Source organism: Carcharhinus amblyrhynchos, unplaced genomic scaffold (assembly GCF_965287045.1).
Source record: "Carcharhinus amblyrhynchos unplaced genomic scaffold, sCarAmb.v2.hapA scaffold_48, whole genome shotgun sequence".
Lineage (NCBI taxonomy): Eukaryota > Metazoa > Chordata > Chondrichthyes > Carcharhiniformes > Carcharhinidae > Carcharhinus > Carcharhinus amblyrhynchos.
Window position 1 is genome coordinate 241,010 of NW_027649789.1, and position 72,089 is coordinate 313,098.

The following is a 72,089-nucleotide window of genomic DNA, read 5'->3' on the forward strand; positions in this document are numbered from 1 at the left end:
GCCTTGGTGGTTATTTTCCAAACGTCGCTGGATTCCGGGGAAGTGCCGGGAGATTGGAAAACGGCTAATGTTATGCCGTTGTTTAAGAAGGGTAGCAGGCAAAAGGCAGGGAATTATAGGCCTGTTAGTTTAACGTCTGTTGTAGGTAAAATGCTCGAATCCGTGATCAAGGAGAAAATAGCAAGGCATCTTGAGGAGAATTGTTAGATAGAGCAGACGCAGCACGGTTTCGTTAAGGGGAAGTCGTGTCTGACGAATTTATTGGAGTTCTATGAGGATGTGTCTAGTGCGGTGGATAGAGGAGAGCTGGTAGATGTGGTGTTTCTTGATTTTCAGAAGGCGTTTGATAAGGTGCCGCACAAGAGGTTATTACAGAAGGTTAGGGGGCATGGAGTTGGGGGTTGGGTGTTAGCGTGGATAGGGGATTGGCTGTCAAATAGGAGGCAGAGTGTGGGTGTCTATGGGTGCTATTCACATTGGCGGTTGGTGACTAGTGGAGTGCCCCAGGGATCGGTGCTGGGGCCTGAGCTATTTACCATTTATATAGATGATCTGGAGGAGGGAACCGAGTGTATGGTGTCAAAATTTGCTGATGACACCAAGGTTGGTGGAATGGCAAATTGTGCGGAGGGTGTGGAGAGTCTGCAGAAGGATCTAGATAGGCTGGGCGAATGGGCCAGGAACTGGCAAATGGAATTTAATGTTGGCAAGTGTGAAGTTGTCCACTTTGGTAGGAATAATGGTAGGAAGGATTATTACTTACATGGCGAAATACCGCAGCGTGCAACGGTGCAGAGGGACCTCGGGGTCCCTGTGCATGAGTAGCAAAAATCCAGCCTGCAGGTGCAGCAGGTGGTCAGGAAGGCGAATGGGAGGCTGGCCTTCACAGCGAGGGGGATTGAATATAAAAGTAGGGAGGTCTTGCTGCAACTGTACAGGACAGTGGTGAGGCTGCAGCTGGAGGACTGTGTGCAGTTTTGGTCGCCACACTTACGCAAGGATATTTTGGCCTTGGAGGGAGTGCAGAGGAGGTTCACTAGGCTGATACTGGAGTTGAGGGTGTTGAACTATGAGGAGAGGCTGAATAATCTAGGCTTATACTCGTTTGAGTTGAGAAGAATGAGGGGAGATCTCATTGAGACATATAAGATGATGGATGGATAGGATCGAGGTGGAGAGGCTCTTCCCGCTCAGAAAGGACAGTAGGACTAGGGGGCACAGCCTCAAGATAAAGCGGGGTGCGGTTTAGAACGGAGTTGAGGAGGAACTTCTTCACTCAAAGGGTGGTAAATCTCTGGAATTCTCTGCCTGTTGAAGTGGTGGAGGCTGCCTCGCTAGATATTTTTAAGACGCGGGTTGCTGGGTTTTTGATAGGCGAGGGGATTAAGTGTTATGGGGAGAGGGCGGGAATGTGGAACTGAGCCACGACAGATCAGCCATGATCTTATTGAATGGCGGGGCAGGCTCGAAGGGCCAGATGGCCTACTCCTGCTCCTATTTCTTATGTTCTTATGTTTATGTTCTTACGTTCTTGTGTGACGATTGCGCCGGCCAGAGGAACTCTAAAGATAGATCTGGTGGAACTATTCAATATACTGAGCGAGGGTCTCAATGTCCTGGTGTTGTGCTGTGTTCTCTACAACCTGGAGTTAGAGTGGAGAAGCTTTGAACAAAGTGTGATGCAGTACAATGTTGACCAGATGCTTCATGATGAGGAACCCCATGGACCACAGGCCAGGGCCATGGGATATGTGTCAGGGAGGATGGAGATTCAGTAATACAGACATGCTTTCCATGGACCTTAATTCACACAGCCATTCAGTGTAATAAATCTTCCACCATCTCCAGCACTGTTACTGTTTCTGTGAATGTTTTATAATTTCCCTGGAGCCGTCACTACATGAAACAAAGGCATTGGAATTGTATTGAGCTCATTCAGTGCTGTATTTCCCAGTGAACTGTTAAAGACCCAGTAATATGATGAAGGATTTTTTTAGTGATGCTCCATCTCTGAATTTTCTGAAAATACAAACATAACAAAGTGATCGGTAACAACAAAGTAAAACCCTGTGAAATCCAAGGAAGCAACCCCACCATGACAACCACCCGCATCTCGCACTTTCCCCTGAGCTACAGGCAGGATCTTGACCTCTCTCCTCTGGGAATTTCGATGACCGTGGCCTTTGTCCTTGGATTTCCTTAGTTCTTGAAAGATCTGACCTACAGAGTTGTCTCCATGATCATAGCTTCATGAGGTGCTTGTGTTTCAGTCGGAGCAGAAGAGGACCCACTGCCCACACCAGGGACATCCTGAGAGGAGCTCCCAAATGCTGCAGGCAGCCGCTACAAAATACATTCAGGGCAAACTGGACCCTCCCTGTTCAGCTGGGAAGTCCTGACAGTGACTCCAGGCACATTTTCCCATCCCTCCCACAGCCTGTGTTCCACAGAGCTCCTGGAGGTGGTGAGAACATGCAGCTCATGTGTATTTGCTGTGGGTGATGGGCTGGATGTGACTCTCCATGAAGGTCACCAATCTCTCTGTGGAGGATGTTATTTGTGCTCATACCTGAGACATGGTAACACTGGTGGCCTGGATTGACTCCTCCATCCTTTGTGTATGGATACACACAGCCTTTGGAAACTCCACCCAATGTTAAAATACCTTACACTGCAGCTTCAGTATCTGCTGCATTGTTAAAGACTCCAGTCACATTTCACCTTCCACAAGCTGGCTCTGCCCTCTCCCCTCAAGAGTGTGAGTGAACTCAGCTATTACTGCCTCCATCAGCTGCTCGGGTTTGTGTGTGCTGTCCTGTGCTGCCAGATTTTAACCCCTTTGCTACTCATGTGAGACAGTATCTGCTCTGGCAGGCATTATGGGGAATAATATGACAATCCGTCCTCTGACAACCCCTCCTCATCTTCAGAGCTGCACACCCGTCTCCCGCTCACCACAGCTGTTGATTTGTGAGAGAGTGAAGATTGTTAGAGGGTAATGCACATTCCAACATGTCCTGGAGACTGTTCCTAACCCAGAGCTCCATCTGACCAATGGTGAACACACAAGCACCAGGTTTTGGACTCAGCAGCAGAGCCCCTCCTGTGCCCATCACTCACTCACTCTGTCTGGATTCACAACCAGTGATTGCCCACCCAGCCTCCAGGTCTCCCAGCTCCAGCACTTCATCTTCCATTGACATAAGGATGACACAATCCAGACACTGTTACTCTTGGCTCCTTCTCTGACGCTCTGTGCCCTCTTCTACAAGCACATAAATTTCCATTGTTACTCACCCATCAAAGACACACACAAGCCTATGGTGCTGCCAGACTGCCCATCATGGGACCACCAGGATGGTCACTCAGTGTGGGCAGTACAGCAGTCATCTCTGACTGACCGGAACCCTTCACAGAGAGGCTGACATGTTCCTGAAGATTGATGCTGCTGTTTGGACATTGCCAGTGTCTGGGTGGAGATGTTCTTTCCACAATTTCTCTTCCATCCTTATTCACATATCAGCCTGTAAGTTTAATGCTCACCTTGTCAGAACATATCAGGTTATTGAAACTTTTGCCTCACTGCAGCCACGTGCTGCCTGCTCTGGCTCTTGGCAGTTTCTATCCAGACTTGCTTGGGTTGATGTGACAGGTCTCCTCCTCCAGTCCTGAGGGAACAGAACCTCCCTCCAAACCGATACAGCCTTGAGAATTTCCAGGGAAGTGTCAGTGAATTGGGTTTAATCTGCCTTCTGCCATTTCAGCCCTTTGTTCATTAACCAGGGCTCCCTCACTGCTCCCTTCAGAGCCTTTAAAAGTGCTGCTGGCTGCCTTTAAATCTGGTGCCAGCTTTGCCTGAATGGGATCTTCCCCTGCAGCCAGTGGTTAAGCTCTGGAATGCACAGGGTTTTGGGGGAAGGTTGGGGAATGACACTTAGTGAGTTGCTCATTCAGAGAGTCAGTGCAGACACAATGGGCCGAATGGCCTCCTTCTGCTCTGTAATAATTCTGTGATTCTGCCTGTGCTGCCTGAGTGGACGGATTCCCCTAACCTGTCAGATATTAATGTGCCCGTTCTGGTTCTGTGTGGGGTTGGTTAGTTCAGTTGGTTTGGTGTCTGGAGTGTGATGTGGAATGATGCTAATGTTGAGGGTTTGGTCCTCGTACCGGCTGTGGGGGTCATGGAGTCCCAACTCCTTCCAGTATCCGACGTTTATTAAGTTTTATCCCTGAAGCAACATGTAACAAATTGTCTCTCTCTATTGGAGAGAAATATTAATATTTCATTGTGGGCTATGGCTACTAACACTGTCCACACGGCAACATCACCAACTTCCAGTTGAAATATCGATACGTTTCCAACCATTATCTTCACAGAATTGTTACGGTGCACAATGAGTCCATTTGGCCCATCGTGTCTGTACTAGCTCACCAAATTAGCATTAGGAATTTGTGTCATTCTCCAGCCTTTTTCTCGTATCCTCGCTCAATGTTTATATTCAAATAATCATCTAATTCCTTTCTGACTGTTTCGATTCAGCCGACCCCCATCACACTTCCCGGCTGTAATTCCAGACCCAAACCACTGGCAGTGTGAAAAAGGTTTCTCTCTCATCATCTTCAACCCCACCACACACTCCATTCCTGAGCTACTGACCATCCCATGTCCCTCCCTGTGACTCAGGGTAAGGACATGGGAATCCTGTGCTCTTCCCTTTCACCATCATCCTTTTTGTTATTTAATCACTCCGGCACTTCCATTTTGTTCTTTCCTTGTCACCCGCCCATCCCCAGCTCCCTGTCTCTTAAAACAGTTTAATTCACTGCTACTTCCAAGTTCTAATTAAACTGAAACTAATTCTGTTTCTGTCTTCACAGAGACTATCTGACCTGATGAGAGTTTCTAACATATTTATTCATAGATTTACAGCATTAATATAATTTAGCCTTCTGTATAACTGCAGTTGTGTTTCTTGAATGTCCCGCGCTGTACATTATTATTGTTAATGATCTTATTCTTAAAAACACTGTGGATTTACCCTGATTCCTGTTATTTTTCTCTCTCTGATCTCCAGTCTGGATGGTAATGCTCTCACGGATTCTTGTGCCGAGGACCTGGCCTCTGCTCTCAGTACAAACCGCTCACTGATAGATCTGAATTTGCGTCACGATAAACTGGGAGATTCAGGAGTGAAACAGCTGTCTGTGGCTCTGAGGAATCCGGACTGTAAAATACAGAAACTGGAGTAAGTAGCAGACTATGTGAGATTGTGTTTAAAATAACTGAATATTCAACAATATAATTTGACTGCTGGTATTTGTATAAAAAACACTGCCCATAACTATTGGTGTCAGTTATGAATAAGGAAAATTGTTTTTCCTCTGACTCCTGTTGCTTCTCTCTCTGATCCCTGAGCAATGGGATGTCAGTCCCACAGATCCTTATGTTGAGGGTGTGGGGGAATAATGTTATGGTTCACCCTCTGAGGTTCTCTCCTCCTCCTCAGATGTGCACAGCTCTCCCCGGACACAGCATCCATTGATTTGTGAAAGGGGGGAGAGTGAATAGATGACAGTAAATGGAGGACAGGACATGGTGGTGGAGTCTCGCTGTTAGTAACAGATGACAGTACAGTACAGAGAGGTGAACTTAGTTCCAATGATCAAGATGCAGAATCAGTTTGAGTAGAGATAAAGAATTAACAATGTTAAAGATCACTTGTGGGAATCAGTTCATCGCCCCTAACAATATTCAGAATCTCTGACACAGTACACAGGAAAAATAATGGGGTCTTGTAAAAATCATACTGTAATAATCATGGGTGATTTTAACATTCATGTACAAAGAAGAACAAAGAGCCAGACAGCACAGTATCGGCCCATCAACCCTGTGGCAGCGACTCATTCTTATTCAGACCCAGTACTTGTTGCTGATACGCGGTTTCTATTCCTCTGTTCGTCTCCCGTTCATGTTTCTATCAAAATAAACCTTGAACATTGGGAACGTGCCTGCTTCTGTCAACTTCACTGGCTGTGAATTCGAGGCACCCACCACCCTCTGTGAAAACTTTCCCCGCACATCTCCTCTAAACTTTCCCTCTCTTGCCTTCAAACTGTCCCGTCCTGTAGTTGACCTTTCCACCCTGGGGAAAAGACTCCAACTATCAACCATATATCTGCCTCTATCAGGTCACCCCTCAGCCTCTGTCTTTCCAGTGAAAACAATCCGAGTTTATTCAACTTCTCTTCATACCTTAACCAGACCAGGCAACATCCTTGTAAACCTTCTTTGGTTCTGAATATTGTTAGGGGCCTATAAATGATTCCCACAAGTGATCTTTTAACTTTGTTAATTCTTATCTGTACCCAAGCTGATTCTGCATCTTGATCATTGGAACTAAGTTCAACTCTCTCTACTTACATCATCTGTTACTAACAGCAAGACTCCACCACCATGTCCTGTCCTCCATTTACTGTCATCTATTCACTCTCCCCTTCTCCAAAGCATCCACATCCTTCTGGTTATCTGGCGATCAGCACTGCACGCAATATTCCATATTGGGCCTAACTAATGTTTAATACAGCCGTAACATAACTTGCCAACTTCTACATTCAATGCCGTCGCCAATGAAGCAAGCATGCTGCATGCCTTGTTGACCAAGTTATCCACCTGTGTTACCACTTTCAGAGATCAGTGGACAAGTACGCACAGATCCCTCTGTATGTCAATGCTCCTGGAATTTTACTCAGACAGGGAAGGCTGGGGGACAACCATGTGGAGTTCTATCAAATTATGGAAAGAAGTCTTTCTCTTTCATGTGAGGGGGCAGTAACCAGTTGTATTGATTTAAGGCATTGAACAGAAGTTCCAGAGGAGAATTAAAGATGGCTCAGTGGTTAGCATTGCTGCCTCACACCATCAGGGACCTTTGTTTAATTCCAGCCTCTGGTGACTGCCTGTGGAGTTTGCACGATCACCCTGTGTGTGCAGGTTTCTGTCAGGTACTCTGGTTTCTCCCACAGTCCAAACTAGTGTAGGTTAGGTGGATCGACCATGCTAAATTATCCCTTAGTGTCCTAAGATGTGTAGTTTTGGTGGATTTGCCATGGTAAATGTCCAGTGATAAGCAGTTGTGTGGGCCTGGTTAAGATGCATCTTCGGAGAGTCAGTGTAGAGTGGATGGGGCGATTGGGCCCCTTCTGCACAGTGGGGATTCTCTGGTTCTGTGGAAATGTTTTTTCACCCAGAGGGTAGTGGGAACCTGGATCTCACTGTCTGAAAGGGTGGTGGAGTCAGGAACACGCACAACATTTAAGAAGCATTCAGACAAACACTTGAAATGCCGCAGCGTACAAGGCTATGGAGCAAGTGCTGGTAATGGATTAGAATAGATTGGTGCTTGATGGCTGACACAGACACGGTGGGCCGAAGGGCCTCTTTCTGTGCTGAAAACCTCTATAAGGGCCCAGGGATTGGAAGTTATGAACCAGAACCTCAATTTTCACTAATCCCTGTTATTTCTCGCTCTTATCCCAATGTAATGAAGTGTCAATCGCCATCGATTTTTGTGCCCTGGGTATAGGGCACATGTGACGGTGACTCTGAGGACCCATTCACATGCTTTCAGGGGGACAGATGTCACCCCAGTCACATAACCCTTGATTTGTGAGGAAGAGGAAAGAGTGAATGGAGGCAATTGTGAAGATGCAGGCCAGAACCTCCAAGGCATTTTGTGAAGTTAGCCTGGGTCTTTGGTTTTATATTTGATTTTGGTATTGATGAGCATGAGGTGTTTCACTCCAGGAATGAATCAAGTGACCCACTAGGTTGCTTTTGTCAAATACAATTTATTTAAGAACGCAGTTAGAATATAACATCAAGAATTAGCATAACCTTTACCAATTGCAAGTCTTAAACATGACACAGTATAACTCATAACAGCTAGCTATCTCTGTTGTTCCAATATAAAGCAATACCCACAGACACACACCCTTTTCCAACATTAGTTAGCACAAAAACAAGTATGCTCACGTGTTGCCGATTTTCCAGCTTTTTAACACTTCCAGACAGCCAACCGACAATTGTTTTCAGAGAAGGATTTAGCCTCCGAACAGCCCAATCGCAGAGAGGTAACCCCAGTCTCTGACAGCTTCCAACACAGCAACACTTCAACTGCAAAAACTCCAACTTCAGAGAGGGAAACAGCACTGCTGTTTGTCTTAACTTCAAGCAGCTTCTGAAAGCAGAATAAAAACTAGAATGCTCTGTGAAAAATAGCTGTCCCTCAGTCACATGACATAACCTGTCAATCACCCACAATCAAGCTCTACTCTGCCATCCCAGGGGAACACTGAAACAACAGAACACTGTATTAGTTCAGATTAAAAATCAACATGATGTCAATTATACTGCTTCAGTAACAATAAAGGAAACCGGTTACAGATAGCACGGTGCAGACAGTATAACCTGCATAGAAACATGATTAAAATAGAAACTAGAAGCAGGAGTCGGCCATTCGGCCCTTCGAGCCTGCTCCACCATTCATTTTGTTCATGGCTGGTCATCAAATTCAATATCCTTCAATATTCAGTATATTTCTTAAGGGTATAGTTTGTAACAAAATGTACATTCCAACACATATTTCAGCTGGTTCCATGTTACCAGCGATGGGCAAACAGGTGGATTTACCCTGATCCAACCTCACGTGCTATAAAATGATTCACCACCTTGTCAGAACAAAGCAAGTTATTCATCCTTTTGCCCCGTGTAACCGTATAACCCACACCTGCCCAGGTGTTGCGGGTACCAGAGAGTCTCCTGTGCCCATCCATTCAACCGCTCGTTCTCAGCTCCACAACAAATATCACAATCAGTCATTTCCCACCCTGTCTGCTGTTTACACAGTTCCAGCGCTGCGAATTCTAGGTGTAAGGATGGCAAGATCTGGATGCTGTCACCGTTTTTAATTCATTTCCTGACATTTCGTGCTCTCTTCTACAGGCATATAAAGTTCCATTGTTACTCTCCCATCAAAGACACAAGCCTGTGCTAGTGACAACCTGACTGACCATGTCTGCAGAGCAAAGGTCTCCTGCATGTGACCATCTCATTCTCACAGTGCAAGAGTTATCTGACTAACCAGAACGCTGCAGAGAGAGACTGATATGTCTCTGACAGTCGATGCTGCTCTCTGGGCATTTCCTGTGTCTGTGTGGGGATGACGTTTCTACAATTTCACTTTCATCCTCATTTGACCACATATCCCTCTGCTTACATGTTATAGGATATGTCACCACCTTGTCAGAACATAGCAGGTTCTTCATCCTTTTGCCTCACTGCAACCATATCACCCACGCCTGCTCAGGTCTCCGGCAATCTCCAGCCCGTTATACTTGGATTGATGTGGTAGATACTCTCCAATCCTGAGAGAACAGAAATTTGCTCCAAACTCACGTAGCCTTGGGGAACACGACCAAGTGTTGCCAAGTGCATCATTGAATTGAGTTTAATCTTCCTCCTCCTATTTCAGCCCTGTGTTCAGTAACCAGGCCTTCCTCACTGCTCTCTCCAGAGCTGCTGCCTATGAAATTGCTGCTGGTGCCAGCATTGCCTGAACCGGGACATCCCCTGCAGTGAGTGGTTAACGGCTGGAATTCACTGTCCGAGAGTGTGGTGGAGACACGTTCAGTTGAAAATTTCCAAGAGGAATTGGATTATTATCTGAAAAGGAAGAATGTGCAGCGATATGGGGAGAATTTGGGGGAATGACACTTAGTAAATTGCTGATTCAGAGAGTCAGTGCAGACAGCATGGGCCGAATGGCCTCCTTCTGCTCTGTAACAATTCTGTGATTCTACCTGAGAGAGAGACCAATGGCTCTTAGTGGACACTGGTTAAATTACCTAACCCTGTTAACACTGCAACATCACCAGCTTCCAGTTAAAATATCAATACATTTCCAACCATTATCTTCACAGAATTATTGCAGAGCACCACGAGGTGAAATGTGTCTGCCCCGGCTCACCAAACTAGTATTAGGAATTTGTCTCATTCTACTGCCTTCTCCTCGTATCTTTACACATTGAACATTCGAATGAAACATCGACTGCCCTCTGTTATGCCTCGAATCAGCCTCCCTCCACCACATTTCCCGGCTGTAATTCCAGACCCGAACCACTGGCAGTGTGAAAAAGGTTTCTCTCTCATCATCTTCAACCCCACCACACACTCCATTCCTGAGTCACTGACCATCCCATGTCCCTCCCTGTGACTCAGGGTACGGACATGGGAATCCTGTGCTCTTCCCTTTCACCATCATCCTTTTTGTCATTTAATCACTCCGACACTTCCAGTTTGTTCTTTCCTTGTCACCCGCCCATCCCCAGCTCCCTGTCACTTAAAACAATTTAATTCACTGCTACTTCCAAATTCTAATTCTAACTAATTAAACTGAAACTAAATCTGTTTCTCCATTCACAGATATTGTCTGACCTGATGAGAGTTTCCCACATAATTATTCATATTTCAGATTTACAGCATTAATATAATTTTGCCTTCAGTATCAACTGAAGTTTTGTTTCTTGAATGTCCTGCACTGTACATTATTATTGTTAATGATTTTATTCTTAAAAACACTGGGATTTGCCCTGATTCCTGTTATTTTTCTCTCTCTCATCTCCAGTCTGGAATATAATGCTCTCACCGATTCTTGTGCTGAGGACCTGGCCTCTGCTCTCAGTACAAACCGCTCACTGATAGATCTGATTCTGGGTGACAATGAACTGGGAGATTCAGGAGTGAAACGGCTGTCTGTGGCTCTGAGGAATCCGGATTGTAAAATACAGACACTGCAGTAAGTAGCAGACTGTGTGAGATTGTGTTTATAATAACTGAATATTCAACAATATAATTTCACCACTGGTATTTGTATAAAAACACTGCCCATTACTATTGGTGTCAGTTATGAATAAGGAAAACGGTTTTTCCTCTGACTCCTGTTGCTTCTCTCTCTGATCCCTGAGCAATGGGATGTCAGTCCCACAGATCCTTATGTTGAGGGTGTGGGGGAATAATGTTATGGTGCACCCTCTGAGGTTCTCTCCTCCTGCTCAGATGTGCACAGCTCTCCCCGGACACAGCATCCATTGATTTGTGAAAGGGGGAGAGAGTGAATAGGTGACAGTAAATGGAGGACAGGACATGGTGGTAGAGTCTCGCTGTTAGTAACAGATGACAGTACAGTAGCGAGAGGTGAACTTAGTTCCAACGATCAAGATGCAGAATCAGTTTGGGTAGAGATAAGAATTAACAAAGTTAAAAGATCATAAGAACATAAGAAATAGGAGCAGGAGTAGGCCATCTAGCCCTTCAAGCCTGCCCCGCCATTCAATAAGATCATGGCTGATCTGAAGCGGATCAGTTCCACATTCCCTCTTTCTCCCCATAACCCTTAATCCCCTTGCCTACCAAAAACCTATCTACCCGCGACTTAAATATATTTAGCAAGGTAGCCTCAACCACTTCAACAGGCAGAGAATTCCAGAGATTCACCACCCTTTGGGTGAAGAAGTTCCTCCTCAACTCTGTTCTAAACTGCCCCCCCTTATCTTGAGGCTGTGCCCTCTAGTCCTGCTGTCTGTCTGAGCGGGAAGAACCTCTCCACCTCTATCCTATCCATACCTTTCATCATCTTATACGTCTCTTTTAGATCCCCCCTCATCCTTCTAAACTCTAACGAGTACAAGCCCAGTCTATTCAGCCTCTCCTCATAGCTGAACCCCCTCAACTCCGGTATCAGCCTAGTAAACCTCCTCTGCGCTCCCTCCAAGGCCAAAATATCCTTGCGTAAGTGCGGCGACCAAAACTGCACACAGTACTCCAGCTGCGGCCTCACCAGTGCCCTGTACAGCTGCAGCAAGACCTCCCTACTTTTATATTCAATCCCCCTCGCTATCAAGGCCAGCATCCCATTCGCCTTCCTGACCACCTGCTGCACCTGCAGACTGGGTTTTTGCAACTCGTGCACAAGGACCCCGAGGTCCCTCTGCACCGTAGCATGCTGCAACTTTTCGCCCTGTAAGTAATAGTCCTCCCTACTATTATTCCTACCAAAGTGGATAACCTCACACTTGCCAACATTGTATTCCATCTGCCAGGTCCTCGCCCACTCGCTCAGCCTATCTAGATCCCTCTGCAGACTTTCTACACCCTCCGCACAATTTGCTGTTCCACTTGTCTTTGTGTCATCGGCAAATTTCGACACCTTACACTCGGTTCCCTCCTTCAGATCATCTGTGGGAACCATTTATAGGCCCCGAACAATATTCAGAATCTCTGACACAGTACACAGGAAAAATAATGGGGTGTTGTAAAAACATACTGCAATAATCACGGGTGATTTTAATCTTCGTCCATGAAGAAGAATAAAGAGCCACGCAACACAGTAACAGGCCCTTCAGCCCACCAAGCCTGACTCCTAATCCTTATTCAGACCTGGTACTTACTGCCCAGTTGCGTTTTCTATTCCTGTGTTCGTCTCCTGTTCCTGTGTCTATAAAGATTTTGGATGTTGGTAACTTGCCTGCTTCCACCACCTCCATCGGCAGTGCATTCAAGGCACCCACCACCCTCTGTGTGAAACGTTCCCCACACACCTCTCGTAAACTTTGCCCCTCTCACCATCATCCTGTGCCCTCTTGTAGTTGACCATCCCACCCTGGAGAAAAGTCTTTGACTGTCCACCATGTCGATGCCTCTCATAATTGTGTATACCTCCATCAGGTCACCCTTCAGCCTCCCTTTTTGTAGTGAAAACAATCCGTGTTTCTACAATCTCTCCTCATACCTGAACCGCCCTTGACCAGGCAATGTTCTGGTGAACCTTCTTTACACCCTCTCCAAAGCATCCACATCCTTCTGGTAGTGTGGTGAACAGAACTGCAACCAATATTCAAACGTGACCAACCAAAGTTTCATACAGCTGTAACATAACTTGCCAACTTTTATACTCAATGCCCCAGTCGATGAAGACAAGCATGCTGTCTGCCTTCTTGACCACCTCATCCACCTGTGTTGCCATTTTAGGGATCTGTAGACTTGTACACACAGATCCCTCTGTAAGTCAATGTTCCTATGGGTTCTTCCATTTACTGTATAAATCACTCAGATTGTCAAGAGTTGAATAGAAGATTAGATCACAGAATGTATTCAAGTAATTTCCTGGAGAAGCACGTTCCAGTGCCAATCACAAAACAAGCTGTTTTAGACATGGTGGTGTGTAAATGTGTGGTGTTTCCAACAAAAATACATTCCTTTCATTTGAAAAACAGCAGCAGAAGTTTTCCAACTGTTACTAATTCAAGGACTGTATTAGATTAAGTGAAGATATGGCACCAGGGTTGGCACTGCAGCCTCACAGCGTCAGGATTCATTCCAGCTTTGGGTGACCGTGTGGAGTTTTAATGTTCTCCCCGTGTCTGTGTGGGTTTCTCCGGCCGCTCCTGTTTCCTCCCACAGTCCAAAAAATGTGCAGGTTAGCGGAATTAACAGCATAAATATGTGCAGTTACAGGAAACCGGGCAACCGCAGATCTATTAGTCTGACAGTGAGAGTATGGAAGATCCTATAATAATCTATAATAAAGGAAGTGAGAACAGAACACTTCAAAATTAATGTCAGGATTAGACAGAGCCAACATGGATTTATGGAAGGCTGGCACGGTGACACAGTGGTTAACATTGTTACACCACAGCCATGGGCCCGGGTTCAATTCCAGCCTTGGGTGACTGTGTGGAGTTTCTCCATTCTTCCAGTGTCTGTGTGTGTTTCCTCTGGGTGCTCCGGTTTCCTCCCACACTCCAAAGATATGCACGGTAGATGGATTCACCATGATAAAATTGCCCTTACTGTCCCAAGGTGTGTAGATGAGGTGGATTAGCCAGAGGAAATTAGTGATGGTATGGGGAGCGGATCTGAGTAAGATTCTCTGTCAGAGTGTCTCGATGGGCTGAATGACAACCTCCTACACTATTGATTCTACAGTTGGATGATTTACTCACAAGAGGTTATTAAAGAAAATTGGAGCACATGGGATTGGGTGAAATATCCCAGCATGGATTGAGAACTGGTTACTGGACAGAAACAAGGAATTGGAATAAATGGGTTATTTTTGGATTGACAGCCTCTAACTAGTGGAGTACAGCAGGGATCAGTGTTTGGGTCTCAGCTATTCAGAATCTATATCAATGATATGGATGTGAGGATCAAATATAATATTTCCAAATTTGCAAATACTGGAAAACCATGTGGAAATCTGAATTGTGAGGAGGATGCAGTGATGTTTCAAGGGGATGTGGAGAGCCTCAGGGAGTGGACAAAAGTTCGCCAGCTGGATGACAAGGTGGAAAAATGAGGTTATCTAATTTTGTAGAAAAAACAGACATTAAGACAACTCCAAAGATATTTTGATTTCCTTGTTCATGAGGCATTGAAAGCAAAGATGAGAGCAGTTAAGATAACAAATGGTATGTTAGCCTTTATTCTAAGAGGATTTGAGTTGAGGAAAAAGGTGTCTTCCTGTAATTATATGCAGCCTTGCTGAGACCAACCTGGAGTATTGTGGACAGTTTTGGTCTCCTGACTGAAGCAAAGATGTACTTGGCATGTAAAGAAGGTTCACTAAAGTAGGTCCAGGGACAGATGGGTTGTCCTCTGAGGAACAAAAACACTTTATTCTCAGGCCTTTAGAAGAATGATAGCTGAACTTATTCAAACCTACACTATTTTACGGAGTTCAATAGGCCAGATGCAGAAAGGATGTTTCCCCTTGCTGGAGGGTCTGAAACCTGGGACACAGTCTGAGAATAAGGGGCAGTTATTTAGGCTGAGATGAGGGGTATTTGTTTCCCATTAGAATGCTGGTGAATCAAGGAATGCAGGGATGATGTTGGAAATGGTGTTGAAGCAGAGGATCAGCCATGGTCACATTGAATGATGGAGTGGATTTGAAGGACAGAATGGATGATTCCTGCTCCTGTTTCTTAACGTTCTTATTGCAATAGGAATGGAAGGTAAGAGTAGGAAGGTTTTGCTGCAGCTTTACACAACCTGCATTAGAACACAACAGGAGTAATATGTATGGTGTTGAGCTCTTTACTTAAGAAAGGATAGAATTGTATTAGAACCAGTTCAGAGAAAGTTCACTTGGCTGATTCCTGGGATGGAGAGGTTAATTTTATGAGGAAAATTTGAGCAGATTGGAGCAATATCTGTGTAAGTTCAGAAGATTAAAAGGTGATTGTATTGAGGGGATGAGACAGGGTGATTAATGAGAGGCTGTTTCCTCTTGTAAGAGAGACCAGAACAAGGGGACAGATTTTCAAATGTAATTGTCAGTCCTTTAAGACTGAGAGGAGGAGAAATTTATTTTTTAAATGGTTGCTGGTCAGTGGAATTCTCTTCCCTGGAGACTAGTGGAGGCAGAGTCATTGAATATATTCAAGGCTGAGTTAAGAATGATTTTGGATTGAGAAGTGAATCAAGGGTTACAGAGGAGCGAGCGGGAAAATAATTGTGACTGCAATTCGATCAGCCGTGATGGAGTCTGCTCGAGGGGCTGAATGACCTTCTGCTGCTCCTAGTTATTTTGTTCTTATCACAATACATCCTTCAGACTGCTCTCTGTGCCCAGTGATGGATACACAAGCTCTATGTTTTGTCCTCACAGACACTCTCCTGTACCCATTCATTAGGCCACCCACTCAACCCATCTCACCAGCAGTAATTACCCTCTCTGTCCCCAGGCCTTCCTGATCCAGCACTTCATCTTCCATTGGTGTAAGGAGGGCAAGACCTGGATGTCTCCACTCTTCTTCACTCATTCCCTGATGATGTTTGCTCTCTTTCCAAACACATAAATTATTCCTCACTCATCAAACACATGCACTGGCCCAGGGTTGTCCAACGTGTGGACCAAGGGGTGAATGTGACCCTCGAAGCCCCTCAATGCGGCCCCCGGAGCGAGTTTCCAGAATCTCAGTCACACAGTTCAGTTTGAATGGAAGAATCTGTATGGAGCTGCTCCTCCAATCACAGGCCGTTTCTTTCCCATGTTTGCTGCTGATGGGTTTTTGAGCCAAACTGCAGTAAATGTGGGAGAGAAACAATTTGTGATTGATGAGGATTAAACTCTAATCATCATCTTTATTCATTCCTCATTATTGTGCTCAGCAAGTTGTTTCTTTTCATATCTCAGTTTAGTTTTTAATTGAAATTTCTGCTGTGCCAAACTTGATCATTCTGAAATTTACTCATCGGCCCCTTGAGTGAGAAAAACATTGCCATGTGTTTGCCCAGTGAATATGTTGGTGAACCCTGCTCTAGCCTATGCTGGTGCCAGCCTAACGGACATGTCTCTGACAGTCAATGCTGCTGCCTTTGCATTGCCAGTGTCTGGGTGGAGATGTTCTTTCTACAATATCCCTCTCATCCTTATTCACATATCAGGCTGTGCTGCACTCACCGTGTCAGAACACATCAGGACATTGATCCTTTTCCACACTGTAACCACGTGTCTGAAACCTGCTCACCTCCCAGCAATCTCCATCCAGACTGGCTTGTAATGATGGGATAACCTCCTTCCATCCTGAGGGAACAGGACCTCCCTCCGAGCCTGAGCAGCCGGGAGGATCCCCTCCTGGGGGGAATTAATGATTGGGGGGGTAACCCTTGCTCTGCTTTCTGCCATTTCAGCCCCTCATTCAGTAAGCAGAGCTCCCTCACTGCTCCCTCCAGAGCTGCTCTGTTTGAAAGTCCTGCTGGCTGCCTTTGGAGATGGTGCCAGCATTGCCTGAACCGGGACTGCTCCCTGCCCAGGCTGCCTCAGTGGGCAGCTCCCCCTGCCTGCCAGCCGTTAATTGCCCGCCTCTGACAATATCACCTTCATAACTCTGCCTATCCTGCCCACACAGACACACCACCCATTTCCAATCCCCATGTTGGGAATTCACAGCTTCTGGGAAAATCACAGCCATTATCTTCACCCTCACCACAAACTGCATTCCCAAACCACTGACCATCCCATGTCCCTCCCGAGCCACTCCGAGTAAGGACATGGGGATCCTGTGATTATGGTCCTGTCCCATCATCACTTTTACCATTTAATCACTCCTGTAATTCCAGTTTGTCCTTTCTTTGTTTCATCCCCAGCCACCCACCGCTGTCCCTTCAAACCTGTCAATTCACTGCCAGTTCCCAGTTCCAATGGAAGCTCAAACTTTACCCCTGTTTCTCTCTTCACAAATATTTCCCTAACCTGCTGAGCATTTCCAGTTTATTTATATTTCATTTTCAGCATGGAGTATTTCCTCATTCTACAGAAATGCAAGTTGTGTTTTTGGAATGTCTCCTACCATACATTATTATTGTTATTAACAGTATTATATAAAACACTGGGAATTGAGCCTGATTCCTGTTATTTCTCTCTCTGGTCTCCAGTCTGTATAGGAACGCTCTCACAGATTCTTGTGCTGAGGATCTCGTCTCCGCTCTCTGTACAAAACAGTCACTGAGGGTTCTGGACCTGGAATTAAACTCCTTCACAGATCAATCTGTCCCTGCTCTCCGCCGCCTCATTCTGACCTGCAGGAGCCTGGAATGGATAGAGTGAGTGTTTGTGTTAATTTTTAGTGTAACAATTAAAATATAAATGGATTTAAAATATAAATGGGCCAGAATCTTCCTCGCAGCAGCAATGACAAGCAGATTGCCGGTATGTGTGAAAATTCCCCCAACCTGAAACTGCTGCATATTTTTCCCAGAATCTTCAGCACTGCGGCACCGGGAGCTCCATCAGAGCAGAGTCGGGGAAGAGAGAGCACACACCCTATTTACAGCACAGTGACCCTGGGGAGCTCCGTCAGAGCAGAGTCGGGGAAGAGAGAGCACACACCCTATTTACAGCACAGTGACCCCGGGGAGCTCCAACAGAGCAGAGTCGGGGAAGAGAGAGCACACACCCTATTTACAGCACAGTGACCCCGGGGAGCTCCGTGTTAGTTGATAGGGGGAGTGAATGGGTTGGTGTGTTGCTGGATGAATGGTTAGTCAGGGAGCTGGGGAGAGGTTGGAGGATTAGTTCTGAGTTTTATTATGTTGGGTTGGAGGGTTAATCGGGAGTTTGGATGGTGGCTGGGAGTTGGTCATGTTATTGGGGTCTAAACAGATGTGGTTGTTTGGTGGGGGGTTGGGGTTGGTTAATAGCTTTGAAGAGGGTAGTGGGGTGGGGTTGGTTCTGGGGGAATGAGTTTAAGTCAGAGGTTTGGTCAAGAATGTATTCAAGAGGCAGCTGGATAGAGCACTTGGGGTGAACGGGAATCAAAGGTTATGGGGAGAAAGCAGGATGAGGCTATTGAGTTGGACGATCAGACATGATGCTGATGGATGGTGGAGCAGCTTCGAAGGGCCAAATGGCCTCCTCCTGCTCCGATCTTCTATGTTTCTATGTCAGGTGAGGAGAGGTTGGCTCAGGATGAGGCCAAGTTGGGAGGGTTAGTCCGATTAGATTAAGGGCTCATGGGAGGTGGCCAGGCTGGAGGGGAGGTAGGGATGAGTGGGTCTAGTCAGATTGTGGGAGGTGTAGTGTGGGGGATCAGTGGGAAGTGATTGGGGACTCGGTTGTGCTATTCAGGTATTAGCCCAGGTGGTGAGCTGTCTAACATTACCTGAGTAACTATCCAGGTAAATTTTGAGGATCTGTCCCAAGTCTCTGACTCTAACTGCAGCAGGGGAGTTCCCCAATAGTAGTTCCTACCTCAGGGACAATTCGCAGGTAGATCAGTGTGTCAGGACATCCACAGGGTCCCGATGCTCATCTTCAGTTGTGTGTCTGGGTCTCTGGTGATCCAGAAACCAGAAGATTTGTCCCATTAACTCCAGTCTCCTGTTATTTACCCTGTTGTTCAATCTGTTTATTTCCTGTTTCATCTTTAATCTGTTTCAGGCTGGATGGTAATCAGTTCAGTTCAAATGGAAAGAGACAGCTGGAGTCACTGCGGGGATCCAGACCGGGACTGACAGTGTTAGTGTGAACATTTCAATCTCTGAACATTGCTGCTCCACCGGTTACAGTGAAATCCTGAATTGTGAAGATCTTCGACAGCTCCTTCCAAACCCTTCATTCCTGCCCCTCTCCCCCCACTATTCCATCAGCCCCTCCGGCCTGGCAGTGATTTCCCTGCTTACCTGGTTTCCCAGCTGGAAAACTGTTGTAGTTTTAGTCTCCACATTGAAGGAAAGATTGCTGCAAACCATTGTTTAAGCAGCAATGTGTTGTCAGTGTTCTCAGCAACAGAGTCTTCACCCTCCTTTCAAAATGGAGCAGCAGAGATCATTCTCCAGAGAGAGGGAACAGTGTGTGTGATTCTGACAGTACCCAGCAGAGGACAGATTGGTCAATCTTGTCAGAGTTTCCTCTCTGTCTCTGTGAATGAATTAAAGGCTCCACCAGCCTCTCCTCAAAACCTCTTTCACTGTCTGGGGATTAAAGTGACACAATGCCACCATCTGCTGGTGGCTCACACCTACTGCAGGCGCTGCTCTTTGTGAGCCTCAGACAAGTTCAGTCAGTCCCATGTCTGCATCTGGGAACCGGTTACTGCAGTGTGAATATTGAACAATATTGACAGGGATTGGAGTTTACAGCAAGAACCTCAGCTGGTGAATTAACCCTTTTATCACCAGACACTGTACATGAACTCTGTTCCCTCATTCCCTATGGGAGATATTGTCTGGAGATTGTAGTTGGGGATGATCTCAGACTGTAATGTGTACATTTGGTGCAGTTAGTAGACACTAATCCCATTCAGAATGGGAGTGGGTAAACTGTGCTGCACTGTGTAATTCCTGTGTCAGACATTCAGTGTTTAATCTTCTACAGAGGATCTTGCTAACGGTTCTTTTAATGTTTCCAAGATAATTGTCTCAATCTCAGACTGAGTCTTTGAAAGTTGGAAAAATACAATTTTGAGACACAATTACAACCTCTGATCATGGTTTGTCAGTGTTTGAACAGAAAATAATTTCTAAACAAACTCTTCCCCTTTTGCAGTTCTTGCTTTTACAATTGCACAGGTTTCGGTGATAGAGAGCATCTCAGCTGGAATCCAAATGTTCTCATTCCACTCTCACCCACTCCTGTTTACCCTGCCAATTATCAACCACAACAAAAGTTCTCACATATTTATTAGGGAAAGTTTGTGTTGAAGCAGGGTGACCATTCCTTAACTCATAACACACATTCACAGGGGAAATGTCACTTCAATTATTTCTGGAACTGTTAACATCTCAAATGCACAGGTGGGTTAAAGTGATTCCATTCCAAAGATGGATTGTGTTTCTGTTTTATAATCTCAATCTCACACAGGCACTGACATCCCCACGTAAAAACACATAATCTCACACAGAGCAAGACAGAGGCACAATCACGGAAACAGACACACACACACAAACACAAGCTGTGCATCCAACACACATCCCTCCAGCACACACACACATACACAAACTGATACCCACACAAACACTGACACACTGACAAACTCACACACATGCTCACGGTACAGAGATACACAAAATCACTCTTGAATACACACAACACCCAGCCAAACACCCACAAACACACATCACAAACCACAACAAGCAACAAACCCATGAACTGCAGCCGTTAATGAATTCTCACCACTCTGTAACCAAGTTAAATTTAAGTTGGACAAAAGTGATAACATTTCCACTGAAACCGACATCCCCAGAACGAAAGCAACAAACGAACACTGGCGCAGCATTGGACAGGATCGGAGCCTCGGAAATGCAGTTTCCTCTTTCCTTCTTCCTTATATCTCACTGAGCAGATGCAGAGCTATAGCACAGAAAGCTAGAATTCACAATTTCACTCTGTCCCTGCACACTCGCCTCAGCTTTATTTAATTTCTGAATGTATGATTTATTTTGGATTATCTCAAAGATCTCAGGACAGATGCATGATGTCAGATATTACCATTATTTATCAAACTGTTTATTTTACCATGACAGGTATTACCTGGAGTTTGTCAGATTGTTGTTTTTCATCCATCTGCAGTTGCAGATGTCAGCGTTGAAAAGTGGAGAGATATTCTATACCATTAAAAGAGTCACCTTGAATCGGGGAAATTCTTCAAAGACTATGAATTAATCACTTTCAAATTAGTATCATTTCTTCAGAACGAACTATTCATATCATCTATTATTGCAATTTAAACTAACTTTATCGTGTTGTCTTGCTGTGCTTTTAACTGAACACTGCTCAGTGTGTGACATGATAAGAACGTAAGAACATAAGAAATAGGAGCAGGAGTAGGCCATCTAGCCCTTCGAGCCTGCCCCGCCATTCAATAAGATCATGGCTGATCTGTCGTGGCTCAGTTCCACTTTCCCGCCCTCTCCCCATAACCCTTAATCCCCTCTCTTATCAAAAACCCATCAACCCGCTTCTTAAAAATATTTAGCGAGGTAGCCTCCACCACTTCAACGGGCAGAGAATTCCAGAGATTCACCACCCTTTGAGTGAAGAAGTTCCTCCTCAACTCCTTTCTAAACCGCGCCCCCTTTATCTTGAGGCTGTGCCCTCTAGTCCTACTGTCCTTTCTGAGCGGGAAGAGTCTCTCCACCTCTATCCTATCCATCCCATTCATCATCTTATACGTCTCAATGAGATCTCCCCTCATTCTTCTAAACTCTAACGAGTACAAGCCTAATTTGTTCAGCCTCTCCTCAAAGCTCAACCCCCTCAACTCCGGCATCAGTCTAGTAAACCTCCTCTGCACTCCCTCCAAGGCCAAAATATCCTTGCCTAAGTACGGCGCCCAAAACTGCACACAGTACTCCAGCTGCGGCCTCACCAATGCCCTATACAGCTGCAGCAAGACCTCCCTACTTTTATATTCAATCCCCCTCGCTATGAAGGCCAGCATCCCATTCACCTTCCTGACCACCTGCTGCACCTGCAAGCTGGGTTTTTGCGACTCATGCACAAGGACCCCGAGGGTCCCTCTGCACCGTCGCCTGCTGCAGTTTTTCGCCACGTAAGTAATAATCCTTCCTACCATTATTCCTACCAAAGTGTTATTGGGTCTTGGAAGAGAAAGGGTTAATGTTGCTGCAGTGTAATTGTAATGAATATTCCTAATTTTATCATCTGTATCACTGGTTATTTGAAATCAAATGCTAGGCGGTTAATTCATTAAATTCTAATTGGGAACCATTGGAATGCTGAAACTAATGTGTACACAAGCTAATAAAGAGCAGGGGGTTCTTTCGGGTCCAACCAAGCAAACAAACTTAAATTACATTCAGACAAAGAAAAAGGGGGCAGCTCCCCAAAAGGAGGGGGAACGGCCCGAACAGAAAGAAAAAGTACAAAGGAAACTTAAGACAAGTCAAATCAAAATGTGATTGTCGGGGTCTAAGGCACTGCAGCCCCTGCGGTGCCCAATGGGCATGGAAGAAAGAGCTGGGGACAAGCATAAATACTGTAGCTAACAGTGAGCGTGAAACTGAAAAAGTCATATGATACAGGAGCAGAGTTTAAGGTATTCTGTTCATTGCGTATACTCCGCCATTTAATCATGGCTGATAAGTTTCTCAATCCCATTCTCCTGCCTTTTCCCCATTAAAATTTGATCCCCTAACCAATCTGGAACCTATCTCTGTCTTTAATACACTCAATGAACTGGCCATGCACAGCCTTTTTTGGCAATGAAATCCAGATTTACCACCCTCTGGCTGTAGAAAGTCCTCCTCATCTCGGTGCAAAACGGTCGTCCTTTCATTCTGAGGCTGTGCCCTCAGATCATAGTCTCTCCTACAAATGGAAGCATCTTCCTCACGTCCACTCTATCCAGGCCTTTCAGTATTCTGTAATCAGAGTCCTCAAACACTCCTCCAATGTCCAGCTGTTCATTCCTCGGATTATTCTTATGAATCTCTTCTGGACCTTCTCCAGGACCAGCACATTCATTCATTAATACAGGCCCAACTTTACTCACAGTACTCCAAAGGTCGTCTGACTAGAACCTTGTAAAGTTTCAGCAGTACATCCCTGTTTTTGATGGTACATATTATTTTAATTTGTAAATGTGGCAAAGACCTTGAGGTTAACAATAAAACTCAGCTGATAAAGTCATTTCTTACATGTCAATGTCCCAGATTGGTCTGTCATGGTTGACCTAAGAACACGAACAAACCAACAGAGACACAAACCAGAGGCAGAGACTCTGCAAATGTCCCAATGTTTATTTATAAAACAGTGGGACATTTACTGACATGTTCAGGCCAATCTCAGTGATGGTCAGTGACCAGGTCTACATTAAAACAACGGGTGCAGTCCAAGGTTAAACATCATTGGAACAAAGTTCTCCTGAAATTGGACATTGCCGGTGAGTCCCAATGTGATGGAGAGATCCAAACTCAGCCCCCACACCCTGATGTGGTGAAGGGGACACCAGGCCCAGCTACAGAGTTGGATGTAAAGAACAGCGGCGTGTTTTTGATTCTGGTGATGTACACACTCCGAGCCGAGTATTGAATCATTCTGAGGCAGAGAGACATCAGATTGAGACCATATGACACATTGGGGGCCTTTTCATCTCCCATAACAATCCCTCCCCCTCCCTCTGATATCAGAGAATCATCGAAACCCTACAGCACAGAAAGAGGCCATTCGGCCCATCGAGTCTGCACCGACCGCAATCCCACCCAGGCCCTACCCCCTTATCCCTACACATTTACCCACTAATCCCTCTAACCTACACATCTCAGGACACTAAGGGGTGATTTTTAACATGGCCAATGAACCTAACCCACACATCTTTGGACTGCGGGAAGAAACCGGAGCAGGGCCCAGACTGAAATAATGGGGAAAAATCTGGTGCTGTGTTTATTCATACAAGTGCTTGATTGTAGTGACTGAGATGGTGCAGCACAGTGTTTACACAAACAAGGACTAGATTGTAATAACAGATCTTTCTATGAAATCTCCAGTTCCTGCAGGGCAGGAGGAGGCCATTCAGTCCATCCAGACAGATCCTATCCCCCTGACCCTGAGCAGTAACTGATCCTGCCCAGTCTCCCTATGCTGCTGATGTTTGGAGAGTGTGAGGAAAGGCTCCCCCCGCAGACACGGGGACAATGTACAGACTCCACACAGACACTGAGCCCAAGGCCGCCAATTGAAGCCGGGGCCTCCCTGACGCTGTGAGAGCGCAGCACCAACCACTGAGCCCCCACCGTGCCGCCTCACAGTGTAACTGACCATCCCCCCGGCTCTGTTAATATTATACAGAGACACGCTGTATTTACACAGTAAATCACCATTTTAATCCTGAAGCTGAATGTTGAACCTTTTTCTGGGCCGTTAATTCCTTACCGTTATTCACAAATCCGCGCGCTCCGCTCGACGCCGGTCAGTTCCCGCCCAAGAAGAAGATTCCCGCTTCTCCGGTCACGTGACACCAGTCCGCCCCGCCCCCGCCGCGCGCAGAAACCGTTTAACGGCCGCTTCCCGACACGTCAGTGGGCGGGACCGCACGGCGTTCGCATTCTTCATTGGTCCATGGCGCTGTCCATCAGATGGAGACAGCCAATAGGAGCCTGCTCCAGCAGAATGATTGACAGCTGGTCTGGGTGGACTCGGGCAGATTGTGATGAGTCAGTGTCCTGGCTGGAGATAACAGCACTGCCTCTGTAAGCTGCTGCTCAAACCCTCTCTCCACTCACACTGTCTGCACCTTTAACACTTGGAAAGACCCACATTCCAACCATTATCCTGCAAATGGAGTCTGTGCCTATATACACCCTGTTTGTGAACACATCTCCCGCTCACCTGAAGAAGGAGCCACACTCCGAAAGCTCGTGCTGCCAAATAAACCTGTTGGGCTGTAACCTGGTGTTGTGAGACATCTTACTGTGTCCACCCCAGTCCAACACCGGCATCTCCACATCAAGATTGTGATGAAGCAGCGACTCGCCGTGGATTCGCTGCCATTGGGGACAATCCCAGCCAGCGAGAGGCAGCACCTTCCGTCCCCAAGAGCAGCATTCGCACCGTCCCACTTTCTCCTCCATTTGGGCAGCACCACAAACAGCTTCTTGTTATTTCTTCCATTGGCAGCACCCACGGGTGCTCTTGGTGCTCCCGTTCCAGCACCGTCCCTCTTAATGATGGGGGAATGAGGCTCCCATCGCCCAGAATAAAGATCCAGCAACACCGACAACTCCCAGCTTCCACACACTTATCGCCGTAACTCCGGGTGCTTTCTACTCATCCTCCCTCTCTGGACAAGTTCCACTCCCTGCCTCATAACCGGGTCATTCCGGGTGACTTTCCGTACCTGGTTAGCGGCTACCAGAACTTTATCTTCTTGTGTGAAATACATTATCTTCACATTCCAGCCGAGAACATCTTTATCTCCAGGCAAAGGCAGCTTGGACAGAGCATCCACATTGCCGTGTTTCTCTGACTGACAGCACCAACACCCAACTCTACAATCAAACTGCTGCCATGGACGCTATCCCAGTGTATGGTCCAAGGATGGAAGATAAAACATAGGAATTATGAGTGGGAGATGGCAATTCAGCCCTTCGAGCTCGCTCCGTCATACAACATCATCATGGCAAAGCTTTTAATTTCGCAACATAAAGACAATGTCTAATCCGCTTTCTTCCACCCGAGCAGACTTTTCCTCAGCTTTTATCAATGATCCAGAAATGAATACTCTGGATCTTCCTCTGCGTTTGATATCAGACAGGACAGCCCATAATCGAGATTGGGGGGGCAGGGGGGCACGGCCAACGGCGACGGGGGGGTCACTGCGAATGGCAATGGGGGGGGTCACTGCTAACGGCGACGGGGGGGGGCACTGCTAACGGTGACGGGGATCATCAACCAGCTCCATCAACAAACAGCATCAACCAGCTCCATCAACAAACAGCATCAACCAGCTCCATCAACAAACAACATCAACCAGCTCCATCAACAAACAGCATCAACCAGCTCCATCAACAAACAGCATCAACCAGCTCCATCAACAAACAGCATCAACCAGCTCCATCAACAAACAGCATCAACCAGCTCCATCAGCAAACAGCATCAACCAGCTCCATCAGCAAACAGCAGGAACGGCTCTTAAGAACAAAAGAACATCAGAAATAGGAACAGGAGAAGGCCGTCTAGCCTTTCGAGCCTGCCTCGCCATTCAATAAGATCATGGCTGATCTGAAGTGGATCAGTTCCACTTTCCTGCCTGATCCCTGAAACCTTTACTTCCGTGACCTATGAGAAACCTATCTACCCGTGAATTGAAAAGATTGAACAATGTTGCCTCCACCACTTCAATGGGCAGAGAATTCCAGAGACTCACCACTCTCTGAGTGAAGAAGTTCCTCCTCAACTCTGTTCTAAGCTGCACCCCACTGCCCACCCCCACCGCCCACCCCTCTCCCCCTCGCCGCCCCTCCTTTTGAGGCTGTGCCCTCTCGTTCCGGTAAGTGTAACTTGTAAAGGAAATCAATGGTTATGGTGAGCAGGTGGGTAAGTGGAGCTGAGTCCACAGAAAGTTCAGGTATGATCTTATTGAATGGCGGAGCAGGTTCGAGGGGCCAGATCGCCTACTCCTGCTCCTAATTCTTATGTTCTTATATCCTTATATTTATGAAATGGATGTCAAGTCGCTTGTCATGCTTCTCTCAGCAAATACCCAGTCATTCAAATATATCGCCTGAGGCTCAGTCAGGTCATTCAATATTGGTGATCCCGTTCATTCCACATGATCGACATTGCTAACCCCTTTCCAGAGTAATTTTTGATATTTGTTCGAGTATCGGTGCTTTTCCCTGTTGTGGATCAACAGAGGAGATTATTGAGTCATTAGATGAGGGATGACAGGAGGTGATGAGCTGCTGAGGTTACAGAGATTTTGGTTGCCCTGATGCAATGAGACATGATGGAGACTGGCTACTGGGATGTCCTCCGGCTAGAACTTTCTGACTGCATGAAGATGTGCTACTACAGCTTATAAATCTGTTTTGAGAGTGGGACCTGATCTACACAATGATATTAATGGACAATTATGGGACACTTGTGGAAAAGCCTGATACCGTGACTGATGCCATGTTGGACGAAATGGATGATTGGCATTTGTGGCCTTCCCTCCCACCCAGTCAATGTGATGACACAACACCTTCAAATAAGAAATAAGAGACAGACAAGAAGCAGTGATTAATGCAAATTTATTTCATGGCAGGACTGAGACAGCTGGTATGAGGGAGTCTGCCTGATCAGAGAAATCATGAGTCACAATGTCCTGTAGCCTCAGCCAGACCCATAGTTCGGTTCATCTTGTATTCGGATGCAGCAATGGTAGCCCCAGAAACAACGGTTGGGTATCTCAATCATTTCCAGTCCGCAGAAATCTACGTAGCAAGAACCACCGATGGAGGCGCATCTGAAGTTATCACCTGTAATCAAGCAAGGAGCATTGATTTGGTCAATAATTCTAGGGGTGGAGTGAAGGTGGCAACCTTTGAAATATCCCCACGTTATACCTGTCAATATCACACTCAAAGTGAAGTACTGAGGAACACAGTGTGACATAAAATTACATTTCTGACACATGTCCTTATCCAGATTCACCTTAAATGTTTTCATCAAGTCATCTGAAACCCTCCTCTTGGGTAGGAGATTGAATATTCTCACCACTCTCTGGTCAAAGACATTCCTCCTAATTCCTTCACGGCACTGTGATTCCGATAGCACCTAGATTTTAACTCTAGACCACAAGTGGAAAACTTTCGCAACTTCCAGCACATGAGAATTTTCCACATCTTAGTCACAAAACAAAGAATTAGTGTTGAAACCGAATACAATTCACCACGGTGATTTTTGATGAGAATTGTCACATTAATTCACTCGTTCCCCGACCTTGGCAAATACCAGGGCAGGTGGCCAGAAGCCTCCTGCTTTATCACATAACTTCAGAACAAATCAAACGGGGACAGGCTGAAGAGGTTTTAGGGAAATAATTCATTGGTCTTTTTCACTGGGGTTTTAACGCCACAGCAAATGATGCTTTGGTTAGTATGAGCTGGACTCTAATGGCCCGAATTGGAGGAGTTGAGAGAACTTGGTGAACAGTTAGACTGAATAAGATTGCAGAGATAGTGAATTGGCGAGGCCATGGTTAATTTGAAAACAAGCATGAGACTTTGAATGCTAAATAATTAAATGGACTCGAACCAAGGTAGCTCGGTGGATAAGGAGTCCCTGCGTGAACAGGACTTGTTGAGGGTAAAGACATTTCCGCAGCTATTTGGAAGATGTATCTTTACAGAGCCAGGTGTGCATTGGGATTGTGGTGTATACAGATAACCAAGGGCTGTTTATGGATTGTAGCGGTTGATGAGATAAGACAATAATATTATCGAGTGATGCTGTACAGCTTGTAGTAGGCAGTACCAGAGGTATGCGATTGTATTTGCATGTTGGAATGGTATAATACACCTGTGCTACGGTGAGTTCGCTCCAGCACTTACCTCCAGTTTGAGCCCAATCGTCTCTCTTATTCAGGACGTTGCTGTGGGCCAGTGACATGACACCAAGCATCAAGAGCAGTGTTTTCATCATCTTCGGTTCAGTTTGTCACCTTACTTTGCAAGAGGACTGGAGTTATATCACTTCAGAAAGCATTATCTAGTTAATGATCATACACCCCCTCTGCGGATTGGCTAGAACTTGGGCGAATTATATTGTCAGCTCAGTAACTGACAGTGATAATAAGTCCAATCATTGACTCAATATTTCTCCAAGGAAAGCCTTTGATTAATAACCAAAGCAAAACCTGAGGGAATAGAGCTGATTTATAGAAACAAAGTGCTTTGATTAAATTGACTCCTTTCAGCAGAACAAGAGGTCATTGGAGAACAGTATTTTCAAATTTTCATGAAAAACACAATCCAAATGTACCCAAACATCCTCCACCCACGGCGCACCCACGCTCCCCAATGGCCCGGCGCAATTTCATTGTCTATATGTTGATGCTTTTCATATTCTGATTTTTTTTAATAATGAATGTGTTTCCACCACCCTTTAAGAGAACGCAGTGTAGATCATTGATGCATCAAAATAAATTATCTACAACTTTGATATGGCCCTGATCTCCCAACAGCAACCTTTGAAATATTCCAGCTCCATCCATTGATGAAGAGTTTGGAACAATTCCTTTGCGCCCTGAAGCCAATGGCTCAGAAAACGGCACACAAAACTAACAAAGCTCATCAGGACTTGCTGTTGGCGAGATATTTCGCGCACACTTTGTCTGTCGCGTTACCTATGCTACGATATTGACTACAAATCAAGGTCATTTCATTGGATACAGGGACCTTCCAATCATCGATTTGATGGTAACAGCACGATAGTAATACAAATCTTTACCATTTCTACATTGGATCTAAAGCCCATTGAACATCATAGAATCACAGAATGACTTCAAAGACATATAGCATCGGCTCATCAAAGTTGGCCTTGTAAGTGGCTTTCACGTCCTAAGAACTTGTAATAATGAGATGTGGAAGGTGCGTGAATATTGGGTCACAGTTTTGGGGGTCAGACTGCATTCCATGTGAATACAACAATTCCATTCTTGCCATTTGTGTTGCAATACGTTTTGCTCGTTTTGAGCTGTTACATATTTACCTGCATCACGGAACTGGCCGGCCATCAGTTGCCATCCTGTCTGATGGCCGTGAACATCGTATGAGGATCTGAGAGTGATGGATCGGATCCAGCCTCATATTGACTGAATATGAAGACAATTCACAGGCCAACATTCAACAAGGTTGTGTAAAAAAATGACCTGAATACAATCAGCCAGATTGTTCCCCCTTAACCATATTTCACTTGGCTATGATAAATCTACCAAACACTGCATTAAAAATACCAATTCCTCTAGAATTGATTCTTGTTTGCAGAACACCTATTATAAATATAAAGATTCAGAGACATTTGTTTGTTTATAGTACCGACATCTGTAATTATTCATCTATTTCCTTCCGTCGCTGGGATGGAAATCATCCTATACTGTGGAAATATCACTCCATAGTCCCATTATTTCCTGCATTTGTGTATCATTACTTTTTCCAGATATTCAATGGGTATTTTATGTTTATTTGATCTGTTTCACTGGTGAGACACACATCCGTAGCTTGTCGCTAGTTTCCTGTGAACTGAAAGGCTCACTGGGCTGTTTCCGAGAAGAATTAAATGTCAAAAAAAAAACTTTGTTTAGTGTCTGGAGTGATATAGAGGCCAGTTCAGGGAGACTATAACTGCACTGTATCCTCTGCTCCTGGTTTTATATTTCCCGTGAATGGTTTTCCCATTCAACAGCAATAGTATCATTGTAATGTCACTGTGCCGATAAGCCAGAGACATCAGTAAATGGTCTGGAGATGTGGGTGTAAATCTAAACGCCACATTCGAACAATCTCAATATAATTCACTCATTCTTTCTGTAATGAAAAGATGGTTCCAGAAATGGTGACTTGAAACTGGGAGGTTGTCATCAGAGCTCATTGTAATTGCAATGCCCGATAAAAAGGACATTTGCTGTGCTTATCTTATAATTCAGTTGTTCTGCAACAGAAGGTGGATATTCGACCCGTGGAGGCAATGCCAGCTCTCTGTAGAATCATCCGCTCAGCCTCATTCCTCCTAACAGAAGAACATAAGAAATAGGGGCAGGAGTAGGCCATCTGGCCCCTGGAGCCTGCCCCGCCATTCAATAAGATCATGGCTGATCTGTCATATTTCAGTTCCACATTCCCGCCCTCTCCCCATATCCCTTAATCCCCTTGCCTATCAATAACCTATCAAACCGCGTCTTAAAAATATTTAGCGAGGCAGCCTCCACCACTTCAACAGGCAGAGAATTCCAGAGATTCAACCCTTTGAGTGAAGAAGTTCCTCCTCAACTCCGTTCTAAACCGCGCCCCCTTTATCTTGAGCCTGTGCCCTCTAGTCCTACTGTCCTTCCTGAGCGGGAAGAGTCTCTCCACCTCTACCCTATCCATCCCATTCATCATCTTATATGTCTCAATGAGATCTCCCCTCATTCTTCTAAACTCTAACGAGTACAAGCCTAGTTTATTCAGCCTCTCCTCATAGTTCAACCCCCTCAACTCTGGTATCAGCCTAGTAAACCTCCTCTGCACTCCCTCCAAGGCCAAAATATCCTTATGTAAGTGCAGCGACCAAAACTGCACACAATACTCCAGCTGCGGCCTCATCAGTGCCCTGTACAGTTGCAGCAAGACCTCCCTACTTTTATATTCTATCCCCCTCGCTATGAAGGCCAGCATCCCATTCGCCTTCCTGACCACCTGCTGCACCTGCAGACTGGGTTTTTGCGACTCATGCACAAAGTAAGATTGCAGAGATAGTGAATTGGCAAGGCCATGGTTAATTTGAAAACAAGCATGAGACTGACCCGCCGACTCAGCCCCGCCCCCTGCTGACTCAGCCCCGCCCCCTGCTGACTCAGCCCCGCCCCCTGCTGACTCAGCCCCGCCCCCTGCTGACTCAGCCCCGCCCCCTGCCGACTCAGCCCCACCCCCTGCTAACCCAGCCCTGCCTCCCCACTGACCCAGTTTCACCCCCTGCCGACTCAGCCCCGCCCCCTGCCGACTCAGCCCCGCCCCCTGTCAACTCAGCCCCACCCCCTGCTAACCCAGCCCCGCCCCCTGCAGACTCAGCCCCGCCCCCTGCCGACTCAGCCCCGCCCCCTGTCGACTCACCCCCACCCCCTGCCGACCCAGCCCCGCCTCCCCACTAACCCAGTTCCACCCCCTGCTGACTCAGCCCCGCCTCCCCACTGACCCAGCCCCACGCCCTGCTGACCCAGCCCCGCCCCCTGCTGACAGCCTCACCCCCTGACTCAGCCCCGCCTCTCTGCTGACTCAGCCCCGCCCCCTGCTGACCCAGCCCTGCCCCCCGACTAACCCAGACCTGTCCCCTGGTGACCCGGCCCTACAATCTCAGGTGACAGTGTACTCAAGCAACACAGGAACTTTGGAACATGAGCTCCTCGCCAACCTGGCAAAGGTCCAACAGCAATTTTTGAAGGTTCAGGTATGCAGGAAAAGGGACAAATGTATCTTCTAAACAACTGCCCTGTACAACCCAGGCTATTGAACAGGTGGCAAGGGTGTCCATCTGGTGGAAGCGAAGGCCAAGTCGCGCTTGCCTCAATGAACCCCACAAAACTGAATTCCTTCCTGGGGTTAGTGAGTGATTACAGGAGGTTTGTTCCTAATTGAACTTCTCTGCTGGGCCCTGAGTGTCCGACCATATCAAAGGTGGCCTGGGGGCTGGGAGGAGGGGGCAGGGGTAGGGCTGGAGTTGCCTCAATGCAGCTGGAGGTTAAACGGCAACTTTTGTCCCTCTAGTTCACTTTGACTCATAAGAACATAACAAGTAGGAGCAGGAGTAGGCCATCTAGCCCTTCGAGCCTGCCCCGCCATTCAATAAGATCATGGCTGATCTGAAGTGGCTCAGTTCCACTTTCCCGCTTTCTCCCCATAACCCTTAATTCCCCTTGCCTACCAAAAAACTTATCCACCTGTGTCTTAAATATATTTAGCGAGGCAGCCTCCACCGCTTCAACGGGCAGAGAATTCCAGAGATTCACCACCCTTTGAGTGAAGAAGTTCCTCCTCAACTCCGTTCTAAACTGCACCCCCTTATCTTGAGGCTGTGCCCTCTAGTTCTGCTGTCCTTTCTGAGCGGGAAGAATCTCTCTATCTCTACCCTATCCATCCCCTTCATTATCTTATGCGTCTTATATACATCATTATCTTATAAGATCCCCCCTCATCCTTCTAAACTCCAACGAGTACAGACCCAGTCTATTCAGCCTCTGTCCATAGTCCAACCCCCTCATCTCCGGTATCAGCCTAGTGAACGTCCTCTGCACTCCTTCCAAGGCCAAAATATCCTTGCGCAAGTATGGGGAGCAAAACTGCACACAGTACTCCAGCTGCGGCCTCACCAGTGCCCTGTACAGTTGCAGCAAGACCTCCCTGCTTTTATATTCAATCCCCCTTGCTATGAAGGCCAGCATCCCATTCGCCTTCCTGACCACCTGCTGCACCTGCAAGCTGGGTTTTTGCGACTCATGCACAAGGACCCCCAGGTCCCTCTGCACTGTAGCATGCTGCAGCTTTTCGCCCTTTAAATAGTAATCCCTCCTACTATTATTCCTGCCAAAGTGGATAACCTCACACTTGCGAACATTGTACTCCATCTGCCAGGTCCTCGCCCACTCGCTCAGCCTATTTAGATCCCTCTGCAGACTTTCCACACCCTCCGCACAATTTGCTTTTCCACTTTGTGTCATCAGCAAATTTCGACACCCTACACTCAGCCCCCTCCTCCAGATCATCTATATAAATGGTAAATAGCTGAGGCCCCAGCACCGATCCCTGGGGCACTCCACTAGTCACCAGCCGCCAATCAGAATGGCACCCACTGATACCAACTCTCTGCCTCCTATTAGACATGATGTGGGTATGCCGGCGTTGGACTGGCGTAAACACAGTAAAAAGTCTGACAACACCAGGTTTTAGTCCAACCTATTTATTTGATAATATACTCACAAGCTTTCAGGCCTCAGACAGAGCATATAAAGCACAGACAGAACTCTCCATTCACCTGACGAAGGGGCTAACCCCGAAAGCTTGTGAGTATATTATCAAATAAATAGGTTGGACTAAAACCTGGTGTTGTCAGACTTTTTACTCCTATTAGACAGCCAATCCTCTATCCACGCTAACACCTTACCCCAACTCCATGCCCCCTGACCTTCTGAAGCAACCTTTTGTGCGGCACCTTATCAAACGCCTTCTGAAAATCGGGAAACACCACATCCACCGGTTCCCCTCCGTCTACCGCACTAGTCACATCCTCATAGAATTTCAATAAATTTGTCAGACACGACTTCCCCTTAACGAATCTGTGCTGCGTCTGCTCTATCAAACAATTCATCTGAAGGTTCCTCGCTATTTCTTCTTTGATGACGGATTCAAGCATTTTTCCAACAACAGACATTAAACTAACCGGCCTATAATTCCCTGCCTTTTGCCTGCTACCTTTTTTAAACAGCAGCGTAACACTAGCCGTTTTCCAATCTTCCGGCACTTCACCGGAATCCAGCGAAGTTTGGTAAATAATCACTAAGGCATCCACTATCACCTCTGCCATTTCCTTCAGAACCCTGGGATGCATTCCATCCGGTCCCGGGGACTTGTCCACCATCAGTCCTGCTAGTCGATCAAGCACTACCTCTCTAGTAATCGCATTCAGGCTCCTCAACTCCTACCATCCTTCTATCTTTAATACCCGGCAAACTATTCGCGTCCTCCTCCGTGAAGACCGAAGCAAAAAACTTATTTAAGGCCTCAGCCATTTCCTCATCCCCCACCACTAAATCCCCCCTCTCATCCTCTAAGGGCCCAACATTCACACTAGCCAGCCTCCTCCTCTTTATATATTCATAAAAACTCTTACTGTCCTTTTTTATATTTGGTGCTGGTTTAGCTTCATAGTCTATCCCTCCTTTCTTTATCAACTTCTTATTCAATCTTTGTTGATTTTTAAACCTCTCCCAATCTTCTACTCGCCCACTACTTTTAGCCACTCTAAATGCATCAGCTTTTATGCGACTCCAAATAGGACCTTACTTTGATGGGTTCCCTTAACCTCAATGTTTTTGCCGGTATCCATGACTGGACACATAAAGACCCAGTCCCCTGAGAATTGAAAACATAATCTTCTGTGGGTGACTCAGAGAGCAGCCTTGAGACAATATGACACACTACTGGGACAAGGAAAGACAAATTCAGTGTTGAGTATGGCATCATCCTGTGGGTTCCACATAGTTGTCCCTCACCCAGAGTGATAATGGATATTTATGCAATTACACAACAGCACCCAGAGATATCGCAGCACCCCGAGATATCGCAGCACTTCGAGATTTTGCAGCACCCGGAGATTTCACAGCACCCTGAGATTTCGCAGCACCCCGAGATTTCAGAGATGGAAACGCTTGCCTGGAGCTACATATGGTGGCCTGGGCATGACACAGACATTATTGACTCGGTTCAACAGTGTGAATTGTACCAGGAGAGTCAAAAACTGCCCCTCAGCCTCCCTACATCCTTGGGAGTGGTCTATTAGGCCTTGGTACGGTCCAGTTAGACTTCACTGGGCCTTTTTTGGGCTCTATGTTCCTGATCGTGGTCAAAGCATATTCCAAATGGTTGGAGATACATCAGATGTACTCCACCACTTCCCACGCTACCATTGAGAACCTAGGACAAAGTTTCAGCATGCACAGGTTACCTGAAATCCTGCACTCTGACCATTGCACTGCCTTCAGAAGCATCGAGTTTCAGGCCTTCATACTTTCCAATGGAATCAAACACAGTAGGACAGCGCCCTATTACCCATTATCAAATGGTGCAGACTTTTAATCTGTGCATTAAGAAGCAAGCTGTGGTGTCCATAGGGACCAAACTGGTGCAATTTCAATTCAACTACAGGCCAATCTCTCATAAAACAACAGGAATCACCCCAGTGGAAATATTAATGGGATGAAGGCTTCAAACAAGACAAACATTACATTTCCCAAACCTGACAGGGAGGGTGGATCCACAACAGAAGACCCACATGCAGAACCAGGATTCTGTGCAAACAGAAAGAGCATTTATGACCCATGATCCAGTCCACGTGAGGAACTTCAGGATGGCATCCATTGGGTCCTCAAGATTATAACAGAAAATCCAGGGCCCATGTTGTACCAAGTCCAAGTGCAGGTCAAGATCATCAGGAAACACCTGAACCATCACCGGAATAGAGAGCCTGTGTCAGTACAGGCATCAGTACCAGTCACAGCATGGCCACTGCCAACGACAAGCCACAGATGACGATCACCCTGGGGGGTGGGGGGGGAATTGAAAATCAGTTGGCTCCACTCAGGCCAGCAGTTGTAGACTCAGGGCCTATTAACACTCAAGAGCAGTCGAACGGCACTCAACTGCCACTGCAAATAAATAGGTATTTGGTGATGGAAAACTGGCCTTGATAAGATTACTACACCTTGATATTATTTATTTTCATGGATATTAAAATAGTTTAAAATTCAGTGAACACACACTGATATCTGCACTGGCTTTTTATGAGAACAAGGTTAAGGTTTTCTCACTCTGCATATTCTTCCTTCATTCATTTATCTAATTCCATTGAAGGATGTCGGGGTCTGTGCTGAACCGCTGCTCAAACTATTCCCTTCCAGTTTAACGCACTGTTTGATCTAACAATTCAATCCTGATGGTACCACAAGTAACCCGCTGTGTGTTACTGAATGGGTATCTGTTTCCTAACCACACAATCCTTCAGAATATGAAAAGTGCTTTCTTTCCTTTAATAGGATTTATTACCATTTTAATGAATGAAATTCACAGGATCTTACAGAGAAAGAATTATCAGTTGAAGTAAATCAACAAATGGGAGCAGCATATTAATTTAAATGCTGATTTAGTCTCAGAAATATAACCAGTTGAACTAGCTGATCAGCAGCACAGTCCCTTCATCTCAGGTATTTTTTTAAATCCAATTCAATCAAATCAAGTCCAATTCAGAGTCTCAACAAGTTGAGACATTCCCGATCTAAGCTGACAAGACAGGGCTCTCACCTTCTGTCTTCGACTGATCTACATGATCCAAGCTGATTGGAGTAGGCATTGCATCTCCTCCAAGGCTCGATCTCATTTGCATCTTCGCCAAAAAGCTGAGATGCTGCTTTTGAAAATTGCTTCAAATGAAGCTAAAATGTAACCTAATGAATTCAGCCAAGTACAGTACGTTGATACAACACTTGATCTAAGCCAAAAGGCCAAGAAGAGATCTCAAGTATTAACCTAATAATTATAGCACAGCTCCACCTGGAGCCATTGTGGATTGCTGGAAAGGAATTCAAAGCTGAACACACTGAGCTCCAACTAACCTCATTATAGTGGCTTGTGAAAACTAATTCAAACTGAATCCAACAGTTACTGATTTCTGTATCAAGGATCAGTCTCAGTGTGACCATCTGTTGTTAATGTCCGACTCAATTCAGACCTGTCACTTTTAAACCTAACATGCATTATCTGACATTGTGCCCCAAGAAGCTCCTTCCACAATCTTGTCACTCTGTCCCTGGTTAATGTCATCACCTCTTATTCAAAACGAGACGGATAGTGAAGAATAGAAACAAGTTGAGCTGTGAGGGTCCCAGTGTTGAATAAACTGTTTCTCAGTTACCGTCTGAGATCACCATTGGATAATAGCTACAACCGCAAAGGATGGATTCACTGCAGGGAGCTCACAGTTAGATGATAGCTACAGCCGCAAAGGATGGATTCACTGCAGGGAGCTCACATTTCGATAATAGCTACAGCTGCAAAGGATGGATTCACTGCAGGGAGCTCACAGTTAGATAATAGCTACAGCACAAAGGATGGATTCACTGCAGGGAGCTCACAGTTAGATAATAGCTACAGCTACAAAGGATGGATTCACAGCAGGGAGCTCACAGTTAGATAATAGCTACAGCACAAAGGATGGATTCACTGCAGGGAGCTCACAGTTAGATAATAGCTACAGCTACAAAGGATGGATTCACTGCAGGGAGCTCACAGTTAGATAATAGCTATAGCTGCAAAGGATGGATTCACTGCAGGGAGCTCACAGTTAGATAATAGCTACAGCACAAAGGATGGATTCACTGCAGGGAGCTCACAGTTAGATAATAGCTACAGCACAAAGGATGGATTCACTGCGGGGAGCTCACAGTTAGATAATAGCTATAGGTGCAAAGGATGGATTCACTGCAGGGAGCTCACAGTTAGATAATAGCTACAGCACAAAGGATGGATTCACTGCAGGGGGCTCACAGTTAGATAATAGCTACAGCACAAAGGATGGATTCACTGCGGGGAGCTCACAGTTAGATAATAGCTATAGCTGCAAAGAATGGATTCACTGCAGGGAGCTCACAGTTAGATAATAGCTATAGCTGCAAAGGATGTATTCACTGCAGGGAGCTCACAGTTAGATAATAGCTACAGCCGCAAAGGATGGATTCACTGCAGGGAGCTCACAGTTAGATGATAGCTACAGCCGCAAAGGATGGATTCACTGCAGGGAGCTCACAGTTAGATAATAGCTATAGCTGCAAAGGATGGATTCACTGCAGGGAGCTCACAGTTAGATAATAGCTATAGCTGCAAAGGATGTATTCACTGCAGGGAGCTCACAGTTAGATAATAGCTACAGCTGCAAAGGATGTATTCACTGCAGGGAGCTCACAGTTAGATAATAGCTGCAGCTGCAAAGGATGGATTCACTGCAGGGAGCTCACAGTTAGATAATAGCTACAGCTGCAAAGGATGTATTCACTGCAGGGAGCTCACAGTTAGATAATAGCTACAGCCGCAAAGGATGGATTCACTGCAGGGAGCTCACAGTTAGATAATAGCTACAGCACAAAGGATGGATTCACTGCAGGGAGCTCACAGTTAGATAATAACTACAGCTGCAAAGGATGGATTCACTGCTGGGAGAGGAGGAAAGTAATCTCCCTGAGAGGCAACACATTTAAGTGGAAGGAAGAAAGAGATACTTCACAATCAATTCAGAAACTACATTCCTCAATCACACTGGGTCACTGTGCATATCCTGCCTTTGTTAATGCACTGCAGCTAATTCCTGGTTATCTCAGTAGAAATCACACCGATCATCTGAGCTGGCCCTGTTTATAATACCTGTGTCTGAGTTTTACCCTCTGGTAAAAGCTGTTATGAGATCTTTTAGAGTTTCTATTTACAGGAGACAGAAACCAATTGAACCAGTTTGACAAGTCCACACCCAATTCACTTGGAAACAAAGTTTCAGGCTGGTTAGAAAGTTTATCATTTCCAATTCGGTAAATGCAATTAATTTCTGTAACATTGCAAAAAGTCACAGTGTTCATCTGATATTTTGAGCGTGTGTTTATTATCCGAGTATTGGTTGGAGCAGGGAGATGCAGACTGTGCAGCTAAACTCTGTATATTGAGGGCATCAGAGCACCTAAAATTAATTCCCTGTAATTTCGAAAATTGAAACTTTCTCCAAAAGATACAGTAAATGTTGCGGTAAAACCCATATCGAGGAAGATCCAGGGCCCATCCCGGTCTGAACTGGGATGTGGGAGCGCTCCGATTCATCTCATTCCATCCCTCTGTAAAATGATGATCTGGAACAGGAGTGATCTGATTCTGGGAGGCTCACTGTTAAACAGATCACCTTCATCACTGCTCCAGCTCAGTCACTGTATAAAACCAGTTTGAAAGGGAACAGCTGCAACATCCTCGTAAAATAATCTGACTGAGAAAATGCTTTAAAATAAAGAAATATACAAGTACAGGAGCAGACAAATCTTACCTTGACCTGCTGATTCTCTGTTTCCACATCGAGTCTGCTAGTTTTCTCTTTGTAAACTCATTGCTACCAGGTGTGATGTTGTTCCTGGTTTTCTTTCAGCAAATCACAGTTCAGTAATTGGATCTGATCTTTGTAATTCGAGATTTGTATCACATCTCGATGGGTTGAATGGCTTCCTGCTGTGCTGGAACGACCCTGCCTCTGCCTCGGTCCTCCGACTGGAAGTTGCTATTTCAAAAATATATCATTGAGCCAGTTTAAAAACTCTTCGAACTATGACCAAAGTTAGTTACAAACAATTTGTAATTAATTGCTGTCACACAGTGAGTTCAATAGGAGTCATAGAGGTTTACAGCATGGAAACAGGCCCATCGGCCCAACTTGTCCATGCCGCCTTTTTTTTAAACCCCTAAACTAATCCCAATTGCCCGCATTTGGCTATATCCCTCTATACCCATCATACCCATGTAACTGTCTAAATGCTTTTTAAAAGATAAAATTGTACCCACTTCTACTACTACCTCTGGCAACTTGTTCCAGACACGCACCACCCTCTGTGTGGAAAAAAATGCTCCTCTGGACACTTTGTATCTCTCCCCTCTCACCTTAAACCTATGCCATCGAGTTTTAGACTCCCCTATCTTTGGGAAAAGATATTGACTATCTGGCTGATCGGTGCCCCTCATTATTTTATAGATCTGTATAAGATCAACCCTCAGCCTCCGAGGCTCCAGAGAAAAAAGTTCCAGTCTATCCAGCCGCTCCTTATAACTCAATCCATCAAGTCCCGGTAGCATCCTAGTAAATCTTTTCTGCACTCTTTCTACTTTAATAATATCCTTTCTATAATAGGGTGACCAGAATTGCACACAGTATTTCAAGTGTGGTCTTACCAATGTCTTGTACAACTTCAACAAGACGTCCCAACTCCTGTATTCAATGTTCTGACCAATGAAACCAAGCATGCTGAATGCCTTCTTCACCACTCTGTCCACCTGTGATTCCACTTTCAAGGAGCTATGAACATGTACCTCTAGATCTCTTTGTTCTGTAACTCTCCCCAACACCCTACCATTAACTGAGTAAGTCCTGCCCAGGTTCAATCTACCAAAATGCATCGCTTCACATTTGTCTAAATTAAACTCCATTTGCCATTTGTCAGCCCACTGGCTCAATTGATCAAGATCTTGTTGCAATTGGAGACAACTTTCTTCACTGTCCACTATGCCACCAATCTTAGTGTCATCTGCAAATGTCCTAACCACGCCTCCTATATTCTCATCCAAATCATTAATATAAATGACAAATAACAGTGGGCCCAGCACTAATCCCTGAGGCACACCACTGGTCACAGGCTTCCAGTTTGAAAAACACTTCTCGACAACCACCCTCTGGCTTCTATCAAGAAGCCAATTTTGTATACGTTTAGATACCTCACCCTGAATCCCATGAAATCTAACCTTATGCAACAACCTACCATGTGGTACCTTGTCAAAGGCTTTGCTAAAGTCCATGTAGACAACATCAACTGCACTGCCCCCATCTACCTTCTCGGTTCCCCCTTCAAAAAAGTCAATCAAATTTGTGAGACATGATTTTCCACTCACAAAGCCATGCTAACTGTCCCAAATCAGTACTTGCATTTCTAAGTGCCTGTGGATCCTGTCTCTCAAAATACCTTCCAACAATTTACCCATCACAGATGTGAGGCTCCATCGATTTTCTCATGTTCAGATTTTCAAAATAAGAGTAAGTGTCAGATGTTTCAATGCAGGATCTGGTAACTTAAAAGGTGAACACATGAACCATTTAACTGTTGAATGGAAGTGTGGTTGCACAGAAAGAAATTTATTTCCCCATGCTCACTCATATTACAAAACTGGATCTTATTCACTCCAGCTGCTTGTCGACCATGCATCCTGCACTCACTGACTGACATTAGGATTCAGTCCAGAATTGCCTTGATTTTAAAATTCCTATTCCCATATTCAATTTTCTGAATGATTTCAGCCCTTCCAATATCTTTACCATTCTACGCTGCTGTAACCATCCAAAGTTTCAGCGTTCTTTCAATTCTGCTTCCCTCATTTCTTTCGTCCCTCCATTGTCAGCCGTACCTTCATCTGCCTGGGTCAAATCGCTAGAACTTACTCCCTTCTCTCCCATAAAAATCTTTTAAAAATCTGCCTCTTTTATCATGTTTTTACTGTCGTGTCCAGTAAGACAATAAACTTGCCTGATTCTGCTCCAGTAAATGACTTTGGAATATTTTATAGCATCAAAGGAGCTATAAGAATACAAATTGCTTTTGTTGAAATCAAAGCAAAATACTGTGGATGCTGGAATCTGAAGCAAAGGGTGGCACGGGTGGTCCAGTGGTTAGCACTGGTGACTCTCAGTGCTAGGGACCCGGGTTTGATTCCCGGCTTGGATCACTGTGTGTGGACTTTGCAAGTTCAACCCATGTTTACCTGGGTTTCCTCCGTTGCTCCGGTTTCCTCCCACAATCCGAAAGGCCTGCTGCTTCGGTGCATTGCCAATGCTAAATTCTCCCTCAGTATAACCCAAACAGGCACCGGAGTGTGTCAACCTGGTGACTTTCACAGTAACTTCATTGCAGTGTTAATGTAAACCTACTTGTGACACTAGTGAGTAAACTTAAACAGAAAATGCTGGAAAATCTCAGCAGGTCTGACAGCATCTGTCAAATAGAGCCAACGACCCTGAGTAAAGCTGACCATGGTCCTTGTGAGCATTCCCATGGTGAAATGGCGCTAGTGGCGACAGGCTCTGAACTTTTGAACAAGACAAACACATTGCTGCTCTCTCCTCAATTTGGATATCAAGTCCTGACCACTAAAAATAACTTCTTTCATAACTCAGCTTTCCTATGGAAACCTGACTTATAATATTTTATGGTATGTCTGGCTCCCGTGAGAAATGAAATCCTAGAATGAGGCCCAAAAATCATTGTTAGTGACAGGTTATCCACTAATTAAGTAAATTTCCTTCCACATAGGTGTTGGGCTGATTTTGAAAATTATTTCTGGAGATTCTTTTTATTTGTGTGCATAGTTCATTCCTGTTCTATTCAAGGTCCTGGTACCACAGCTATCAGCTTCTCTTTCCCATCAGACATTATGTGAGAAACTACAGCTTCCATCCCATAAGCTGATGCTTTACACATCAGTTGCAAGGGTAAATTCTCATTAAAGTATGTCAGGACTTCTGACTTTACTTGTACCTCTCACACAGATCCACCCATTTCTACTTCCATTTCCTATTATGACACAAAATGTTGTGTAAAGGTTTGAGAATAGTTGCTAGATTAGTGACAAACCTTTCATGAATAATCCTTTAATACGTCCAAAGGAGAACTGAGATGATCGTTGTTGAGGTACAAGTACCTTAGACTTTTGAAGACAATTTGTGCAGTATTTTTGCATCTACAGAAGATTGGAAATCTTCTGTATTTATCTTTCCATATTCTTAATCCAACATCTTCTAATCTCTGGAGTGTGACATCGAGGTTGTGGAGATGTTCTTCCTCATTCTTTCCAGTATCTTAGATATGAGCTATGAAATACTGGACTCTTTCTAATCTACTTAGAATGTGACCATGGCACATTGAAACAGCACAGGTGCAAACGTGATGCTAAATGGAAATCGTGTATACCTGAATAGCCCTTGGTATGTCACAACAGCATTTGTCAAGGGCAGGTCATGCCTTACAAGCCTAGTTGAGTTCTTCGATAATGTGACAGAACACATTGACGAAGGAAGTGCCGAGGACGTAGTGTACATGGACTTCAGCAAGGCGTTTGATAAGGTCCTCCATGCAAGACTTCTTGAGAAGGTGAGAGGGCATGGGATCCAAGGGCCTTTGGCCTTGTGGATTCAGAACTGGCTTGCCTGCAGAAGGCAGAGAGTGGTTGTGGATGGGGCTTTTTCTGAATGGAGGTCAGTCACCAGCGGAGTGCCTCAAGGATCTGTTCTGGGACCCTTGTTGTTTGTCATTTTCATAAATGACCTGGATGAGGAAGTGGAGGGATGGGTAAGTAAGTTCGCTGATGACACTAAGGTTGGTGGTGTTGTGGATGGTCTGGAAGGATGGCAAAAGTTGCAGCAGGACATAGATAGGATGCAGGACTGGGCGGAAAAGTGGCAGATGGACTTCAACGCGGATAAATGTGTAGTCGTCCATTTTGGCAGAACCAACGGGATGAACGAGTACACTATCAAGGGCAGAAGTCTGAGTAGTGTTGAAGAGCAGAAGGATCTTGGGGTCCGGGTCCACAGGACTCTTAAATCGGCCTCGCAGGTGGAGGAGGTGGTCAAGAAGGCGTATGGTGTACTGGCCTTCATTAATCGAGGGATTGAGTTTAGGAGTCGGGAGGTAATGCTGCAACTTTATAAGACCCTTGTCAGGCCTCATTTGGAGTACTGTGCGCAGTTCTGGTCGCCTCACTATAGGAAAGATGGAGAAGCTATTGAGAGGGTACAGAGGAGATTTACAAGGATGTTGCCTGGACTGGGAGGCATGCCTTATGAAGTTAGGTTGAGGGAGCTGGGACTCTTTTCCCTGGAGAGACGAAGGTTGAGAGGCGACCTGATAGAAGTTTACAAAATGTTGAGAGGAATAGATAGGGTGGACTCTCAGAGGCTATTTCCCCGGGTTGAAATGGTTGGTACGAGAGGACACAGATTTAAGGTGCAGGGATGGAAGTTCAGAAGTGATGTTAGGGGTAAGTTTTTCACTCAGAGGGTGGTGAGTGAATGGAATCGGCTGCCGTCAGTGGTGGTGGAGGTGAACTCGCTGGGGTCTTTTAAAAGACTTCTGGATGAGTATATGGGGTTTAATGAGATTGAGGGTTATAGATAGGTCTGTAGGTTGGTAGGTGTTGATGTGATCGGCGCAACTCGTGGGCCGAAGGGCCTGTTTGTGCTGTAGTGTTCTATGTTCTATGTTAAGAGTCAAATATTGTTGTGAATCTGGATCACATTCATCTGGAGATAAGCATGACTAAGATCAATTTGACTGAAGTGTTGCTTTTAGCCAAATCAGTGAATAAATCCACCTCTCCATCATACAGCATCTGTTAGCTCTGGGATCAGGCATTTCCCAAGAGTTATCATTCACTCTCCACATCAGGTGTGACACAGACAGCTGCCCAGTAAAATCCAAAGAGTCCCACTGATCTCCACAACCTGGTTACAGGTGGGATCCTGTTCACTGAGACTCCAAACTGGGAAATCCCTTTGGTTGAAGATTTACACCCAGTGCAGGATGAAACCAGACTAATTCTCTTGGCAGAGAATATTCTCAAGTGAAATGTGGAATTTGGTGATCAATGGTGAATTCAATGATCCTTCACTTGGTTTCCAACAGCTTGGCAGGATTGTACTATGTAAAAGTTTATGTTTGATGTTTTTGATTTGATGGAGTTTTGATATTAAGCTCTTGTATTTTATGAATTATATCTCTGCATTTATATGTTGTAAGTGGATTGATTCTTCTGGACAATGGCACTCTCCATGAGATGAGCGCCCTGATTGAATATAGTTACCAAATTTCTCATTGCATCAGCAGTTGACCAATGAACACTGTAGGAGGTGAAAATAGCTACCACTCTTCTACTAATATTGACATCAATGTATAACACTGTCATTCATAAAGTTATCATCAAATAAGGTAATATGGTTTGAACTGAAGAACAAGAAAGAGCGTATAACATCTAGCCCAGACAGCCAAAAGGAAGTCAAAGAGTAAATATGTAGTGAAATTGCTAAGAAAAATGTATTCCAGGGGCAGCTCAATACAGCGTTTGGGGCAATTGGGACCAAAGGTTATGGGGAAAATGCAAGATTAGGCTATTGAGTCAGGCGATCAGCCATGGTCGCAGTGATGGTGGAATTGGCTCAAAGGGCTAAATGGCCTCCTCCTGCTCCTATCTCCTATATTTCTATCCATAGAACATAGCACAGGAAACATGACGCCAAATTAAACTAATCCCTTCTGCCTGTCCTTGGTCCATATACCTCTCTTCTTTGCATATTCATGTGCTTACCTAAAAGCCTATTAAATTCCCCTATCGTACCACCCCTGGCAACGTGTTCCAGACACCTACCACCACCACCCCTGGCAACACGTTCCAGACACCTACCACCCCCACCCCTGGTAAAGCATTCCAGACACCTACCACCACCACCCCTGGCAACACGTTCCAGACACCTACCACCACCACCCCTGGCAACACGTTCCAGACACCTACCACCACCACCCCTGGCAACACATTCCAGACACCTACCACCACCACCCCTGGCAACGTGTTCCAGACACCTACCACCACCACCCCTGGCAATGTGTTCCAGACACCTACCACCACCACCCCTGGCAACGTGTTCCAGACACCTACCACCACCACCCCTGGCATCACATTCCAGACATCTACAACTCTGAGTAAAAAACATGCCTTTCACATGTCTGTTGAAGCATGCCCCCTATTAGTAGACATTGTAACTCTCGGTAGAAAATTCTGACTGTCGACCCTATGACCATTTTATAGATTCCGGCCAGGCCTCCCCTCAGCCTCTGCCGCTGCAGAGAAAAGAACCCTTAGTTTGTTCATCCTCTCCTTACAGCTCATATCCCCTAATCTAGGCAGCATTCTGGTAAACCTCTTCTGCACTGTCTCCAAAGCCTCCACACCCTTCCTGTAACGTGGCAACCAGAATTGAATGTAAAATCGAATTGTAGCCTAACCAAAGTTTTATAAAGCTGCAACATGACATCCTAACACTTAAACTCAATGCCCCGGCCAATAAAGGCAAGCACGCCATACATTTTCTTGACCACCCTATCTACTTGCGTAGTCACTTTCAGGGAGCTATGGACTTGAACCCCAAGATCCCTCCGTATATCCCTGCCATTAACTGTATACTTACCCTTAACATTTGACCTCCTAAAGTGCAGCACTTCACACTTGCCTGGATTAAACTCCATCTGCCATTTCTCCACAAATATCTGCAACTAATCTATATCCCGCTGTATCCTTTGACAATCTTCTATACTGTCCACAATTCCACTTATCTGGAGTTGTCTGCAAATTTACTAACTCACCCATGTTATCATCCAAGTCATTTATGTATATCCCAAAGAAATAGGTCCAAGTGCAGATCCCTGTGGAACATAACACGGACCTCGAACCAGAAAAAAAAAACACCTTCTACCACAACCCTCTGACTTCTTTGCACAAGTCAATTCGGAATCCAAGTGGCCAAGTCACCGTGGATCCTTTGCATCTTAATCTTCTGGATGAACCTACCATGAGGGACATTGTCAAAAGCCATGTAGACAACATCCACGCCTCTACCATCATCACCCCTCAAAAACAACCGATCAAGTTAGTAAGACATGACCTGCCCCATACACGTCCATGCTGGCATTCCGGAACAGGCCATGCCTTTCCAAGTACAGTAACAAAATGACAGCGATCAAAGTGGATTTCAACTGTCCCAAAATTAACTGAGATGTATTGAGCGCAATGAGGTTAGGGGACAAAGAGCAATTAAAATGTATTTGTCCAACAATACACTCTGTACGTTAGGTTTGTAAAAAGTACATTACAATACGACTCAAAGCTGACAGCAGACAAAGTGCAAAACAAATAAGTTTCTTCCAGTTCTATATGTTATTCACTCCATTCACAATCACAGTTAACATTTAGCGTGAACATATGTCAAACATGTAACCTGAGGGTTTATTTTGTGCCTTCGTTCTCTCACTGAGAGGTCTTAAAAAGCAGCCTTTTCCCTTTATGGTAGCTGCCCCAGATTTTACTGAGGCTCCCAGTACGTTGTTCTGAACCTGGGAATGTGTCAGTCTGCAATTACAGAGGTGGAATTAAAAAGGAACTTAGAAAAGCAAAGAAAGGGCAAAACAAAAGTCAGTAAAAAAAAGCCAAAAGATATTTTATAAAGACTAAAATGCAAACAGATAACTAAGAAAAGAGTGCCAAGGATTAAAACAAAATGGTAACTTGTGAATGGAGAGAGATGAAATGCGCATGGTTCTTAATGATCCATGTGTCTGCTTTCACAAAACAGGGAAGCGAAGCAGACCTCTCAGTTAAAGACGAGGGTTGTGAAATATTGAATGTGTTAAACATAGGGAGAGATGAAGTGTTGAGATATTCACATCTTTGAAAGTGAATAAATCACCAGATCAGGATGAAATGCATCCCAGGCTGCCAAGATGAGTAAGGGAATAAAAAGAAGCTTTAACCATCACTTTCCAACTCTTTGGCTACGGTGTGATGTCAGATTGGAGAATTGCTAATCTTGTAGTTATTCAAAAAGCAGCAAGGGCAGGTGGCAGTTACATAAATAGGGGTGGCTGTATGGACTCGAGATTACAGAGATTGAGATTGTTAGACGCTAGAGGTAGTTCCACGATAGGGAATGCTGTAGAGCCTGGTGGAGATGATAGAGATCGGGTGGGTTGTAGTCCTATCTCAGGCCTATCTACAAATGAGAGTAGCATCAGAGTCACAACCACCCCTAACGACAGTCACACAGATAAGAACAAGGAGCAGCAGTCGGCCATCAGGTCCCTCGAGCTTGCTCCACCATTCAATAAGATTGTGGCTGATCTTTTTGTGGACTCAGCTCCACTTAATTAGGCCTGTTACATGGGCCTGTTGTGCTTTAAACGGCTTCCCTTTGGCATCATGTCAGCTCAGAGTCTGTTCGGGATGGCCATGGACCAAATCCTGAATGAAATGACAGGAGTCCAGTGTTACTTGGACAATATCTCAGTCACAGATTCGATTATTTTATGAAAATTTTGAGAATACTTTAAACAGTCTGCAGGGGCACGGCCTGCAAGTCAAGAGAGAAATGTGAGTTCTTCATTGAATACCTGGGTCATGAAATTGAAGACGATGGATTGCACAAGCTGACAGAGAGAGAGACAGAGCTAAGATTTTACCTGTTAAAAACCTGTTTAAAATAAGTTTAAAGCACTTTACTCTTTGTAGAACTGTTTAAAGCATTTATTTATTGTATTTACTGCTTTAAGAATTCTGAGGGTGTGGTGAAAAGGCATTTGTGGACCAGCCTGCTTTAAATCAGCGCCAGGTTTAAAAGGAGGCCTGGTGTAGACAGCGGGCAGCGTCTGAGCGGGCAGCGGAGTGAGTGGGAAGCAGAGTGAGTTAATAGGGCTTAATATCAAAAAGGGCTGGAAGGAAAAAAGGCCAGGTGAGTTTGTTTGAAAAAAAACAAGGAAAAAAATTTTTTCAAAACTACTACAGCAAGAAACAAGGAAAAAAAATTTTTTCCCATAAAAAATTACAGTGAATAATGGAGGGGCATGTGATGTGTGGTTTGTGTATGATGTGGGAACTGGCAGACCCCAGGGTCCTTCCCAGTGACCATGTCTGCAGTAAGTGCAGGTTGCTGGAGGAGCTCCAGCTCAAGGTGGATGAGCTGGCCTCTGAGCTACAGACACTGAGGCTCATCAGGGGGAGAGAGGGTGCCCCTAGACTGGCTAAATCTAAGGGTCAGGGACAAAAGGGGGCTGCTGGGAGGAGGAGGAAGGGGGGTGAGGAGCGGAGGCCTCAGCCTCTTAATCTGCATAACAGGTTTGAGGTTCTTGCTTCCAGTCTGGAAGAGGACGAGGCAGGTGAGGTTGGTGAGCAAACTGCACACGGTACAGTGATGCAGCAGGACATAGGCAAAGAGAAGGGGAAAAGGAACGTAGTAGTGATTGGAGATAGTGGGGTGAAGAGTATTGACACTGTCCTTTGTCACAATGACAAAGTGCACAGAAGGGTGTGTTGTCTGCCTGGTGCTCGGGTACAGGATGTCACAGCTGGGCTGCAGAGGAACCTGGAGTGGGAGGGTGAAAACCCGGTCGTTGTAGTACATGTGGGTGCCGGCGACGTAGGCAAAGTGCGGACTGAGGATCTGCAGAGGGAGTATGAGAAGCTGGGAATGGAATTAAAAAGTAGAACCGACAAGGTGGTCGTCTCTGGGCTACTGCCTGAACTGAGTGCAGACAGGCGTAGGATTGACAGGATAAAGGAAGTGAATGGGTGGCTCAGGGATTGGTGTGGGAGGAATGGGTTCGAATTTATGGGGCATTGGCACCAGTATTGGGGTAGGTGGGACTTGTTCGGGCGGGATGGGGTTGGTCTGAATCGTGCTGGGACCAGAGTGTTGGCGAATCGAGTAAAGAGGACTGTAGACAGGGCTTTAAACTAATTAGGGGGGGGGAGGGTGCGAGGGTAGGTGACGCTACGAGGTCTAAAGTTAAGGATAGGGTACAGGTAAGGGAAGAGGCCGAGGATGTCCCAATTGGTGGCGTTACGGCAAATAGGGTCCAGGTGAAGGCTGGGATGAAAGCGCTTTATCTGAATGCACGAAGCATTCGGAATAAAGTGGATGAGCTGGTGGCGCAGATCGACACAAATGGATACGATCTGGTGGCCATTACAGAGACGTGGCTGCAAGGTGACAGGGACTGGGAGATGAATGTACAGGGCTATCAAGTGTTTAGGAAGGATAGGCAGGAGGAAAGAGGGGGTGGCGTAGCTCTGCTGATTAAGGATAGTATCAAGGTGGTAGCAAGGGATGATATCGGAGCCAAAGAGCAGAACGTGGAATCGTTGTGGGTGGAGATTAGGAACAGCAAAGGGAGGAAGACGCTGGTGGGTGTCGTCTATAGGCCCCCGAATAATGATCTGGAGGTGGGGCGGGCTGTTAACACGCAAATAAGTGCGGCGTGCAGGAATGGGACGGCCGTAGTTATGGGAGATTTCAATCTGCATATTGATTGGTCGACCCATGTTGGACGAGGTGGGCTCGAGGAGGAGTTCTTGGAATGCTGCCGGGATAATTTCCTTGAACAGTGTGTGTTGGAGCCGACGAGGGAGCAAGATATCTTGGATCTGCTGCTATGTAATGAGGCGGGTAGATTTAGGGACCTTGCGGTGAAGGATCCTCTTGGAGAGAGTGATCATTGTATGGTGGAGTTTCTGGTGCAGATGGAGGAGGAGAAAGTGGGTTCCCGGACGCGCGTCCTTTGTTTGAATAGAGGGGAGTACGGTAGGATGAGAGAAGAATTGGCGAATGTGGACTGGGGGAATGTGTTGGAAGGTAGGTCTGCTGAGGAGCAGTGGAGGATCTTTAAGGAGATCTTTCTTGGTGCTCAGCAGAAATTTATTCCGATGGTTAAAAAGGACAGTAGGAAGAGAGGTAATAAGCCGTGGATATCGAAGGAGGTGAAGGAAAGTGTTAAATTAAAAGCGGAGGAATTTAGAGTAGCTAAGAGCAGTGGGCGAGAAGAGGATTGGGAAAGGTTTAAATGTCAACAAAGATTGACAAAGAAGTTGATAAATGAGGGTAGGAGAAGCTATGAGGCTGGGCTAGCACTTAATATAAAAAAGGATAGCAAGAGTTTTTATAAATATATAAAAAGGAAGAGGCTGGCTAGGGTGAACGTTGGTCCTTTAGAGGATGAGAAAGGGGAGCTAGTGGTAGGGGATGGGGATATGGCGAAGGTCTTGAATAACTTTTTTGTTTCTGTCTTCACGGAGGAGGACGTGAATAATTTGCCGGGTGTTAGCGATGGAAAGGTGGTAGGAATGGAGGGTCTTAATGACATTACTGTTACTAGAGAGGTGGTGCTCGACAGACTGGAGGGGGCTGATTGTGGACAAGTCCCCAGGACCGGATGGAATGCATCCGAGGGTTCTGAAAGAAATGGCGGAGGTGATAGTGGATGCCTTGGTGGTTATTTTCCAGACGTCGCTGGATTCCGGGGAAGTGCCGGAAGATTGGAAAACGGCTAATGTTACGCCGTTGTTTAAGAAGGGTGCCAGGCAAAAGGCGGGGAATTATAGGCCGGTTAGTTTAACGTCTGTGGTAGGTAAAATGTTAGAATCCATCATTAAGCAGGAAATTGCGAGGCATCTTGAAGGGAATTGCTTGATAGGGCGGACGCAACACGGTTTCATTAAAGGGAAGTCGTGTCTGACAAATTTACTGGAGTTCTATGAGGATGTGTCTAGGGCAGTGGATAGAGGAGAGCTGGTGGATGTGGTCTTTCTGGATTTTCAGAAGGCGTTTGACAAGGTACCTCACAAGAGGTTATTGCAGAAGGTCAGGGGACATGGAGTTGGGGGTAGGGTGTTAGCGTGGATAGAGGATTGGTTGTCAAATAGGAGGCAGAGAGTGGGGGTCAATGGGTGCTATTCGGATTGGCGGATGGTGACTAGTGGGGTGCCCCAGGGGTCGGTGCTGGGGCCTCAGCTATTTACCATTTATATAGATGATCTGGAGGAGGGAACCGAGTGCAGGGTGTCGAAATTTGCTGATGACACCAAGATTGGGGGAACGGCAAATTGTGCGGAGGGTGTGGAGAGTCTGCAGAAGGATCTAGATAGGCTGGGCGAATGGGCCAGGAAATGGCAAATGGAATTTAATGTTGGCAAGTGTGAGGTGGTCCACTTTGGTAGGAAGAATGGTAGGAAGGACTATTACTTACGTGGCGAAAAACTGCAGCAGGCGACGGTGCAGAGGGACCTCGGGGTCCTTGTGCATGAATCGCAAAAACCCAGCTTGCAGGTGCAGCAGGTGGTCAGGAAGGCGAATGGGATGCTGGCCTTCATAGCGAGGGGGATTGAATATAAAAGTAGGGAGGTCTTGCTGCAGCTGTATAGGGCATTGGTGAGGCCGCAGCTGGAGTACTGTGTGCAGTTTTGGGCGCCGCACCTGCGCAAGGATATTTTGGCCCTGGAGGGAGTGCAGAGGAGGTTTACTAGGCTGATACCGGAGTTGAGGGGATTGAGCTATGAGGAGAGGCTGAATAAACTAGGCTTGTACTCGTTAGAGTTTAGAAGAATGAGGGGAGATCTCATTGAGACGTATAAGATGATGAATGGGATGGATAGGATAGAGGTGGAGAGACTCTTCCCGCTCAAAAAAGACAGTAGGACTAGGGGGCACAGCCTCAAGATAAAGGGGAGGCGGTTTAGAACGGAGTTGAGGAGGAACTTCTTCACTCAAAGGGTGGTGAATCTCTGGAATTCTCTGCCCGTTGAAGTGGTGGAGGCTGCCTCGCTAAATATTTTTAAGAAGCGGGTTGATGGGATTTTGATAAGAGAAGGGATTAAGGGTTATGGGGAGAGGGCGGGAAAGTGGAACTGAGCCACGACAGATCAGCCATGATCTTATTGAATGGCGGGGCAGGCTCGAAGGGCTAGATGGCCTACTCCTGCTCCTATTTCTTATGTTCTTATGTTCTTATGCCTCAAGACCAGACAATGTGCTCCAATTAGTGATTTTTGGCAAGCTCATTCCAGATCTGGCAGCAGCATTGAAATTGATGCTCCGGTTGCTGGCGAATGGACAGCTATGGAAGTGGACACAAAAAATGAGAGGCCTCCCTGGAGGTAAGGAAGGCGTTGAAGAGATTGGAAATGTCAGTTCACTGTAACCTAAAGTTGGCACTGCAGCGTGCATGTGACACCTCGCCTACGGGATTGGGGCTGTCCTGTCTCACATCATGCCAAACAAGGAGGAAAGATCCACAGTATTCACTTCTAGATCATTAACAAAAGCTGAGGAAAATTATGCTCAGGAAAAGGAAGGCTTAGGTATTGCCTTTGTCAAGAAATTAAAAGCTCTGCCATGATTAGATTAGACATTGGCTCAATGGAAGAAACCAGCAAGTGGTAGCGAAGGATTGCTTCTCTGACTGGAGGCCTGTGACTAGTGGTGTGCCACAGGGATCAGTGCTGAGTCCATTGTTATTTATCATCTATACAAATGATCTGGATAATAATGTGGTAAAGTGGATCAGCACATTTGCTGATGATACAAAGATTGGAGGTGCAGTGGACAGTGAGGAAGGTTTTCAAAGCTTGCAGAGGGATTTGGACCAAATAGAAAAATGGGCTGAAAAATGGTGGATGGAGTTTAATGCAGACAAGTGTGAGCTATTTCACTTTGAAAGGACAAACCAAGGTAGAACATACAAGATAAATGGTAGGACACTGAGGAGTGCAGTAGAACAGAGGGATCTGGGAATACAGAATACATGGAATTCTCTAAAAATGGCGTCACAGGTAGATAGGGTCATAAAGAGTGCTTTTGGTTCATTGGCCTTTATGAATCAAAGTATTGAGTATAAGAGTTGGAATGGTTGAATAGGTTAGGACTTTATTCCCTGGAGCGTAGAAGAATGAGGGAAGATTTGATAGAGGTGTATAAAATTATGATGGGTATAGATAGAGTGAATGCAAGCAGGCTTTTTCCACTGAGGCTAGGGGAGAAAAAAACCAGAGGGCATGGGCTAAGGGTGAAGGGGGAAAAGTTTAAAGGAATATTGGCAAGGGGAGGTGTGCTTCTTCACATCGAGTGTGGTGGGAGTGTGGAATGAGCTGCCAGATGAAGTGGTGAATGCTGGCTCACTTTTAACATTTAAGAAAAACTTGGACAGGTACATGGATGAGAGAGGTGTGAAGGGAAGTGGCCCAGGTGCAGGTCAGTGGGACTAGGCAGAAAAATGGTTTGGCACAGCCAAGGAGGGCCATAAGGTCTGTTTCTGTGCTGTAATGCTCTATGGTTCTATTCTATGGTTCTATGGAAATGGGGTAATTACAGGATCAGTCTGTTTTATCTTGGTAGACAAACTATTCAAAGACATTTCGAAAGTTATTATAAATGATCCTTAGGAAAGGCATCAATTTGTTAAAGAAAAGTGATGTCTGACTAACCTCTCTGATTTTTTTCTCAAATTAGAGAGACACTTGTTTGATGCAGTCTGTGGGTTTTAGTGAGTTTTTTTTCTGACAACTAGTTGGAAAAGTAAAAGCCATTGGACCCAAGGGAAATGAAGTGGTCATTTGGATCCAAAACTGGCTCAATGGCTGGCATCAAAATGCAATGGTGAATGGATATTTTTTGTAATTGAATGACTATCCAGTGAGAACTCCGTATTCGGCACCTCGCTGTTTGTGGTAAATATCAATAATTCAGTCCTTAATAAAGCAGATTACAAGGAAGTTCCTCTGCTTATTTCTTCACTCTTCACAGTTCTGCACATTCCTGTCTAGATATTCGTCACAGCGTACCATTTTCAACTTCAACGCGCAATAATCCGTGTGAAAAGCATATGTCAAGTAGTTTCCTGACTTCCTGTAAGCTAAACACAAGACCTCTTCCTGACGAGTGTTCTATCCGTAAGCTGCCATTGTACCTCAGGGTTCCTGCACTTCCAATATTGCCATCAAACATTTACTGGTTCCACTACTATTGGATATGACACGTAAACCTGACATGGGAGACTTAATTGGGGCTGGAGTGAATTGCAGAAGCAAAATCTTCCTGAGGTTGCAAATCATCCTCCTACACTGACTTAAATATAGGATGTGGAAATGTTGGCATTGGACTGCGGTAAACACAGTAAGACGTCTCACAACACCAGGTTAAAGTCCAATAGGTTTACCAAATAGGTGAGTGACAAAGGGTCAGAGGCCCAAAAGCTAGTGGTTTTTGAAACCAAATAAACCTGTTGGACTTTAACCTGGCGATGTGAGACTTCTTATTAAACATAAGAGACAAGATTAAGAAGCTTGCAAGTTATATGAAAATTGGTTGAGTAGTTAACAGTGAGACAGAAAACTTCAGAATGAAGGAAGATGTCTGTGGACAGAACAACGAGGCAGAAAAGTGTCAAATAGAAATTAATCCTGTGAAGTGTGAGGTAATGCATTTAGAAAAGGCAAATAAGCTGATGAAATAAACAATATATGAATGGATTGAGAAAAGAGAGACCAAAGAAACAGAGGTATGTTGGGGTCCAGGACAAGCTCATATACACGATACTGGTCAAGGCATTAAATGTCAGAAGTTACATTAATCTTATCTGCTGTCCGCAAACAAATCCCCGTCTCTTTATTTCAGTGTAGTTTGTGTAAGTTCTGTCCCTGATCCTCTGCATCAATGAGATAGAAATTTCTTGTAACTTGCTCAAATTAAACAAATTGGAAATGTGATTGTATCCCTTTTCAGTGAGGCTTACAGCTTTACCCTCTGTGTGAAAGCTGCTGCCCATCCTCAGCATGGAATTCAATTTAAACATTCCTCACTTACTGCAGAGAAGGGAGCGGCCCCATTCCAGGGATCAAATTCAACCAGTTTGACAACCTGCGGCTAATTCAACTGTCAAAAAATTTCATTTGAAATTTTACTTTAACTCTTCTTGTTCCAGAGATGTTCAGTAAATCCGTCAAATGCTAAGAAACAAATTCCAACCAGGACTTCGGAATTTTGAGCAAATATTGATTTCCTCATATTTGTGGTTTCACTCCAGAGCCCAGGAGCCAGTTCCTTGTCAATGAGCTGAGAGAAGGACAGTTTCTGTACCTGGAGATTAACCATTTAACTTCCAAACTGAATGATCTCTGAACAACAATGGCTGCAGCTGTTGGGCAATGAGCACTAACACTCCAGTTACATTTATTATTGTAAACCAGCAACACAGGCACCAAACAGGGTGGATTCTGGCCCAATGGAGTTTCATTAATTCAGGATGACAAGTGAAGTGAATCAATGGCAGGTCATTGTCAACTGTCCTTATCGAGGATGACATCTACTCAGGGAAAATGGAATTAAGATGCAGATGAGGAAAAATGTAATTAAATAGAGGGATGGGCTCATGGGACAAAATAATTGCCTCCTGTTACTGTATTTAAATGTTTGTTGAATAATGATGTGTAAAACTTCTGGAGGATTTACGCCTCCCTGTTAATTAGTTGAACTTGAATTGTTTATTTCAGGTGGTGCAACATTTTTATTCAGAGAATGGTCAGATAATTGGTTTCAAAGGGAACTTTAGAAACGATAGTTTAGCAAAAACACTTTCAATGCTCCATCCTGTGCCAGTTATAGAATCAGATTCCTAAGCTTACTGGTAGTTTTATTCTGGGTTCAACCAAAATCTCTGAACAAGAGATTTGCTATCTAGTGATTTTAAATATACAGATTTGGAAATTACTGATATATAACCTGATCCAATATGCTGGGGATTCTAGATTGGACCCAGGAGGTTAAATATCAATTTTGATGTCAAATTGATAACAGTAAGACAGGTGAGAGCAGCGTGCACTCTAACACTGCTTCCAACTCTCCATCTCTGTTGGGCGAGGTCCACTGGTTCTCCTGCACCCACCTGGCAGGACAAGACAACAACTCAGTTGTTTCACTGTTTATAAATTACACACAGTGTGGGCCTCTAAATGAAAAGAGGGAATAGAGCCAAAGTTTTCAGTCAGGATGACCCTTCATCAGAACTTTTATTTTAACTCATACTTTCAGTTTCCTGACCTACTCGCTGTAATTAAATCAGAATTTGACCCTATTTAATTCTGATAAATTAGGAACACAGACAGACTAAGTGAGTTGGTAAAGCTTCAGCATAAAAAAACTGGAAATCTATGAATAGGCAGTGTGAAGCCATCCACTTCAGTTCTGAGTATTTTCTCTGTAGGAAGTTATAAGAACATAAGAATATAAGAAATAGGAGCAGGAGTAGGCCATCTAGCCCCTCGAGCCTGCCCTGCCATTCAATAAGATCATGGCTGATCTGACGTGGCTCAGTTCCACTTTCCCGCTTTCTCCCCATAACCCTTAATTCCCTTGCCTGCCAAAAACCTATCTACCCGTGTCTTAAATATATTTAGCGAGGTAGCCTCCACCACTTCAACGGGCAGAGAATTCCAGAGATTCACCACCCTTTGAGTGAAGAAGTTCCTCCTCAACTCCGTTCTAAACTGTCCCCCCTTCTTATCTTGAGGCTGTGCCTTCTAGTCCTTTCTGAGCGGGAAGAATCTCTCTACCTCTACCCTATCCATCCCCTTCATCATCTTATACGTCTCAATGAGATCCCCCCTCATCCTTCTAAACTCCAACGAGTACAAGCCCAGTCTATTCAGCCTCTCTTCATAGCTCAACCCCCTCAACTCCGGTATCAGCCTAGTGAACCTCCTCTGCACTCCCTCCAAGGCCAAAATATCCTTGCACAGGTGCGGCGACCAAAACTGCACACAGTACTCCAGCTGCGGCCTCACCAGTGCCCTGTACAGTTGCAGCAAGACCTCCCTACTTTTATATTCAATCCCCCTCGCTAGGAAGGCCAGCATCCCATTTGCCTTCCTGATCACCTGCTGCACCTGTAGGCTGGGTTTTTGCGACTCATGCACAAGGACCCCCAGGTCCCTCTGCACTGTAGCATGCTGCAGCTTTTCGCTCTTTAAATAGTAGTCCCTCCTACTATTATTCCTGCCAAAGTGGATAACCTCACACTTGCCAACACTGTATTCCATCTGCCAGGTCCTTGCCCACTCGCTTAGCCTATCTAGATCCCTCTGCAGACTTTCTACACCCTCCGCACAATTTGCTTTTCCATTTATCTTCGTGTCATCAGCAAATTTCGACACCCTACACTCAGCCCCCTCCTCCAGATCATCTATATAAATGGTAAATAGCTGAGGCCCCAGCACCGATCCCTGGGGCACTCCACTAGTCACCAACCGCTGATCCGAATAGCACCCATTGATACCAACTCTCTGCCTCCTATTAGACAGCCAATCCTCTATCCACGCTAACACATTACCCCCAACTCCATGCCCCCTAACCTTCTGTAACAACCTTTTGTGCGGCACCTTATCAAACGCCTTCTGAAAATCGAGAAACACCACGTCCACCGGTTCCCCTCCATCCACCGCACTAGTCACATCCTCATAGAATTCTAATAAATTCGTCAGACACGACTTCCCCTTAACGAATCCATGCTGCGTCTGCTCTATCAAACAATTCTTCTCAAGGTGCCTCGCTATTTCTTCTTTGATGATGGATTCAAGCATTTTTCCGACAAAGTTATGAGGGATATTGGATGAAAACATGATTTCCATCTCCAGGTAAAAGAGATTAAAGCAGACAGGTTAGGGAAGGAATTTGAGAGCTGCATGTCAAAGGGAGTGGAGATACACAGGAGGCCAAACGTGGAGGAATGCTTAGATCTCAGAGGGGAAAAACCATGGACCTATGTGAACAGGAGTCTGAAAATTCTAAGGCTGGAAGCAGACACAGAGCTAAAGAGAAATGAGGTCTCAAAGGGATATGAAATGCAGGATGAAATAGTTCTCCTTGGATGACATAAGAACATAAGAACATAAGAAATAGGAGCAGGAGTAGGCCATCTAGCCCTTCGAGCCTGCCCCGCCATTCAATAAGATCATGGCTGATCTGTCGTGGCTCAGTTCCAATTTCCCGCCCTCTCCCCATAACCCTTAATCCCCTCTCTTATCAAAAACCCATCAACCCTCGTCTTAAAAATATTTAGCGAGGCAGCCTCCACCACTTCAACGGGCAGAGAATTCCAGAGAGTCACCACCCTTTGAGTGAAGAAGTTCCTCCTCAACTCCGTTCTAAACTGCCCCCCCTTTATCTTGAGGCTGTGCCCCCTAGTCCTACTGTCTTTTTTGAGCGGGAAGAGTCTCTCCACCTCTATCCTATCCATCCCATTCATCATCTTATACGTCTCAGTGAGATCTCCCCTCATTCTTCTAAACTCTATCGAGTACAAGCCTAGTTTATTCAGCCTCTCCTCATAGCTCAAGCCCCTCAACTCCGGTATCAGCCTAGTAAACCTCCTCTGCACTCCCTCCAAGGCCAAAATATCTTTGCGCAGGTGCGGTGCCCAAAACTGCACACAGTACTCCAGCTGCGGCCTCACCAATGCCCTATCAGCAAATTTCGACACCCTACACTCAGTTCCCTCCTCCAGATCATCTATATAAATGGTAAAAAGCTGAGGCCCCAGCACCGACCCCTGGGGCACTCCACTAGTCACCATCCGCCAATCCGAATAGCACCCGTTGACCCCCACTCTCTGCCTCCTATTTGACAACCAATCCTCTATCCACGCTAACACCCTACCCCCAACTCCATGTCCCCTGACCTTCTGCAATAACCTCTTGTGAGGTACTTTGTCAAACGCCTTCTGAAAATCCAGAAAGACCACATCCACCGGCTCTCCTCTATCCACCGCCCTAGACACATCCTCATAGAACTCCAGTAAATTTGTCAGACACGACTTCCCTTTAATGAAACCGTGCTGCGTCTGCTCTATCAAGCAATTGCCTTCAAGATGCCTCGCAATTTCCTCCTTAATGACGGATTCTAACATTTTACCTACCACAGACGTTAAACTAACCGGCCTATAATTCCCCGCCTTTTGCCTGGCACCCTTCTTAAACAACGACATAACATTAGCCGTTTTCCAATCTTCCGGCACTTCCCCGGAATCCAGCGACGTCTGGAAAATAACCACCAAGGCAACCACTATCACCTCCGCCATTTCTTTCAGAACCCTCGGATGCATTCCATCCGGTCCTGGGGACGTGTCCACAATCAGCCCCTCCAGTCTGTCGAGCACCGCCTCTCTAGTAACAGTAATGTCATTAAGACCCTCCAGTCCTACCACCTTTCCATCGCTAACACCCGGCAAATTATTCACGTCCTCCTCCGTGAAGACAGAAACAAAAAAGTTATTCAAGACCTTAGCCATATCCCCATCCCCTACAAACTGAATAATTTTGGCTTATACTCTGAGTTGGGATGAATGAGAGGTGATTGCACTGAAACATACAAGTATTTGATAGGACTGGTCAATGTACACACTAAGTAATTGTTATCCACTCGTTCGGAAGTTGAAAACAGGAGTGCAAAATCTCAGGATAAGTCGTAGATTGTTTAGAATTGGGGTGAGGTGAAATGTTTTCACTCAGAGGGTTGTTAATCTTTGGAATTCTCTACGCCAGAGAAGGTGGATGATCCAGTACTGAAAATATTCAGGACTGAGATTTCTGATTTCTAATAGAGTGGAGGGATACGAGGAGCAGCTGGGAAAGTAGAGTTGGGGCAGGAGAGCAGTCAGGATTGTATTCAATGCAGAGCGTTGAGGCCATGCAGTCTACAACTGCTACTGTTACTGATGCTTTTCAATTAAAAATTAAAACTATGAACAGAAATCCCACTGACCTGATGAAGGGGCAACACTCCGAAAGCTAGTGGCTTGCGCTACCGAATAAACCTGTTGGATTTTAACCTGGTGTTGTGAGACTTCTTACTTTAAATTAAAAGCCAGACATTTGCCAACTGGGGACCAAGATAGTAATATAAAATTTAATGCTTACCGTTGCCTAGCAGACAGGAAAAGAAAATATTACTGTCCATGGAGAAGTAGTCAGGGTCAAAGTGACAGTCAAGTTCACACATTTAGCCAATTAGGAATGGCTGGAACAGAAAAGAGACAGATCTTACAATGGAGCATGGACAGTCTTCAAAACCATCAGCTTGGCTGAATCCACAATCACCAGCTTCTCCCTTTCCCAAGATACAAATGAAGAATGTATCCACCCACTGCTCCCTACTTATTCAATTGCAGCTCCCAGCTTCAATTCCAATTGAAATCCTTCATGATAATTTGAAAGGTAGCCCAAAAAGAGAGACTTGAGAAAATGGGCAGAAAATTTTAAAGACAACACAGTTTAAAAAGCTGGGATAAAGTTCCAAGTGCCAAGTTCGTGTAAAAAACTGGAGTAATTCCCGCTAGGGTTTATCTTAGCGGGATTTTCAAACCTCACATACTCTGCGCACTGCAGAATGCACTCGCGTGAATCTCCTTAAGAATCCAGGGTGGACCCTATTCCAGCTGGAGAGACCGGTGGCACAGCACTGAGTGGGCCACTGTGTAGACGCTGATTTATCAGAGCAGAGACTGGCGCTGCTGCAGTAGTCCACACTGCCAGCCTCCTGATTGCTGTCCAGCCCCACGACCCCACACACATTACTGACCACCCCTCCCCCGCACGCTGTAATCACTGGTCTTGTAGACATGTCTGGGCCAGCCATGACCTCTCTCCCCAAAACCACCCCCACAGCGGCCTGGAAGGGGTTGGGCAGGGGGCTGGGAGATGCTTGCAGGCCCAAAGACTTCAGTCCCAGGTTGGCTATGCAAATGGTCATCAGCATAATTTATGCAGCTCCTTACTGATTTCTGGCACAAAGCTGACTGCGCCAAAAATCTGGCCAGAAACTCCTGAAGGCCGTGGCACCCAGCAGGAAGCTGCTACACAGTCTTCGCTTGCATCTCTCGGCTCACTGTGCTGCTAGTGGACTGGGGGAATCACCTCCACAAGCTGCAAAAGGTGAGAGGTTTTGTTTATCATTCACCAGTTCAGCCTCAGCTACAGCATTACATCCAATTTGAGGTCTCTGGAAAGAATGTAAAGCAGCATTAGCAGCACAGGACCAAGAATCAGGATCTTTACCAAATGAATGAAAAGGTTCATGAAGGTGACTCATCGCCACCTTATCGATAATTAGGGGTCAGCAACAAATGCCGGTGATGTCCCAATTCCATTGACAGAGAATAAAAACTTCTGTTTTTTAGACCATGGAGAAACTGGCACTATTCTCCAAGGGCAAAGAATAAAGACAGCACCAAGGACCCAGATTTGATTCCCGGCTTGGGTCGCTGTATGGAGTTTGCATGTTCTCCCTATGTCCGCTTGGGTTTTCTCCCGGTGCTCCAGTTTCCTCCCACATTCTGAAAGACATGCTGGTTAGGTGCATTGACCCAAACAGGCGCCAACTAGGGGAATTTCACAATAACTTCATTGCAGTGTTAATGAAAGACTGAGTTGTGACCAATAGATGAATTTTACCTTTGAATTCTAAACACTAACCACCCCCTGAGAGAAAAAAAATTCCTCCTCATCTCCATCTTTAATGGCAGCTGTATGAATTTAAAACGGTTCCCTCCCTGATACTAGATTCCCCCATATTGGCCCTGTTCTGTGATCATTAATATAGATGTTTAAAGATGATTCAGTAGTTCTTTAAGGGTAGCAGACACAGTGAAAAAGAGAAACGACGCTGTACACAATAGATATATTTCAAGGGGATATTGCAGCCAGCTGTATCTGAGTGGGCAGTAATCTTCTTTCAGAATCAGATTGTGGGTTCAGCTCAGAGCCTCAAATACTAGGCCCTGAGCATCGATCAGAAACTCCGAACACAGCATGATGGGAGAGGGGACAAAGGAAAGTGGGGTTGAATTTGTGAACCTTGCCTTGTGGAAAGCTTTAGTGCTTGGGGAGAATGTCAACTTTTCAATGGACCTACCATATATTAAGCTGATCTTTCTCTATACCCTATCGGTAACTGCAACATTATATTCTGCATCCTCTCCTCTCATTCTCCCCTATGTACTCTGTGTACGGTATGTTTTGTCTGTACAGCGCACAAGAAACAATACTTTTCACTGTATCCCAATACATGCGGCAATAATAAATCAAATTAACATGGTGAAGTTTAGATTCTGTGGGGTGACAGTTGTCTGAATACAGATTCTATCTTATTGTAACATTAAGGTACCACATGTGCTGAGCTCACCAGCATTCAGTCTGTATTGTGTGAATCCAGTCTTGAAATATCCACTAATGTTGCTAATTCTGCCAAGACAGAAAGAGAAAGTGTTTGCATTCTCCGTGATTAGACCACTTAATGATAAACATCATGGTAGACGAGAAGGATAGAGAGAGGAAGGGATGCGAGTAACAGAGGGGTAGGGAGAATGAGAGAGAGCAATGCAGAGAGTAACAGTTGTCTGAATACAGATTCTATCTTATTGTAAGATTCAGGTACCTCATGTATTGAGCTCACCAGCATTTGCAGAAGCCATTAAATAAATACTGTTCTGTTTATATTGTGTGAATCCAATCTTCAAATTTGCACTCATGTTGCTAATTCTACCAAGACAGAAACAGGAAGAGTGTTTGAATTCTCCATGATTAGACCCCTTAACGATAAACAACATGGTGGATGACAGGGATAGAGAGAGAGAGAGATGGAGCGATGCAGAGTAACAGAGAGATAGGGAAAGGGAGCAATGCAGAGAATAACAGTTAGATAGTGAGGAATAGAGATTAATCCAGATGGATAGTGAGTGTCAAGGGAGTCTGAGACACCACATAGGCGAGGTAAAGATTTGTAAATGGAGGAGTGTTTCTTATCTACTTTTAAAAGATAAACCACACTCAAGCCAGTCACATTTCACACTCTCTGCTCAGTCCTGTGTTAGGGGGTGTTGAGTGTGGGATCAGTGTTTGCTTTTCTCAAACCACACTGATATTCCCAACAAAGGCAAGAGGTTTCAATGTTTAAAAATGTAAACAATTCAAGGCAAAACTAGACCGGATTTGGTTAAATCTTACAGGACCCAGGGTAGGGTAGTCAAATGGATACAAAATTGGTTGACGACAGAAGACAGAGGGTGGTTGTAGAGGGTTGTTTTTCAAACTGGAAGCCTGTGACCAGTGGTGTGCCTCAGAGATCAGTGCTGGGTCCACTGTTATTTGTCATTTATATTAATGATTTGGATGAGAGTTTAGTAGGCATGGTTAGTAATTTTGCAGATGACACCAAGATTTGTGGCATTGTGAACAGTGAAGAAGTTTATCTAGGACTGCAATGGGACATTGATCTTTGATCGAGTGGGCTGATGAATGGCGCATGGAGTTTAATTTCCATAAATGCAAGGTGATGTACTTTGGTAGATCAAACCAGCGTACTATTTAGTTAATGGTAGGGCATTGGTGAAAGTCATAGAACAGAGATATGGGGGTACAGATTCATAGCTCCTTGAAAGTGGGGTCACAGTGGATAGAGTGGTGAAGAAGATATTCGGCATGCTTGGTTTCATTGGTCAGAATATGGAATAGGAATTGGGACATCATGTTGAAGTTACACAACATTGGTAAGGCCACACTTGGAATACTGTGTATTGTTCTGGTCCCTATTATATGAAGGACATTATTAAACTAGGAAATGTGCAGGAAAGAACTTTTGGGCTAATGCTGGGTCTTAATGATTTGACTTATAAGCAAAGGCTGCATGGACTGGGACATGTTTTCCTGGAGCATAGGAGACTAAGGGGTGGTCTTATAGTGGACTTGTTGGATTCACTGTGTCCTTTGAGATTCAGTGTCACAGGCCTGGCTGGGTTCACTCTGTCCTTTGGGATTCAGTGTCACAGGCCTGGCTGGGTTCACTCTGTCCTTTGAGATTCAGTGTCACAGGCCTGGCTGGGTTCACTCTGTCCTTTGGGATTCAGTGTCACAGGCCTGGCTGGGTTCACTCTGTCCTTTGAGATTCAGTGTCACAGGCCTGGCTGGGTTCACTCTGTCCTTTGGGATTCAGTGTCACAGGCGATAAGTGTGTGGAAGCTGGGAGTTGTCGGTGTTGCTGGATGTTTATTCTGGGCGATGGGAGCCTCATTCCCCCATCATTAAGAGGGAAGGTGCTGGAACGGGAGCACCAAGAGCACCCGTGGGTGCTGCCAATGGAAGAAATAACAAGAAGCTGTTTGTGGTGCTGCCCAAATGGAGGAGAAAGTGGGACGGTGCGAATGCTGCTCTTGGGGACGGAAGGTGCTGCCTCTCGCTGGCTGGGATTGTCCCCAATGGCAGCGAATCCACGGCGAGTCGCTGCTTCATCACAATCTTGATGTGGAGATGCCGGTGTTGGACTGGGGTGGACACAGTAAGATGTCTCACAACACCAGGTTACAGCCCAACAGGTTTATTTGGCAGCACGAGCTTTCGGAGTGTGGCTCCTTCTTCAGGTGAGCGGGAGATGTGTTCACAAACAGGGTGTATATAGGCACAGACTCCATTTCCAGGATAATGGTTGGAATGTGGGTCTTTCCAAGTGTTAAAGGTGCAGACAGTGTGAGTGGAGAGAGGGTTTGAGCAGCAGCTTACAGAGGCTGTGCTGTTATCTCCAGCCAGGACACTGACTCATCACAATCTGCCCGAGTCCACCCAGACCAGCTGTCAATCATTCTGCTGGAGCGGGCTCCTATTGGCTGTCTCCATCTGATGGACAGCGCCATGGACCAATGAAGAATGCGAACGCCGTGCGGTCCCGCCCACTGACGTGTCGGGAAGCGGCCGTTAAACGGTTTCTGCGCGCGGCGGGGGCGGGGCGGACTGGTGTCACGTGACCGGAGAAGCGGGAATCTTCTTCTTGGGCGGGAACTGACCGGCGTCGAGCGGAGCGCGCGGATTTGTGAATAACGGTAAGGAATTAACGGCCCAGAAAAAGGTTCAACATTCAGCTTCAGGATTAAAATGGTGATTTACTGTGTAAATACAGCGTGTCTCTGTATAATATTAACAGAGCCGGGGGGATGGTCAGTTACACTGTGAGGCGGCACGGTGGGGGCTCAGTGGTTGGTGCTGCGCTCTCACAGCGTCAGGGAGTCCCCGGCTTCAATTGGCGGCCTTGGGCTCAGTGTCTGTGTGGAGTCTGTACATTGTCCCCGTGTCTGCGGGGGGAGCCTTTCCTCACACTCTCCAAACATCAGCAGCATAGGGAGACTGGGCAGGATCAGGGGGATAGGATCTGTCTGGATGGACTGAATGGCCTCCTCCTGCCCTGCAGGAACTGGAGATTTCATAGAAAGATCTGTTATTACAATCTAGTCCTTGTTTGTGTAAACACTGTGCTGCACCATCTCAGTCACTACAATCAAGCACTTGTATGAATAAACACAGCACCAGATTTTTCCCCATTATTTCAGTCTGGGCCCTGCTCCGGTTTCTTCCCGCAGTCCAAAGATGTGTGGGTTAGGTTCATTGGCCGTGTTAAAAATCACCCCTTAGTGTCCTGAGATGTGTAGGTTAGAGGGATTAGTGGGTAAATGTGTAGGGATAAGGGGGTAGGGCCTGGGTGGGATTGCGGTCGGTGCAGACTCGATGGGCCGAATGGCCTCTTTCTGTGCTGTAGGGTTTCGATGATTCTCTGATATCAGAGGGAGGGGGAGGGATTGTTATGGGAGATGAAAAGGCCCCCAATGTGTCATATGGTCTCAATCTGATGTCTCTCTGCCTCAGAATGATTCAATACTCGGCTCGGAGTGTGTACATCACCAGAATCAAAAACACGCCGCTGTTCTTTACATCCAACTCTGTAGCTGGGCCTGGTGTCCCCTTCACCACATCAGGGTGTGGGGGCTGAGTTTGGATCTCTCCATCACATTGGGACTCACCGGCAATGTCCAATTTCAGGAGAACTTTGTTCCAATGATGTTTAACCTTGGACTGCACCCGTTGTTTTAATGTAGACCTGGTCACTGACCATCACTGAGATTGACCTGAACATGTGAGTAAATGTCCCACTGTTTTATAAATAAACACTGGGACATTTGCAGCGTCTCTGCCTCTGGTTTGTGTCTCTGTTGGTTTGTTCCTGTTCTTACGTCAACCATGACAGACCAATCTGGGACATTGACATGTAAGAAATGACTTTATCTGCTGAGTTTTATTGTTAACCTCAAGGTCTTTGCCACATTTACAAATTAAAATCATATGTACCATCAAAAACAGGGATGTACTGCTGAAACTTTACAAGGTTCCAGTCAGACGACCTTTGGAGTACTGTGAGTAAAGTTGGGCCTGTATTAAAGAATGAATGTGCTGGTCCTGGAGAAGGTCCAGAAGAGATTCATAAGAATAATCCCAGGAATGAACAGCTGGACATTGGAGGAGTGTTTGAGGACTCTGATTACAGAATACTGAAAGGCCTGGATAGAGTGGACGTGAGGAAGACGCTTCCATTTGTAGGAGAGACTATGGTCCGAGGGCACAGCCTCAGAATGAAAGGACGACCGTTTTGCACCGAGATGAGGAGGACTTTCTTCAGCCAGAGGGTGGTATATCTGTGGATTTCATTGCCATAGAAGTCTGTGCATGGCCAGTTCATTGAGTGTATTAAAGACAGAGATAGGTTCCTGATTGGTTAGGGGATCAAATATTGTGGGGAAAAGGCAGGAGAATGGGTTTGAGAAACTTATCAGCCATGATTAAATGGCGGAGTATACGCAATGAACAGAATACCTTAAACTCTGCTCCTGTATCATATGACTTTTTCAGTTTCACGCTCACTGTTAGCTACAGTATTTATACTAGTCCCCTGCTCTTTCTTCCATGCCCATTGGGCACCGCAGGGGCTGCGGTGCCTTAGACCCCGACAATCACATTTTGATTTGACTTGTCTTAAGTTTCCTTTGTACTTTTTGTTTCTGTTCGGGGCGTTCCCCCTCCTTTTGGGGAGCTGCCCCCCTTTTCTTTGTCCGAATGTAATTTAAGTTTGTTTGGTTGGTTCGACCCGAAAGAACCCCATGCTCTTTATTAGCTTGTGTACATATTAGTTTCAGCATTCCAATGGTTCCCAATTAGAATTTAATGAATTAACCGCCTAGCATTTGATTTCAAATAACCAGTGATACAGATGATAAAATTAGGAATATTCATTACAATTACAGAGCAGCAACATTAACCCTTTCTCTTCCAAGACTCAATAACATAGATCATGTCACACACTGAGCAGTGTTCAGTTAAAACTAGCACAGACAACACAATAAAGTTAGTTTAAATTGTAATAATAGATGATATGAATAGTTTGTTCTGAAGAAATGATACTAATTTGAAAGTGATTAATTCATAGTCTTTGAAGAATTTCCCCGATTCAAGGTGATTCTTTTAATGGTATAGAATATCTCTCCACTTTTCAACGCTAACATCTGCAACTGCAGATGGATGAAAAACAACAATCTGACAAACTCCAGGTAATATCTGTCATGGTAAAATAAACAGTTTGATAAATAATGGTCATATCTGACATCATGCATCTGTCCTGAGATCTTTGGGATAATCCAAAATAAATCATACATTCAGAAATTAAATAAAGCTGAGGTGAGTGTGCAGGGACAGAGTGAAATTGTGAATTCTAGCTTTCTGTGCTATAGCTCTGCATCTGCTCAGTGAGATATAAGGAACAAGGAAAGAGGAAACTGCATTTCCGAGGCTCCGATCCTGTCCAGTGCTGCCCCAGTGTTCGTTTGTTGCTTTCGTTCTGGGGATGTCGATTTCAGAGGAAATGTTATCACTTTTGTCCAACTTAAATTTAACTTGGTTACAGAGTGGTGAGAATTCATTAATGGCTGCAGTTCATGGGTTTGTTGCTTGTTGTGGTTTGTGATGTGTGTTTGTGGGTGTTTGGCTGCGTGTTGTGTGTATTTAAGAGTGATTTTGTGTACCTCTGTACTGTGAGCATGTGTGTGAGTTTGTCAGTGTGTCAGTGTTTGTGTGGGTATCAGTTTGTGTGTGTGTGTGTGCTGGAGGGATGTGTGTAGGATGCACAGATGTGTGTGTGTGTGTGTGTGGATGTGTCTGTTTCCGTGATTGTGCCTCTGTGTCTTGCTCTGTGTGAGATTATGTGTTTTTACATGGGGATTTCAGTGCCTGTGTGAGATTGAGATTATAAAACAGAAACACAATCCATCTTTGGAATGGAATCACTTTAACCCACCTGTGCATTTGAGATGTTAACAGTTCCAGAAATAATTGAAGTGACATTTCCCATGTGAATGTGTGTTATGAGTTAAGGAATGGTCACCCTGCTTCAACACAAACTTTCCCTAATAAATATGTGGGAACTTTTGTTGTAGTTGATAATTGGCAGGGTAAACAGGAGCGGGCGAGAGTGGAAAGAGAACATTTGGATTCCAGCTGAGCTGCTCTCTATCACTGAAACCTGTGCAATTGTAAAAGTAAGAACTGCAAAAGGGGAAGAGTTTGTTTAGAAGTTATTTTCTGTTCTAACACTGACAAACCGTGATCAGAGGTTGTAATTGTGTCTCAAAATTGTATATTTCCAACTTTCAAAGAATCAGTCTGAGATTGAGACAATTATCTTGGAAACATTCAAAGAACCGTTAGCAAGATCCTCTGTAGAAGATTAAACACTGAATGTCTGACACAGGAATTACAGAGTGCAGCACAGTTTACCCACTCCCATTCTGAATGGAATTAGTGTCTAATAACTGCACCAAATGTACACATTACAGTCTGAGATCATCCCCAACTACAATCTCCAGACAATATCTCCCATAGGGAATGAGGGAACAGAGTTCATGTACAGTGTCTGGTGATAAAAGGGTTAATGCACCAGCCGAGGTTCTTGCTGTAAACTTCAATCCCTGTCAATATTGTTCAATATTCACACTGCAGTAACCGGTTCCCAGATGCAGACATGGGACTGACTGAACTTGTCTGAGGCTCACACAGAGCAGCGCCTGCAGTAGGTGTGAGCCGCCAGCAGATGGTGGCATTGTGTCACTTTAATCCCCAGATAGTGAAAGAGGTTTTGAGGAGAGACTGGTGGAGCCTTTAATTCATTCACAGAGACAGAGAGGAAACTCTGACAAGATTGACCAATCTGTCCTCTGCTGGGTACTGTCAGAATCACACACACTGTTCCCTCTCTCTGGAGAATGATCTCTGCTGCTCCATTTTGAAAGGAGGGTGAAGACTCTGTTGCTGAGAACACTGACAACACATTGCTGCTTAAACAATGGTTTGCAGCAATCTTTCCTTCAATGTGGAGACTAAAACTACAACAGTTTTCCAGCTGGGAAACCAGGTAAGCAGGGAAATCACTGCCAGGCTGGAGGGGCTGATGGAATAGGGAGGGAGAGGGGCAGGAATGAAGGGTTTGGAAGGAGCTGTCGAAGATCTTCACAATTCAGGATTTCACTGTAACCGGTGGAGCAGCAATGTTCATAGATTGAAATGTTCACATGAGCACAGTCAGTCCCCGTCTGGATTCGCGCAGTGACTCCAGCTGTCTCCTTCCATTTGGACTGAATTGATTCCTCTCCAGCCTGAAACAGATTAAAGATGAAACAGGAAATAAACAGATTGAACAACAGGGTAAATAACAGGAGACTGGAGTTAATGGGACAAATCTTCTGGTCTCTGGATCACCAGAGACCCAGACACACAACTGAAGATGAGCATCGGGACCCTGTGGATGTCCTGACACACTGATCTACCTGGGAATTGTCCCAGAGGTAGTAACTACTATTGGGGAATTCCCCTGCTGCAGTTAGAGTCAGAGACTTGGGACAGATCCATAAAATTTACCTGGATAGTTACTCAGGTAATGTTAGACAGCTCACCACCTGGGCTAATACCTGAATAGCACAACCGAGTCCCCCAATCATTTCCCACTGATCCCCCATACTACACCTCCCACAATCTGACTAGACCCACTCTCCCCAACTCATCCCAGCTTCCCCTCCAGCCTGACTACCTCCCATTAGACTTGAAGAAATCTTACTAAACCTCCCAACTTGGCCTCATCTTGACCCAACCTCTCCTCACCTGACAGAGTAACATAGAAGATCGGAGCAGGAGGCGGCCATTTGGCCCTTCGAACCTGCTCGACCATCCATCACAATCATGTCTGATCGTCCAACTCAATAGCCTCATCCTGCTTTCTCCCCATAACCTTTGATCCCGTTCACCCCCAAGTGCTATATCCAGCTGCCTCTTGAATACATTCTTGATTAAGACTCTGACTTAAACTCATTACCCCAGAACCAACACCACTCCACTACCGTGTCTACAGCTATTAACCAACCCCAATTCCCCACCACACCAGCACATCTGTTTAGACCCCAACAACATGGCCAAATCCCAGCTGTTACCTAAACTCCTGATTAACCCTCCAACCCAACTCAATACAACTCATCCACTCCTCTGATACCCAGAACTAATCCTCCAACCTCTCCCCAGCTCCCTGACTAACCATTCATCCATCAACACACCAACCCATTCACTCCCCCAATCAACTAACACCTATGGAGCTCCCCGGGGTCACTGTGCTGTAAATAAGGTGTGTGCTCTCTCTTCCCCGACTCTGCTCTGATGGAGCTCCCGGTGTCGCAGTGCTGAAGATTCTGGGAGAAATATGCAGCAGTTTCAGGTTGGGGGAATTTTCACACATACCGGCAATCTGCTCACCATTGCTGCTGCTTGGAAGATTCAGGCCCATTTATATTTTAAATCCATTTATATTTTAATTATTCCACTAAAAATTAACACAAACACTCACTCTATCCTCTGCAGGCTCCTGCAGGTCAGTATGAGGCAGCGAAGAACAGGGACAGATTTGTCTGTGAAGGAGTTTAATTCCAGGTTCAGAAACCTCAGTGATTGTTTTGTACAGAGAGCGGAGGCGAGATCTTCAGCACAAGAATCTGTGAGCGTGTTCCTATACAGACTGGAGACCAGAGAGAGAAATAACAGGGATCAGGCTCAATCCCCAGTGTTTTATATAATACTGTTAATAACAATAGTGTACTGTAGGAGACATTCCAAAAATACAACTTGCATTTCTATGTAATGAGGAAATACTCAACGCTGAAAATGAAATATCAGTATTAGAAACTGGAAATGCTCAGCAGGTTAGGGAAATATTTGTGAAGAGAGAAACAGGGGTAAAGTT

The 72,089-nt window shown here is 45.4% G+C and overlaps 2 long non-coding RNA genes and 1 other non-coding gene across 3 annotated transcripts; all 3 read right to left on the reverse strand.

The window, feature by feature from the left end:
• Positions 1-36,849: 36,849 nt before the first annotated feature.
• On the reverse strand, positions 36,850-37,041 carry LOC145337444 (U2 spliceosomal RNA). Its single transcript, XR_013885357.1, has one exon. It is a non-coding gene; the product is annotated as a U2 spliceosomal RNA (small nuclear RNA).
• Positions 37,042-39,318: 2,277 nt separating this feature from the next.
• Positions 39,319-56,181, reverse strand: LOC145337434 (uncharacterized). Its single transcript, XR_013885350.1, has 3 exons — positions 55,761-56,181; positions 39,603-39,830; positions 39,319-39,399 (listed from the first exon to the last, which is right to left on the reverse strand). It is a non-coding gene; the product is annotated as an uncharacterized LOC145337434 (long non-coding RNA).
• Positions 56,182-67,961: 11,780 nt separating this feature from the next.
• On the reverse strand, positions 67,962-71,858 carry LOC145337435 (uncharacterized). Its single transcript, XR_013885351.1, has 2 exons — positions 71,697-71,858; positions 67,962-70,461 (listed from the first exon to the last, which is right to left on the reverse strand). It is a non-coding gene; the product is annotated as an uncharacterized LOC145337435 (long non-coding RNA).
• Between the last annotated feature and the right edge of the window lie 231 nt (positions 71,859-72,089).